The sequence below is a fragment of the Indicator indicator genome, chromosome 25 (assembly GCF_027791375.1).
Source record: "Indicator indicator isolate 239-I01 chromosome 25, UM_Iind_1.1, whole genome shotgun sequence".
Classification (NCBI taxonomy): Eukaryota; Metazoa; Chordata; class Aves; order Piciformes; family Indicatoridae; genus Indicator; species Indicator indicator.
The window spans coordinates 5,393,744-5,455,876 of record NC_072034.1 but is presented as its reverse complement, the minus strand read 5'-3'; the positions used below and the strand labels follow the sequence as shown (position 1 = coordinate 5,455,876).

The 62,133-nt window shown below is 39.4% G+C and overlaps 1 protein-coding gene and 1 non-coding gene across 2 annotated transcripts; both read right to left on the bottom strand.

Annotated features, from left to right (window-relative positions):
• Window positions 1-2,914: 2,914 nt before the first annotated feature.
• LOC128975526 (small nucleolar RNA SNORA24) lies at window positions 2,915-3,043 on the bottom strand. Its single transcript, XR_008489359.1, has one exon. It is a non-coding gene; the product is annotated as a small nucleolar RNA SNORA24 (small nucleolar RNA).
• A 5,060-nt stretch (window positions 3,044-8,103) lies between these two features.
• On the bottom strand, window positions 8,104-57,839 carry LOC128975387 (bifunctional heparan sulfate N-deacetylase/N-sulfotransferase 3). Its single transcript, XM_054392249.1, has 13 exons — window positions 56,859-57,839; window positions 40,253-40,340; window positions 37,584-37,738; window positions 33,226-33,411; window positions 29,770-29,898; window positions 18,262-18,444; window positions 16,843-16,939; window positions 15,867-15,990; window positions 13,385-13,559; window positions 12,743-12,913; window positions 10,103-10,212; window positions 9,422-9,524; window positions 8,104-8,223 (listed from the first exon to the last, which is right to left on the bottom strand). The coding sequence occupies exons 1-13, from the start codon at window positions 57,837-57,839 to the stop codon at window positions 8,104-8,106; spliced, it is 2,622 nt and encodes an 873-aa protein (XP_054248224.1).
• Window positions 57,840-62,133: the final 4,294 nt, after the last annotated feature.

Sequence of the window (62,133 nt, the reverse complement as noted above, 5' to 3'; positions counted from 1 at the left end):
CCTACTTTTCTTCATGAGGTCAAAGCCACTCACAAAAAAATTAATCTAAAAACCTGAGCAGGCCACTTCGGAGTGTCTGCAGAGCAGCAACCACACCCACAGAGGTAGCATTCCTTTGTCCCGGAGAAGCAGCAGCTCTCCTGGCCGCTGCCCAGCATTTCATTGTGCAAGATCAGCAAATAACCACCCCTGAAGAAGAGAGATGGTGTTTTCTTTGTAGAGGCACAAGGTTCCTACTGTCCACTCTTCTTGCAGAGAAGGAACATCACAATACACACATCGCTGGCTACCAGGCTTGGCAACCACAAACTTGGAACCCCAAGCAGTGAAGATACCATAGGATTGGATTGTACACCGCTATTTGAAGAGTAATCACACACCACCAATAAACAGGTGTAGTACCACTTATTATAGCTCAACGGAATACACATTCAGCTGTACCTTGGAAATGGCAGGAAGCGTACATGCTGAAGAAACCCCACACAAATGAGAATGTTTCCTATGACAGCTCCCTAATCTCCCTACCAATCTTTTCCATAGTGTGATTAACACGATCATCGGAAGCAACTTCCTCAGAGCTAGTTTGTGTTGCAATTGCAAGTCCACAATTCCACCCCCATCCACTTCAGACAGGAATCCCCTCTCGGCTGCCAAGTTGTGACACAACCTTAGAGGAAGGGTTCATGGGAAGCGCTTTAGTGATACCTAAGGAGGGAAACTGACACCAGGAGATGATTACCTAGCATGTGCCAGAGAAAAGAATGGGGTAAAACCAGAGGTAAGAGGAGAAAAGTATCACCATTCCAGGTTCCGGTGGTGCCCCAGGTAGCTGATGTCTTCTTGGTGGTGCTGCTACCTTTTATTCCTGAAGTCTTCATTCCCTGCCCAGTAGTTTAAATCTCAACTACCACAGATCTTTCCCTTTCAAAAGTCTTGGAGTGCAGCCATCCAAGTGATCATGTTATCGTTCTTCTAATTGCTCCTGCAGAGGTTAACTAATCCTGCCATGCTTTTGCCTTCTGAGTGACCATCTGTTGTTGATGCCGCTGCTTTTAAGGCAGCTCCCAACACTGCACAGGCAATCCACCTTGCTTTTGCCTATCTTAAGCTTCTACTCATTTGTTAGCACCATGTCACTTATCTTGGTTATCAGTAGTCTTGTAAGGAAGAAGCAACACTGGCAGTCGAAGTTGATGTCTCTTTATTGGCTCATGCACACATCTGAACACTTTATATTGGCATACACAATTCAGTTATGACTGCAGCTTTCACATGCGCTCCCTAAACTTACCTTCAGTTTGTGCAGTACGGTACATACCTTGTTGCAACCTCACACCTGAACAGCAGAAAAAGCCATCACTCAAGGTGCATGTTCTAAGACTTAGTAACACTGCAGTATGCTCAGCTATGATATGCCTGAGTGCAGCACAGCCACTAAACTACCAACAGCGTTACTGCAATTGCTTGTGCCTTGGTGACAGCCCAAAGACAGGAGCAGCAGCAGATCCCTGAAAGCAGCACAAAATGAATGAGTCCTCCTCACTGTATTTCTATAGAAATACTCAAAGCTAATTTTAGGCACAAGAAGTGACATTCTAGTCCCCCTTTGTAAACGGACCAGATGGCAGACTACCTCCTATAGGATCCAAGTTTGGATTTTATTAAGAAACAAAAACAAAGGCAGCTCACTTCTCTGAATTCTAAAGCAAGCTATAGATCTAGCCAAAAACTAGCTTCTGCTAGCTCTGCTTGCTAAGCAGTATTGTTCACAAATGGCACCAACTCCAGATTAGACAGATGCACCCTAGCTAGATGTTCTAGTCACAGTTACTCCTAATTCCACTTGTGAAACTTAGCCCTGTCTTCTTCTTTGGAGGGTGGGTGTATGGAGGACAGAGCCAGGCTCTTCTCAGTGATGTCCAATGACAGGACAAGGGGCAGTGGGTACAAGCTGGATCACAGAAGGTTCCATGTGAACGTAAGGAAAAACTTTTTTCACCATGAGAGTTGACAGAGCACTAGAACAGGTTGCCCAGACAGGTTGTGGAGTCTCCTTCTCTGGAGACATTCAAAACCTGCTTGGATGATCTTTTGAGGTCCCTTCCAACCACTAACATTCTGTGACTGTATGATTCTTCTGTCATCACAACTCAAAAGTGTTTTTCCCCTGTAAAAACGAATTTAAGGCAGTTTAATATTGCTACTGGAAACACATACAAAAACAACAATCACTGAACAGTACGACGCTCTCCTGCAAGTTGTAAACTATTCTGAAACAAAGCTGTTAGTATCAACGTGACATCTCCCTCTGCTCCTGCAGCTGCAGATAACTCTTACACTGACTTCACTAAATCAGAAAAACGTTTCTTGAAAACGACATTCAACCTGCAAAGACCTTCCCAAGAAATCTGTAGATCTGGATGCTTCTAGTTTGGCTGGCGAAAGTTCTGGCAGCATGCATTTTATTATGATTCCCAGTATACCAAATACATCTACATCCAACCCCAGTTCCTCCTACTGACATTAACTTAGACGGTTCTATTTTTCTGTCGATAAAAACAAAACCAAACCAAACATAAAAATTATGTCTTAAAAACACCAAGGCTACACCTCGATTTCTACCGAAAAGTCTCAGTAGCTTAGCTGCTAAATAGAAATTATCAAATCAGTATTATTCCCGCCCGAAATCTTCCAAGACCTTACTACAGAGCACATACCTAGTCACACTGCATCTCCACATTTGACCTTCTGCGCTCCTAGGGAAGAAAAAAAAACCAAAAAGATATCAAGTTTAAAAACTCAGCTCTAACCGCGTGTTGATGAAAAGGGAGAGAAAACAGTAAACCAGTCAACCAAAAAGCACAAACCGGGGGAAGCCGGCCAAGTCCACATACAGCACAGCTCAGCCGACTCGGCGTGTTACTTGCTACAGTCAACGACTAATACCCACAGGAGGGTAAAAGTTTTGCCAATTAGCAAGGAACTGCTCTTCCATGCCTAGGAAGGGAGACGGCCACAGGGCAGCTCCCATGGAGTCATGGATAACCTCTTGCCACCGCAGCACGTGGCCGCCGCCATCTTTCCTCCCTCACCGCAACCCAGGCCAGGCCGCCTCCTGGCCGCCGTCTCAAGTCACCTCACAACCCGAACCCGCACCCGCCGCCCACCTTGCCACAGAGCCCACCTGCTTCTCGCTTCACTCCGTTCCGTTCCTCTGCCGCGACGGCTCCGCTCGGGCACAAGATCGCCTGTGGACAAGACCGCGCCGCGCTGCCTCACAGCCGCGCTAGCACCCACCCTCGGTTACCTCAGCCCTCAGCCTCTTTCCCACCCCGCGCGCCCAAAGCCGCCCATAGGCCGCGCGCCCCAAGCCGCCCGCAGACCGCGCACCACCCGCAGCCCTCCGCGCGCCGGGCCAGTAACTCGCCCCTGCCCGCGTGGAGCCTCCCCCCACGCGACGGGACGGCCGCTGGGGCGGGGCCGAGGGCGGGCCCTGAGCAGCGCCGCCCCGCGGTGTGGCGGGAAGCGCAAAGGGGATCAACGCCTGTCTTGCCCTGCTGACGCCACTGGGTGGCATCCCAGCGGAAAGCGGATTAATGCACCCACGGAAAAGCGAGTGCAGTCAGTCTCCACAGCAGTTCCTTTCAGCTCGACTAGACATTGAAAGTGCTTCTATTCACAGCTGGAAATCCATGTAAGTCGGTATCTATGTGTGCGTGCTTGGTCAAGTCATAAGCTGCTAGCTCTGCTTGATAAGCAGAAATATTGCTCACAAAAGGTACCAGTTCCAGAAAATTAGACAGATGCACTCTACCCTAAGTAAAAACCAGATGTTCTAGTCATAATTACTCCTAAAATTCACTTGTGTAGTCCCATCTTCTTACGTGGCGTGCAAGTTTTGGAGGACGGAGCTAGGCTCTTCTCAGAGATGTCCAATGATAGGACAAGCTGGAGCATAGCAGGTTCCATGTAACTTAAGGAAAAACTTCACAGTGAGGGTGACGGAGCACTGGAAGCGGCTGCCTAGAGAGGCTGCGGAGTCTCCTCTGGAGACATTCAAAAACCGCCTGGATGCATTCCTGTGTGACCTGCTCTAGGTGATCCTGCTCTGGCAGGGAGGTTGGGCTGGATTTTGCTCAGCTACACAGTACACTTCTTTTTTTATACTGTCTTTAAAGGTTTCTCCTAAGAAAGGTTTTCTCCTGTCTGTGCAGGCTGATGCACTGGCACAACTACTGAATCCCCAAGGCAAGTAATTGGAATAAAGTCTGCTTGTTATCTTAAAAATAGCAAACTCTGGATTGTTTCTACAGCACATTAGCAATTTCTGGCAGAAAAAAATGAAAAGTAAGCAGGAAGCAAAAGCAGTAAACTGAGCACCGAGCAGCTGCATCCAGTAGTAGTCACTCAGAGAGAGAATAAGCAATGTTTTTAATTTCTGAAAGCATTTCATGCTGCGCCCACACTCCTGGACTGTATTGTAGCTCAGTGTCAAGCTGCAATAGCCGCTAACAAACTTGGAAAAAGGACAACTGTTGTGAACATAAAAACCACTTCCAGACTACATTTTCTTATCAGAGTTTATTGTTGCACTTCAGATACCATGCCACTATCAGAATAATATCTATCTTTTATTTTAAAAAACTTGGAGAAAAATGTTTCCAGCAATTTTCATTCAATGTGAATGACAAGAGTATTATTACATCTATAAACATCGAAATATCTATTTCATTTCTTCCTGAGGAAGTTTCACATTTTTTAAGCAATGAAAAAGGATATTCTGTACAAGATAGTCTGCAAATCATTGAAACTAATTCTTTCTGCACAAGTAGAACTGGGACAACAGCACAGTATTTTCAGGAATGTTTGCTCAAATAATTAAGTGATTTCATATCAGGCGCTCTGTCTATACCCTCCTAATGGTGGCTTTCTGCTTATAATCACACCCTGATTTTTAATAGCACAGATGTCTGCAGAAAGCAAAATTCAGAATCAGATTTGTGAATATAAATGTGAAGCTCACACCATCAAGCATTTTTTAAAGAAATTGCTTGTGCAGTTATCTACCAAGGGAAGAGAAAACCATGGCTGTGTTACCAACCTCAATAAAACATCTGACTTTGACTCACAGATATAAATCTGTTGTAATGAATCAGTATTTTAAAAGAGTGTTAATACTGATAGTCTGTGTCTGGAAATCAAACACTGATTGTAGGTAAGCTGTGAACAGAAGAGGTTAAATTCTGTCAGGTAATTGATGTTGTATGACCTTCTTACTCAGCTGCACGCATGTACATCTATGATCTGAGGAATAATACATCTACCTGTTGTCTGCATTCTTTGCTCAGACTCTTCATTCTTCACCAAGCTGACTGCACATTAAAAGTAATTCTGTTTTTTTATAGCCTCTTGTTAAATATAAGAACATATTAAATAGTTCTGAAGAAAAAAAAAAGGAAGTGGCTTCATACCACCTTTGTATAAACAAGTAATAAGTGGCCATCAGAAATCAGAGCTGACAAGAGCACCAGCAGTTTGCCTTTACTTCTCTATTGCTTTCTGTCTGAGACTAGCTCACCCGGTGTACAAGAAGCAAATCCTGCAGAACCTCTTCCAAAGATCAGCTGCATCTCAAGAGGAGCTTGGACTTACCAAGATCATAATCTCTCAGATGCAGTTTCAGGACCAAAAGCTTGAACTACTTTGTTCATAGTACTGACTCAGGTAAAGCTCCCACAGGAATCCACTGAAGATATGTCTTAGAAGCTTACTCATTTTGTTGCCAATCCCCTCCCTTAGGAAAGGCATTGGGAGAGCTTCACCTTGCTCTTCCTCATTAGGACTTGAAAGTTACCATGGCACTCCATCCTGGAGGATGAACTTTGTGTCTAGCTGCCAGAACAAGCCTAGTCTACCCCAGGCCAATACCTTGCATGTGGGGGGTTTAGCCTCCTAATACCACGTGGTGACTGCACTGGTGGTATTCTGCCAGATCAAAAAATCAATCATGCCGGGATGAGAATTTTCTCCAGGTATTTTCTCCAGTTATTTAGTTGTAACAAATTCATAAAAGATGTTTGCAGGACACATGAGCTGGCCATAGCACATGGAGTATTTGCTTTTACAGATGTTCAGAATCCAAAATATTTCTTTTATTCAATAAGAAGTATTTTAGGATAAGTCAGCTTTTGGGCCAAATCTATATGACAGCGAGTAAAGTGAAAAGAAAATTTTCATTCTGTCTAATAAATAATAAAGATGTTCATCTTTAAAAATGTCTACTCTAGTAGCTCCTCATCATTAATTATGCATATTCTCTTAGCAGAAAATGTGCTGCATAAAGAATATTTTTTATATACAGCAAATTGGGTTAGATTTTTTCTTTACAGGCCTATCAAAACCACATATTACATAGACAAAATCAATAAATAATAAAGATTACCAGTTAGAGGTACAGTAAGGTTCTCAACATCTGCTTTCTATTTAGGGAATAACAGACTGGTTTCCATCCCATTACCTTGAAAGTTAAATTATATGATTCCATAAATGTCGTAAAACAGCACTGAGGCATATAAAGTTTTCCCACCATTTGATGCATGTTTTTTACTATCCACCTTGAAACAAATTATGTTAACATTACAGAGCTACAGTAAAAAGCATCCTGTCTAGTACTGTGGTTCTCTTTTGTTTCCACTACCTCTTCATGCCTTTACTAACACTCAGAGCCAGGATTCAGTGGAGAAGCATTAAGGCCACACTCAGCTGAAGTTTCCATTGATCTCCTTTTTCAACTTTTAAGTGCTATCAATTAGACTTCATCTCATATCTAAGCTGATCCATTGTGTGATGCATCATTGAAATGTATCACCTAAATGTAAGGCTGAATAGTTATGTTTTCCATGATTAGAATGTAATTTTCTACCATGATTACACATTGTGTTCAGTTTATTCCCCCCTAAAGCCTATTCCTAACTTAAAACACCAAACATGTTGAAAATGTCTGGAACCAGAACCAGTACTTTCATCTGGAAATCTTGATAGATTTTCTCAGCTGACATAAACTAAAGGTTACTGAAAGATGCTGCAATTTTGATCAGGTTGAGGGATCTTGGAATACACAAAGCACAGACTGAAGGCAAATAAATTAAGGAAAAAATACTGATGCAAATTAAGGCAGTCTAAGTAACAACCTGTTTCTGCTCTTTACGTGTTTTCCATTCATGACTCACAGCAATATAAGCCCAGAGTGCAGTATCTGGATCTGGCTGCTCCTAGAAGCCAGCAGTGACAGCCTGTGCACTGCACTGCTTCAGTCTGGTTCACAACTCTTGAAGCATAACACTGCTTGTAAGGTTTATACTGCAACTCTTGTGCTTCACATGTCCAATTCAGTTCAGATAATGGCTAGATTCTGTATTTTTCCATTTCAGTCAGTACAAAGTCAGACACAGTAATTATGGACAAAGGCCCTTACCTCATTGTCAAGGTTTGTTGTTACAGGCTATAATCACAGATAAAGTTTTGGTTTGTGTTTGGTTCTTTCCTACACTATTTTTGCCTGTGGCTTCCAGATTTTGCTCTGTGTATTTTGTTGCTGTGCACATCTAAATCATATCTGATAACTGTACTTCTTCCTCTTGTTAGTATGAAGGCAGAAGTACACCTGGCATTTTGTGCTACGTTGACTTTTCTGATTTTATGCAAGAGAATAATCAAATAGTAAGAAAAACTGTCAGCAGTCTAACAGTGGGATACAAAACATACTTGAGACACAATACTTTTGAACTGATATATAAAAAATGTAAGTATTTACCATGAAATTGGACAGGTCATGTATCTCTGAATCTTGAACCAGTTGCAAATAATTTCCATGTATGCACAGAGTCGTCCACACGTCCAGAAATGTTTATGAGAAAGATATGGCCCACCAGAGCTCTAAGAAATACATGTTTTCACAATCCACATGCCAGCACATGGGGAAAAAAAATAAATCTATCTTTTACTTTTTTGGAGAGGTATATCTTACAAGACCTTCTGGTAGCTGGAGACTTTAGATATGATGACTGAAGTGTGGAAGAGATTTCAAAAAGCTTTTTTTCAATGCTATCTTACTTTCTGTAGCTCCTGTCTCAGCCACGATGGCAGGGGTTGTCCCAATTTGTGCAGGAGTTTTGACAGTTCCACGTTGTGATCTCTGTAGTAGCTTGACAGAAAAGCCCTGCACTGATGGATACAAAAGGAGATATTTTTATTTAATTAAATGTTGTTCTGCAGTTGCTGTGAGTTCTAGGTTTCAAAGTTACCTGTGCTAAAACTTTACTGTCTCTTATGCAAGTTATATTGTTCTATGCTACCTACCACATGCACATTTAAGCTCTTCAAGTTAGGAGTTGAACTGTAAAAGTTAATTTTGAGAGGAGAAAGGGTGTCCAAAATGAACACTGAAGTCAAAACAAAGCATCTGATTCTACTCTCAAGTAATCATGTAAATTAAGAATTGCACTGAAACTGCTGCAGTTACATTGAATTTACAGAAGTGTGATTGAAACCAAAGCTTCTAAACCATCTTTGTACACAGGCATGTATCAATTAGTAACCCTATTTTCAGAAATATTTGGAGTTGAAAAATACAACAAACAAACACAGTCTTGTCTTTTCTCTGGCCACCAGCCAGCTCACTTCATGACTTTGTATCAGTATGGTTCTTTTGATGTGAAGCTGCTTTTAATTTAAGTACTGTGAGAAAAAAAAAAATCCTGGCTTACTTGCCACATTAATGCTTACTGCTGTTCAAACTCTAGGCTTTCATTTGTGTTTTATTCCAGAAATGGGAATACAGGACAGCATAAACACAGAAATAACATCTGGAGCAGAAATTGAAACCACCCTCGGGTACAGGCTGCAGCATTTGATCTGATGGAATTTCCTTCATTTGAGCATTTGTATGGGAAAGGTATTTATAAAATTCATAGAAACAGAACCTAACTTCTCTTACAACTGGATTATATGAGTCTGGATTACTTGGCATGGTGTAACTACTCTGAAATACAAGGGACCAGACAAATACACACTTCTGATCATTACTGAGTGAAAAAAAGAGCAGTATGGAGCCTCTGCTGGTTAAATCACTTAGGTAAAGGGGAGAGGTTTCCAAGGAAGTGCATGGTTGCTAAGTTTATTTTTCTAAGGAGTGCCAGATTTTAAAAGCCCAGTTTTTATGCCTTGAATTCCTCACATTTTAAATATAGAACTGAAAAGTTTATATACTCCATGGCTATCTTAAATATTTTGTTTGTAGGAAAATGTAGTCAAATAACATCTGCTTAATTTTGTCTTCTCTCCCTTCTTGTAATTTTGCCTGTGTGGTGTCCCTATGTGGTAAGAGAATCCCTGTATAATGCCTGTGAGCTAAATGGTTTACCTCAGAATCCATAGGAGGGTATTTTCTGCCTTTGCTCTTTCCAAGACACTTTGTTTTTCCTTCTTCCAGGAGCTGACACCAGAAACCTTTATGTGAATCGAACCTGAAATAAATATTTTGCAGTGTAAGGGCTATGAGATACTGCAAGGAAGATGCATTTCCCAAGTTTAGCCTGAAGTTGCAAAAGAGTAAACCTAAGGTTATTAGTCTTATTTTAAAGGCAGCCAAATCTAAATGTCAGAATCCAAAGGATTTATGTACATATTTATTTATGATGTATAGAATGGGTGTTACATTCTTGACTGATTGATACTATTGAATCTGTCTTGCAGTTAATGTCAAAAATAAAGAGAAAATAATTTGCTTTCCTTTCAGTTTATGCATGTCAGCATTCCATGTGCTATTCATATTCATATGCATTTCCTACAAAGTAACATTTATTTTGCCCATTTGTCAGAGGTCTACTTTTGTAACAGTCAAGCTGCACACTGAGTGGCTCAGTGGATGACTCACAGAAAATCTAACCCTGAATTGTGTTCTTTCCAGACACTGAAGAATGCATCCTACTGACAGCTCAAAGGAGTAGTATGAGAGGCTTTATTTTGCAGTGAGCTCACTTAGAGACTAACTGGTATTTTAGGAATGTAGGAACATGTGAAAATCATGATTAAAATCACTCACGTTAAGGCTTCAGAGTAATTATAATGAGGAGAGACTCCCAAAAATTTCTGTACTTCATCCATTACGGTAGAGGGATCAGTTCTCAGCTGCTGTCCATCAATAATTAGCAACTACAACAAATAAAATAAACACACACTGAATTTAAAATTCATTACTTCAAGCTTCAAACTGAGACTTCCACCTCTTTTAAACTCATTCATTATATGGTGAGTACTGCCCCAGAGAATGATAATTGGTCCACTTTTAATTGTCAACATTGTTAATGACCTGAGAACGGGGTAAATGGCATGTCAATTAAATCATAAATTATATTAATTTGGAAGCTGTTGTGACAAGAGAGAAACAGCAGTGAAGGATCTAGAAAGGTAAGAAATATTGGCAGGAAATTGAGTGAGATTTGTCCAGCCAAAAAAAAAAAAAGAATTAATGTCTAGAGAAAGAATCTATAATTGTCATAGACACAAACATATGCATGTTAATGGTACAGGAATTTTGAAATGCTTGTGGAAATGAGCAGAAACCAGTAGGCAGATGTTAGCTATACAACAACACATAACTGTATGAAAAAAACTTTGAGAATATGAATAAAGGCAGATGTTAGGAGGACCTCAAGGCAGAGATGTAGATAGATACAAAATGTGCAACACGTCCCTTCAAAAGCCAGGTACTGCTAACTTCTTTTTCTTCAGGTGCTTGACACACTCATAATAGGCTTCTGCAATGCAAGGTAACCCCTGGAACTTTTACAGAGGAAACCTAAGGCTGCCAGGGCTGGTTCTTTGCTGGCACTGTGGGATGTAAAATCTGGCAAAAAAATCTGTAAGCAATGCATACTGTTCAACATTCACGGGTTATTTTTGGAGAAAAGCTAGTGAAAACATAATGTAGAGAACTTCATACAGTATCATGGTATTACAGTATCATGGTATTACAGTATTGTGTATCTCATGAAGTCTGCAAGGCTGGCCCAAAAGAGAGTATGTGGGGAATAAGAGCAACTAGATGTATCAGAACTTCCTTGGCACTCTCTGGGAAAACAGAAGGTGCAGACTCCAGCCAACTTTTCCAGCTAAGTGAGTCCTGGATAAACAGACTGCAGCCAACCTTCCTCAGCTAAAGTAATCTTTAAATGCTGGGTAGGGAGTAGTGCCAGACATGCTGCTAATGTCAGAAAAATCCATCTCAGAAATAAATCTACTAAAGAGATGCTGATCATGTGACACTGGCTGCCTGCTTGTGTAAATCACAGGCTCAGGAATGTGCATCTTTTGAGGTCTGATCTTACAGAGGGCCAGAAGGAGGCTAATGATTTATATTTGACAAGCCAACAGAATCCTGCAAGGAGATTCAATTCTAATGTTGCTTGTGTACTATTTGTATTGAAACCCATGGGTCCATAAAGACACACTCTGAGGCTCAAAGGCACAAAGAGAAACTGAGGATTCAGAGTCTGATAGATACCAAATGTAGATGATTATGAGCACCAACATGCCAAACTGTTGAAGTGCACGAGTGAGTCCCAACAGAGGCTCTGGTGTGTGGATGCACTGTGGTGGGCAGCAATGTGTCAGGAATTTCCAAAACCAAAATGTGCAGAAGAGGCCCAGTACTTTGACAGTTACATACAATTTAGGCTAGGGAAAACATGAATTAACCTAAAATCTGATGATGCCTGAGATGGCAAACATGCTGATGTACACAAAGGCTTTATCTGTAATGCTAACTGCTACAAATCAGAGACAGCCTCTTTGTCTCAAGGCCAAAGGGCACACCATGACCTGGACCCATGTTGCTAAACCCTCTCACTCAGAAAAACCATATTTGTTGTGTTCACACTCTCTGATGTTATCTTTCTAAATGTGCTCTGAACTGCTTGGCAAGATGCATTTTGCTATGGGTGCAAACTGTGCCAGAAGCGTGTTAAAAATTCAGCAGTATGGACAGCAGTGAAAACACTGATGCATTTAAATATTAAGGTGTTACAAAACCACTAGATCACATCCATTTCCATGTGTTCATTCGCTTTTCAGATGGAAAAGGTATGTTTTAGTCCCCACAGTGTTCAGACACCAAACTTATTCTCAATCCATGCAGGGAAGGCAGTATCCCAGCTGACTTCCCTTGACACTCACTGATACCTCTACCTCCCAGAGTAGACAGAAACATTATTGAGCAGCCTCCCTTTATTTTCCTTGCATTTTAGATTTTGGGAACTCTGATGGACCATCTAATAGTAATGAGACTGCAATGCACTGAATGTCTGGCTGTGTTTCCCTAAACATTACTGAGGAGCCAGACACAGGGCAATGAAAGCATGAGCAAATGAAACTCAGCTGTAAGTTAAAGGCAGTTCAGGGTACAAGAGTTCAAGGAGCACCAGGGATGTTTCTTAAGCTTTCAGGTTGTTCTGATTTGTTCTGCAGAAGCTCCCAGCTGTAAGGTGCTAAGACATGACTGCACTAGCAGTGACAACTAATTACGTAGAACATGGCTAAGAAGAATCATAATGTCTTAAAAGGTGCTCTAGTGTATCTAAGATATCTCTGAGAATCAGTATTCAGCACGCAAGACTTTCACAAACGTAATCTTTTAGGATAGTAGATATATAAGATTAGGATGTCAAGTTACAGTCTTATTCACCTGATAGGGTGGGAAGTAAGTCAGCCATCTTTCAATATGGGTTGCATACCATCCAGGTGCTAGGCATCTCTTTTGGAGAGCTCTAAGCTCAGATGGGGCTCGAGGTCCAGCTGTGATCACCTGATAGAAGCTGAACTTAAGAGCTGCAGGATCTTCATGTGATCGCTGATGCTGTAAAAGAAGTTACATTGCTGGAACTTCACAGACCATGAAAGTTGGAAAAATAAGACAAAACTCTTGGTCTTATTGACCTGGCCTTACTGACCTTGCCCTGTACCTCAGAAAGCAACATCATTCTCAGAATTGCTTGAAAGTCACATAAAGGTTGACAAGGCTTTTATGATCTAGATAACTGTCTACATCAGATTTTTGTGTGTGCTGATTACATAAATTAATCACATCAGAAACCATTTTTACATGCTTATATTGCAGACAGACTTTTGAGAACTTTTGGTTTCTGGTATTCTAACACTTGAAAAATCCTCAGTTTTACAGGGATTGATCATATGTGGTGCCCTGACTGATGAATAAGCTTGTATTATCCAAACCCTTTACATACATTTATACTGAGAGGATATACCATGAGAGGATTCAAGATGGAAACCTTGACTTGTGCCTGCCCATGTTCTTCAATGTGCATACCTGATACCAGGAATATGCCCGATCAGATGGGTCAATAAGGATGGTGATGATCTTGGCCTTGGGTATGAGAGAAGCAGCTCTCTTAGGAGCTTCCTCAGAGTGGAAATAGTTGGCACTTTTCTCAAAGAGGAAGTCAGTGGTGATGTTAGATGGAGTGGGGAAGAAATCCATGTACCTAGGAAAGAAAACATCATTCTCAGAATTACTTAAAAGTCATACAAAGGTTGACAAATCTGTTAAGTAAATTTTATTCTAGAATAGTCAATGAAAATAATAGCCTAATTGCCAAATAAAAGCAAGCCATTTATACTTTTGGTCATATTTTACTTTCTTCTTCATGTACAGTGTCATGCTGTGGTACTGAAGTCCTGGTAGCAGACTGACTAAATACAAGGCAGTGAGGACTCCAACCTTGTAAGGAAACACTTAACATTAAATATAGCACTGCACTGAATTTTGGGGAAAAATTAATTGATTAAATACCATGGCAAATTTGAAAAAAGTGTCAGTGAAAAATGGTGAAGAGATTGGACCAGGGGGGATACCAAGAGGTTCCAAAGTCTAGGCTCAGCATGTCTGCTGAACACAGACTGTAGAATTCTTGCTTAGTATCTCATTCATGAGACAATTACTGAACCTGACAAGGGCAAAGCTGAGAAGGCTCTAGAGAAAGCTGCCTAAGAAATATGTAACAATGCTTACATAAAGAAATGCATGACTGGTCTTTCTAGACTTCTTCATTTCAAGAACAGAAAGCTCAGCTCTCACCTTAACAGTTCTGTTATCCCTGCTGGGAGACTAAAACCTCTTTTAGGACAGCAGTATTGAGGTTGTTGAAGGCTGAAAGAACCCTTTCCTGCCTCTATAGTTATCCTTGGTCTAAATCTAAGTTTGGACTTAGCTGACTAAGCGAGTCAGCTCTGGGAGAAAGCTGTATATTCACAACCGTATAAGAAATGGAGTTGTTATTTGTGAATACTTTTGCCTTGAAAGAATGGACTAATGAGGAGAGATCTTGTATCTAATTACCATTCAGTAAGGTCATTGCCTGCCAGCATTAAAATACACTGAAGGTCTGAGAGATCCATCTGGCAGAAAGAGTGCAAACCTAGGAGTTAACCAACAGGTAGTTCTGGCTATCCAAGAACTGTGAGAACCTGGGAGGGGTCAGTGGGACATGTAGTGCAGAGGTACAAATAGCCAAATGGGTGCTGTCCAGTGAGAACCAGTCAAGAGGATGTGCCTAGTCTATACAGGTTGAGCACTGGGAGCCTTATGCAGTGGTACTGTGTTAAGATGCAAGGCAATTTGGCAGATGTCTAGCAGAGAAAACAGATCTGCGTGTTAAGGAAGTGGATACAGCAGGAGAAATGAGAGAAGCAGCAAAGTGGTCTTTTAAGAACATGAAAACACAGATTTTTTGGAAGAACTGCCTCACTGTACTTTGGCTGTTTCCATCAGCATGGACCCGCTACACCTCACTTGCATGTCATCCTCACTGACTTGAAAAGTCTCAGCAGTAATGAGTCAGCTTTCTAATTTCCAGTCATTCAGCCAGCACTGGTAATAACTGGCTGACTCACCACACTTGGTAATAACAACCTACTGCAACAATTATGACTGTACAAAACAAGTGACTTCAAAAGAAATTGGATCTGACTTATCTGCACCAAGACCGTGCAACAGTGTTCAGTCTGTTAATGTTACGGATGAATACAAAGTCAATAAAAATATGTTCCTTTAAACTGAGGGGGGGCGTGGGGGGAAGTCAAGAAACAAGACAAAATATCAATAGTCTTTTATTGGTGCTCCCGAGCCACTACAGCAGGCTACCACTTTTCATCTAGAAGTGCTTTACACTGCAGCACTTTCTGAAAGCAGAAGAGATTAAGAATGACCTTCTGGGTGCAGTTATGTCCAGTGATTCCCTAGGAGTCATAGTGAAGCTGTCAGCAGTGACACATGCTCTTTTTTAGCACTACTTACTAACCCTACAGAAACACTAACAATCTCCTAATTACCAGAGCTTTGAAAAACATTTTGAGAGGCTTTTCCTGTCTTCCTTGCACCTGATTGCTATTTCTTAATCCTATTTAAAGGAAAAAATGTCTCTCCATGATATTGTAATTTTTTCAGTTAAGAAACAGTATTTCCAACAAATGTAATTTTTGCCTCTATATATTCAACTAACAACCATTACAGTCCCAACTTCAAAGGCATGTATAATGAGAAATACATACTTTGCTACTGTTTTGCATATATTAGCATACAAATATTTACAAGAAAGCCTCACAAAATTTAGTGCATTTATGATGTTCTGTAGCAAGACATTCACTTGCATTATTTTATCACTTTAGAAGGACACTAAAGGTTATTTTTAAATCTCACTTTAAACAAACAATTACCATTACCAACATCAATGTCATTTTTGTATGGTTCACAATACATAAACTGTTAGATTCATACTAATAACCCATCTTACCAATCAATCCCCCTGTGGTAGTTATTTCTATTAAAGAACTGTACCTCCTCAAAGGTTTTTGGGCTGGGGGAGTTACTAATGATGGAAGGATGCATGATCAGGAACAAATACAAGGCTGTGGTACCTGCAAATAGGATAAAAATCCAAGATTAAAAAACCCCCAAACAATACAGAGACATTTTTTGGGGCTCATACTCACAGATGGACTAAATCAGCTTTATTCAATTTCATCTGATTGAGGGGATGCTCATTCCTGTCACCTAAGAACCTGTGCTTTCTGTGCTTTTAAACTGAAGACATTTTAAAAACTATAAATACTTAACACAGAAACTGGAGTGCCAACACTGAAATCTGTTTTTCACACCTTTAATAACTCTCATTTTAAAAATAATTACTGGTTTTTATAACAGTATCACAAAATTAATTTAAAAATCTTGCACTCAATAGCTGTTGGGGATTGGTGAAGACGAAAGGAAGCACATATGCAATTTTCTCATTACAGAGAAGGAAATTAGCCATTATAAAGTGCTGCAATCTTGCAATTCAAACTGTCCATTAGGAACTTCTTGACTTAAAATAAATGCTATGAAATAACAAGTTTATATAAAGAAGAAACGTGCAAAACAAACAAGAACTTGCTGTTAGGAATCTACTCCATTTGAAAAAATGGCTGTCTTTTCCTTCTTCCTCTTTGTCAAAATCTTGTCTATCTTGTTGATCTCTTTATCTAAGTATTACTCGTTCTGACAAAAAGCCAAAAAAATCCAACACACCTCTGCACCCTTCATTTTCAGCATGTGCTACTACGTCATTGTAACTTACATTACTAAACTATACTTAGATGATACCTGAAAACTGAAAAATGCTTTTAGATGATCAAGATCCTTAGGAAAGCAGTTGAATAAATAGTGATTAATGGGCATAGTTATTTGAACCTCCACATAGCCTGTCCTGATGAAACACAATGAAAACTCACCAGTTTTCTGGGGTCCTACAACCAAGAATTTTGGCAATCGATCACAGGTTTTTTCTTTAGACCAGATATCTCTGTGCCGTTTGTCATCACAGGGGTTCTAAACCAGAAGAGAACAACTAAGAATTTTATTGGTAATTAGACCTGATTAGGTTCTCAAATTATATTTATATAAAGTACCATTTTTTTACCTATGTATAAATATTCTTACCAGAAAATATAATGTTCCCCTATGACATAAAAACCATGTTATGCATTAAAGAACTACTTCAGTGATTTAAATCATATGTTTTCTAAATAAATCTAATTTTTCAAGTTATTTGGCTGCAAGCTAATTAAAAAAAAATTCATTATCTCTTACCATGATGCAGAATTCTTGACATTTGCCCCCTTACTGCAATGTTTTATTCAACAACAGCACGAATTTCAAGATGTACATTTAAGTCCAAATTTGCATTCTCAGACTCAGTTTCCAAGCTGGTCATTCAGTATCTAATGCTAGCAAACATTTGAGCAAAGCAAGCTGAAATACATTTTACTGTTTGATTTAGTGATGTTTGCTCCTTAGAATAGTTCTACCAAGTCACCTCAATAGGATTATATTTGGGGTACATATTATCACTGTAGGTTCACGTGTGCCTACAGCACTCAGATATTCCACTGAGTTGGCTGCTCCATTGCTGAGCATGTGCAAAAAGAACATGACAGCATTTGCTGCTTGGTGCAGTAGCTTCTCTTTAGGGACTGTGTGTTTAGCACTAGGTGATGGGCTGAAGATGTGTCAACTGCAAGGTCAATGCAGCAGGCTTTAGCCTTAGCAGGTCTTCACATTCCTGATAGATTCAATTTGCTCACTTACAACAGTGAGATAATCAAGCAGAAGACATCAATATATTAAATGCTGGTAAAGTTGCTTGGGCAGTTCTCAGCCATTTGTGAATAACTTTCCAATCGATCTAATCCTTTTCTTCCTTGCCAGTTACTTTTAGTATTAAGGTAACCATGGTCTTGATGCTCTTTTATCTTTTTGGATGCCTTCTCACACTTGGAAAAAACGTTCATTTCTTTAGTGGCAAATTGCTAAAATACACATCCACATCTCTCTGTCAAACACTTCATTCTTGTTTGTTCCAAAAGGAAAAAAGAGAAAGAACACATTTCTAAAACCAACTGAAGTCACAAATGCAATATCTGAAATTACCCATCTTAATACATAATAATTTTAGAACCACTCTATGGAGATTTGAGCAACAGGGAAAACAACCACATATGCTGAAGCTTTTAGTAAGCTATTTTATGGAACCAACTAGTAAATATGAATATACCACTGCTTTTCCCTGGAAGAAACTGAAATAAAGAACTTCCAAAACACACCACCAAGACAATTTTTTCCCAAATCTTTCCATCAGCAAGCCTGCCTACCTGCCAGAGTGGGTCCTTTTGCTCAGGGAACAGTTCAAAATACTTGTGAGCCAGCTGAACCGGAGGCAGAGTTTGCAGTTTCAGGTTTGTCCAGGTATGAACAAAGTTGGCCAGGTTCACGAAGGTGTATAACCCCAGGCGGTCGTTCCCGTAATTGGACAAATGTGTCATGAAGATGCTGATCTTTGGAGAAAACAGACAAGCATACATTGACTCTTTGCATCAGTAGATGGCAGTGTAAGCACAGATAATGCACACACTATGCATTCTGCTCTTTAGAGCTCAAGACTTTGATCACGTTCATGTGTACTACAGTCGCTATAGCTGAATTTCACCTTCTTTCTCAAGTCAGCGCAATGCAGCCAAGGAAGAAAACCATGGAGTAAGTAGCACAAGCTCTGTGTGAACTAGCATATGCGGTCCTACCCTGGGGTTGTGCAGTAGTTACATAATCTGTATCTAAATTTACTTAATGGCGCATAGAGCCAAAAAATATCCAGAGTTTTACATCAAGTGGAACACAAACACAAGATTGAAAATGTGCTGATGAGCAGAGTAGGAATACACAGACTGCAAGGATGGTCTCTCTGAGGGACTGAGGAAGAGCTGAAAACTGAAATCTCTGTTTTGCACAATGATCCATTTTCAAAGTAATTTCTCATTGACGAAACAGCCTGTTCCTAGACTAAACCCAGCAAAGCCATGCCTCTCTAGCAGGGACTTATTTCCAAACTGGTTTGATTATTTTTTTAATAGGAGCACTCTCCCAAGATAAATTTTCCAGACTAATTTCCATAAATAAAATTAGAAATATGATTCTTTTGATAAATAAATCTGCTAAAGCCATGAATGGGCATTTTTTTATTTAGACTAAAACTTGATGTAAGCTACTTTAGAAAGAAGAAGGCTTATCATGACTGTAATTCTGACATTAGTTCAGGAGCTGAAGTTAATATTTTGTAAAGCAATTCCAGCCTTCAATTTAAAAAGGGAAAAAAAATAAAGAAATGAAGAAAATCTGAAATCTACAGCTGTATTGTTTTGTTTCAGAGGATTTAAAACACTGCCATCCTTTGATATAAAATGTTCTATTTTTGAACACCTCACTGTAACACCACAGAGAGCTTGCAGTGAATGGATATTGAAATGTGTTATTATTAATAGTGTCATTTGGTGACATTTCTTGGCTTCTAAAGTAAACTGAGGGCTTCAGTTTGTCTGGCTCAAGTAAAATCAGAAGACATATACTGAGAAATCATTAGGATACAATCTTTCTATTCATATAGGAGTGAGCTTATTAAAAAGCCACCCAAAACTCTCCCAATGGCCAGCATTTTGCCAAATGTGTAACATTTTCAAGTTTCCCTTTTCATTTCAGCTCTCAAAGCAGAACACACCAGCCATAGGAGTAGGTTGTTCTTGACAAAGATGCAATCAGAGGGTTTCCATAAAAAAAGGTTAAGTTGTTTTCTTGACAGCCTCTTTCTTTCCTACACGTGGGCTGACCTCTGGCATTTACCATGTCAGTTCACTTCCTGGCAGCTCCCTACCTGTCAACAACTACAGCACTGCACAGGGAGAAAAAGCAATAAAACTTGAAGAGATTGCTTGTTTGGGAAAAATATGTATTACTCTTTCCCTGAAGGGAATATCACTGCAATTTTAAGAATATCAGAGTGGAGGCTGAAAAATTGATCAGGTGTATCATCATAAATAATTTCCAGCATACAAAACTGTGTCAGCGAAAGGGAAATAAATATCAAGAGACTTTAGTTCCCATTTTACAGTATTTTTTTCTGTCAAATACTTTATGGTTAATGATTTAAAGCAGAAAGAAAGATGATCAAATGTTCGTTTAAAACATAAATGACTAAATCATTTAAAGAAGTCCATACTTAAGTGTAAGCAAATCCGTGATCTAACATTCAACTTTACATTGTAGAACAGGTCTCTGCTTCTGTATGGCTAAAAAAAAAAAACAAACAACCAACCACAGATCCCCTGAGACTATATTCCTGGAAAATCTGAACAAAAGGCTCTTCTCTCCTGTTGATATGGTACAAACGAATTCCTAGTAAAATCACTAACACTACCTATGCAGCAAACTACAATTCTGTGCTTTGCAGCACAATGAAATATTGCTGATCCAGAGCTTAATTCACCTGATCTGACCTGACAACTACTTACTCTTGCTTTCAGCTGTAGAAGCTCCTTCCAGGCTAAGCCGGGAGCCTGTGTAACAAATAGAAGTGTGACACTGCAATGGCTGCACTCACATGTCTCTGAGAAGGACCCTGGACCACTTGCATCCCAGGGATCCCTTTCAGAGCTAGCTTACAGTTGGGGATGACAACCTGCCCCCTGCTCTCTCCTACTCCAGAGGGGTTCCTGTGAGTTTCTTGATATCAGCTGCACAGCTGTGGCCCTAGCAGAGCTGTATAAGCTGATCCTTCAGTCTTCCTGGCTACAAGGAGAAAATGATCCATCCAAGTGCCATTTGGAGGGATTTCACCTTGGCACTGGCTCAGCTGCAGGGACACTGTGTTGCTACACACCTCCCTGCCTTCCCTCCAGGCTGTGCAGGATAGAAATTCATACCATTACCCTTCCATTTGCAGGTGTGCAGCTCCACACCAAGACACAACATAATTATTACTTTTTGCCTTCCACACTGAGTTGGATGCTTTGTTTTTGCTCTGTCAAAGCACATTCCGCTTCATTCAAACAAGTCTAACTGATGAAAATGATTACTCTTTCTGTGCCAACTAATAGCTAGCATGCTATGCTAATAAAGATTTATTCTCTTAAAACCACAGATCAGGAGATATAAAAGGAATCCTTTGTGGGCATCTCAGAAGACCAAAATCTAGTAAATAACCCTATTTATTCAGTAATCTTGCACCTCTGGGAAATGCTGTAAAATATAAATAGAGCTTCATATATTTTTTTATTCCTTTTTCTAAAGGAAAACAGCTGTGAATGGATTTATATTTATTCTAACAAGCATTTTAGCCTCCCTTTCATTTAAAAAGAGCTTATTTGACTTTATTATTTCCAGACCTCTTGTAAAATAAATTCTTTCAGGGTATCTCATTTTTTTCTTTATCTCAGTGGAAGAAGGATCACTCTCTTTAGCTGTTCCTCATAAACAAACCATCATCTTGGTTGCGCTTCAATGCACACTCTCCACAGAATTTAGTATCTTTCACAAGGGGGCTGAAACAGGATGCAGACAATTTTTTAAATGATGGGTTTGGGACTAAATCTGGCCCCTGGGCAGCAGCTCCTTTCTTGATCCTACCCATCTTTGGATCACAGCAGCAAAGGTGTTTTACACTGCCTTCTCACAGAGCCTTATATGCAGCTCTATGACCTGTTCCATTCAGCTTCCCTTACCATTTCTGCACTCCTTCCTATGAGTGAAAAGGCAGAGGGCTAGTTCTGTTTTGATCTCCTTCCCAATCTCTGATTTTACTTGGGATTCTCAATAGTACTGCAGAGATGTAGGGAAACAAGGACAAGCACTCAAGAGAAGGAGCTTTTCTCTCTTTAAATGCTCATTCTGTGCTGTGTATTTCCTTACTACATTTCCCAATTAGAGGCAACAGCTTCTAGGTCCACAAATTAGAGATGAGATTGAGACTGAGTTGCTGCTATCAAATCTTATGTATCAGGAAAATATGAACCAGCATGATCTAATTTATGTGTCTAGAACAGAGAAAACAATAGAAGCTTGACAAACAATTTACACAAAATGAAAAAAAGAATGTATGGTGAGCAAAACTGCTCTGATGGAAAGCAGCAGAGTGGGTATCTTCGTGTGGGGCAACCTGCAATTATTCCCACTCCCCTCCATATAATCTGATAAGTAAAATGTCTTGTGTTTTGTAGTTGTACTCCATTTCACAGAACATGTTTGCAGGTAACTAAGTTGCATTTACACATCACTATCATCCTTCTTCACACTCCTTTTCTGTTTTCTTTCCTTAATGGTGTACTGCATCAGGAGGACACATTTTACAGTGAGGGATGCCCAGAGAGGTGGTAGATGCCCCACCCCTGGGAACATTTAAGGTCAGGTTGTTTGGGCTCTGAGCAACCTGATCTAGTTGCAAATATCTCTGCTCATTGCACAGGGATTGGACTAACTGACCTTTAAAGGTCCCTTCCAACTCAAACCATTCTATGAGACCATGAGTTTTCAATTTGGTTTCAGTTGCAATAATAAAGCATGAAAGAAAGAAGTGGCGATGTCTACAGCAGAGTGAAACAAATGAAGCACAGAAGAACAACAAAATGCCTGTAGAACAGTAGTCCACTAAGCCAGTGTCTCAAAACTTTTTTGATCACACAAACTTATTGGTAAAAATTTTCTGAGTACACACCCCCAATGCAAGTATATTTATAAATTATATACTTCCAATACTGAAGTTCAGATATTTTCTTCCCACAGCCAAATGGTTCACCCCAGGGGGTGCAGATACCCCACTTTGGAGTCCCATTCACTGAACTGTCAGGATTGGACCGTAAGGCAAGAGCAGAGAGAAGACTCCCTTCTCAGAGGTTAGCTGTACCCTCTTTGGCAAGCATATGGGAAGGGAAGACTGAGACTTGCAGTGACACTGGTGTTACTAAACAGATTACCATTATTTCAGCATTTTAAATCTGGAACTAGTAGATTTGGTATAAGAAAAAATTGGCAATAACCATTTCTTACAGACTGAGCACACCTTTTTTTTTTTTTTTTTACTATATATAAATCCATTGCAGGCAATCCAACTCGAATAAATTGATACCCTTAAACCAGTCATCACAGTACTTTTGTCACAAGCACTGTCACCCTCCAATCTGTGTCATGACATTCAAAGGCAGCATTGAGGCCTCCCAACTTAAGCACTACATTTTAAAATTAATTATGTGGTCTCTGCTAGAAGCAGATGTGCTACCAATTTAGTATATTGCTGATATTTCAGTTCTTGAACAAATGTTTACAGGTCACAGGAGAGGGTCTAACTCTCAGAACACCTATATTCCAATTAATTTGGCATTGTGCACACTCTGTTTGCAGTTCTGATACTGTCTCCGTGTTACTCAGAGCAGTTTTGTTTCAGATATTCAGAGACTCAGTAACAGCTGGCTTTGCTCCATTAGACTAACAAAGTGAGAGAATAATGAATGAGGTTGCACTCTCTGCTTGCATATGTATTTGTAACAGCTGCAAAATACTCATTTTAGACCTGTATGATACCAGAAAAGATGTGTTCAACTTCACCATAGAGAGATTCCAGCTTGGAACTCCCTTTTTCATTCTGAGGCTGTTCCACTAGTTTCACAGCTGCCATGGGCCACTTGCAAGGACAGCAAGCTGACCAGTTGAACTGGATTTACATAGCAGCAACTACACTATAAATATAATAGAACTTGCCAAAAAATCAAATAAAATTACTTATTTAGTGTGGTTTTGAATTATTAACCTGATGTTATTTTTGTTTTCTTTTTCTGTAACTACCACACCTGACAGGCAGGAAATCGGAGTTTACTTTCAGCTGTTGCACAAACTTTTTTTGCCTTTCTTTGTGAATTGCACATTACCCTGTGACTCAATTTCCCAATCAGCTGTACTGTCCAAATGCCTGGTTTTACTAAAAGCTGTAAACCACTTCTGCAAGGCTTCCCATCTAAGAACACTGAAGAATCATAGATGGGAAAAGTTTTCATATTGCCCACAATTTCAGTGCTGTTACAAGGAATCGCCTCTAATGAGACAGCTAATCCTATCTGTTCCGCAGCCTTTCCATGCTGCCCGTTCATTTAGGAGTTCCTAAAGTGGGCACAAGAGCACAGAGAAGAGATGGAACTGCTGCCTTTCTCACTCACCCATGAAGTGGGCCAAGCCCACTAGAGATGTCAGGCTATGCTTCCAGTGGTGCTACCATGGGATGCTGACAATAATCTGCAGACATCGAGATCAGGTACCTGCATATCAGTGCTCTTCTCAACACATCTTCCCTGCTTCTCACACTCGATACGATTAGATATGAGGTTGTGCAAAGCAGGACAAACAGAAAGAGAAGATTTGAACTTGAAAGCCTTTGTTTTTTTGTATTTTCTTCTGTAGTTCCAAACCCTGACAATTCGTCTAGTTCCGGGTCACCTTAAAATACAGTCGGTTTTGCTCATGCTCATATAAATCCTCTCATTTTCAGTGCTAAAGGAGGTAATTTCTCCCTTGCTGCAAGTCAATTAGCTTAATAACAGCTCTACTTACTGCAACTTGGGAGAGGTAAAAATTAGAAGAAAATAATACTTAGAACTGAATGCATACAAAGATTACAATTATTTTAAGATCAATCAGACACAGGGCCTAAGCTGTTAAGTCTTCCCTCTTGATCAGCACTGCTGTATCCATATGGAGAACACACAGCTGGCTACACATTAGTTCCATTGTTGGGCTGTCAACCATTTGAAGGCTTTCATCAAATTCCTCTCCACAGGGCATTTTCCCTTTTCTTTAGGTCTGAAGCCATACAGTACCTTCCAAGCAAGTGCATGTAATGCAATTACTGTATTCTGTTCTGTTTGTTTTTTTGGGGGCCAGAAAAGGTATAGAAGATCTTCATGAACTGTTGTTTTCCTTTAACCATTTATCTTGTAGGATAGCAAAGCTCCTGAGCTGTATCTTCCATAGTTCAAAGAATATTTTAGGCGTGGGTTGTGTGCTTTCTACAACATTAAACTAAGGCACCTTAACTTTTACTGGTGCTAGTAAAAAACAAGAAGCATACAATACTGTTTCAGACCATGTCTCTCATCAAAGGTGTAGTCTTAAGAAAAATCTGGTTTACTAGATTACTTGGATTTTAGAATCAAAGTATACCTCCCACATCATAACCTGAGGACTAATCCAAACAGATTAACAAATTGGAATAAACTTTAGAAACAAAATCTGTAAGAACTGCTAAAGGGCAGATGAGATACATGCCATTTCATATTGTTGATCTGCCTCATGAATTTTATTATTGAAACTTTGCAATTAGAAAAACAGTGAAATTTTCCACAACAAAAAACCCCAAACCAAACAACAACAAAAAACCCACCAGAAATTAAAACTAGTGCAACAAACTGTTTACAGATGCAGATGGCACCAGAAATATGTATGAGGAGAGTACAGCTGGGAGCCGTGTGAAAACCAAACCTCAATGAAAGTCTTCTCTACTCCTAAGGTTTACACAAAGCACAGAACTTCATACAGGATTCATGTCTTTCCAACTACTACAGGCATGAATATCCAAACAAATTTAGTTCTGTATTTCAAATCTTGGTGAGTTCTTGATGTCAAAACCTCTACCTTGGAGGAAGGTCCTGGTACAATTCCCATCCTCTTTTAACTGGCTTTGATCATCTGTTGCAAGACAGATAACAGGAGTTTACTGTCTATGTTCTTCGTACGTTTTCATAGTTGTTTCTGGTTTTAATCTCTTATCAAATATAATCAGTTTTGATTTATCTTCAAATTGAAGTCTCAGTCCTTCATAGTTCTCTTCAGTCCACTGCTTCCAGTTTTGGACAGAAGATTGAGTCTGTAGAGTATTCTGTGCCGTGCATTTCCACTTCATTATGCAACTCTCTGCACTATTTTAAACTCCATTCCTTCCACATTGTGTCAATGCTTTGAATAAGGCACATGGATGTACCTACATAGTATCTCACTAATAGGAATGACAACGGGATGGAAATGGGAGAAATCTTACTGACTTTCCTGTGCAAACTGTGCAGATTCACATGGAGATTTTTGATTTGTATCCATTCCACAGAACCCAAATATACAAACTCAAGACGAGAACCCTTCTCTTCTGATACTGGGCTATAATGAGCTGTCGCAGTAACATCTTTGCCAATTGGCTTATTGATAAACAAGTTATTTCACTGAACACTGACCTCATTTCCTATTGTCTGTACACTAGCACAGTGTAAGCAAAGACACCATTGCCTTCAGCTTAGGCTGCTGCCCATACATCCTCAAGACCAAGAGCTATTCAACATATTTGCCTCCTACTCTGTAGGCTCCCCAGCCCCATGGGACAGGTGAGTGAATTTCAAGCATTCAGCTGACAGTAGTTGCTCCAATACCTCACCGCTAATAGCCGCTCTCAGGAGAGAACATGCACATCATTAGAGAAAAAGCTGCAATGTGCAGTGCTGTCTTTAGCAGAATCCTGTTCCAGTCATGATTTTTACTCTTCCTAGAAAGATGAAGGATGAAGCTTTTATGTTTAGGTATCATGGTAAATAAGTATGGCATACACCAAGTCAGATTTGTTAAATTCCTGTTAATGACTGAACAGTTCTGTTATGTATCAAACAAATAATTGTGCAACAGATAGTCTTATTTACTCTGGTAATCAAGTTCTGGTATTTACATTAATTGCAACACGTGCATAAGCCAAAAGAAGCTCATTTGTAACTTAGGTCTCTGAACTGTTCTGGTCTCAGTTCTTACTTGGCTTATTTCATTGCTCATGTTCCATGTCACTTACCTACACAAACACTGGCCATGGCACAGACCAGTAACTACTACAGACATCATAAAGAAGCAATAGGTCCATACGTTCCTAGTTGCAGATGAGGAAAAATATGCAGTGGAAAACAGAAAGAGATACTCAGATTGTTTTTATTAAGGTATGTTCTGTTCAGCTACTTTTAGTTTGGATTGGTTCTTAGGTCTAACTATTTTTAGAGTGGTTCAGAAGTATTAATAGAGTCTTGTCAGTATTGGTAAAGATTTACTAGCAAACCTGAGAAGAAATGATACAGTTGATGGCAGTGTATGCACCTACCTCATTATTACATATAGCTCACTTCCTTCATCATCTACAAGGCATATTTAGGAGACTGGCAGGATTTCATTCTGAGATGTTTAACAGAAATCTCTTTTATTAATGCAAGAACTCCCCTAATATTGCAGACAGAGAGAGATGAATCTGCAGTCACTGAGGATTTTAACAAGTTCATCAGGAAAAAATACTTGCTATAAAGTTTTAAAGTCAGTACAGTGCTAGGGAAGAAAGTAACATTGTGAATAATAAAACAGAGAGCTCTCTGACTGGGTAAGACACCCATTGCTACAGACTTCTACTTCTACCATCCATGTTTTCCCTCTGGCTTTGCTACAGACTTCCCACGCTAAATTAGTGCAAACACAACCTCTCTCTACCTGTTAATGTGGGGAAAATAACGCCAGTATGTTAATGATACAGGGCTGCTGAAGGCTTCTTTTTGTTTTCTTTTTCTGTAAAACATTTTGTGCAAGATCCTGATATTGTACAACCTTGCCTAAAGGCCACTGAAGTCAGCAAGACCTTAAAGAGAAGACAGCCACACACAGTACTGGAAGAGCAGAGAGCACATTACATTACTGCTTGGGCTCTTTTTCAGCTTGGTGGCACTTCAGCATTCTAGATGCTGTAGGAACATGATGGGTATGGCTGTCATGATGACTTTATAGCCACCGTCAGATCACAGTCGAACCAGCAGTGTGGGGATATGAAAGTGTACCACAAATACAGCTTGCCAGCCACAAGATTAGCTACTCCAACAAACCAACTCTTAGTTCCCATATAAAACAGAACTAGCAGAGACCGTTTGCAGAGCAGGATTTCCTGATGCTGTTCTTACCTGCAGGACTTCTGACTGCACAATGCCCTGGGAACAGGGCAGTAATGCTGCTTCTCATGTCAAAAGCTTAGAGATGCACAGCATATGGTGCTCGGGTGTTTTGTGGTTTGTTCTGCAGACTGTGGTTGTTCTAGCATTCTATAAGGAAGCAGAACTTCTCTTGTAAGTAGCTACCATTACACAGCCAAACCACAAAGAAATCTGGGGCTTTATTCTTAAGGGCATTTAATTCAGTGTAGGGTACTCAGCTTTTAGCCTCAGCCTAGTAACTCATGCTTCAGAAGCCATATTCACTTAAGATCAGTCATTCAAATTAAGCCAGGAAATCAAATTAAGGCCTTTGTTAAGATTTACATTTAATTTACACCTACATTTGCCATTTTTGGAAACATTTATGCACTCGTTGGAAGTATTATTTAGCTGACACTGTCATGATTCCTAGGTAATGTTTCTTCTTCATAGTTTTATATCAGTGAAAAGTAACATTTAGAAAATGCCTCATAATGGAATTTTTGCATTCCCTGAAAGCTGGGTTAAGAAATCCCAGCAATCCCATGTTTTTAATTTAAATGAAAACAAAATCCTAAATGCCACTTCAAAATCAGACAAATTCCTAAAGCTATTTAGTTTTCATTTTAATGCCTATTTTTTTCCCAATTCTGAATTGCAAATTGTGGTATAAATATATGCAATACTTCAAAACCACAAAGATGCAAACCCTAATTTTTAAATTGATGACAAGCCAGGCTAATACTTACAATTCTAGAAACTGTTTATAAACAGATATTTAAAACCAGACTCATAATATTTTCAAAGGCACTCCTTGAAAGGATTGTAACAATTTGTCTTGGGCAAATTTTGTCCTGATACTAATTTACAGTTCTATTTAGAAAATAGTACATTTAACTCCCACTCTTTCAGTCTGTATTTGGGATATTGTATTTTTCAGAAGTAGGTGACCATACAGCCCACATTGCAATTCATAACTCAAACATCTGATTGTAATATATAAAAAGACAAAATTATTTAGGCTAGTATTCCAAACGATTTGAGTGGAAATAGTTTTTGCTCCCTTTGGTGTTCTGAATAATGGATCCTAGTAATCAGATTTGTCTAAACCAGGCAAATTTTATTTCTAGGTTTCATTTGGTCCACAGATAAAAACTCACCTAAAACCTTGTGTTGAAAGGTCAGTTTTGATGCATCTGAGCTAATCACCTGCCCTTCTGAAGTACCATACTGTTCTGTCAGTATTCTGTAGTTTCATAGCTTCATTTGTTGTTTATTCTTCCATTACAGATAAATGAAAGGTTAAGCAGAGCTATTAACTATGTGGCTCCTTTTCTTTGGATCTTCTTTGAAGCTATTACGAATCATCAAGGCAAAAAGTCTCAAAACAGATGCAAGCAAGGAGTGCTTGCACCTACAACTTTCTCAAACCAGTGAGTTTTCCCAACATTTCTGATTATGGTTTTGGCAGAGCAGGAAAATGAACTTCACTTGAGTTAGTCATCCCATAGTAATTTCAGTTCTTAATGCTTGAGTTCTTTTAAAAATTACATCTCATGGTTCTTATTTTGTGCAAAAGAAGAACAAGACAGGCTGCTGCTACTGCATTACCAACAAAACAGTTACCAAAAAAGTAATTATCTTTATACAACTAGCAGAACTTACATAATATTTGATCATAAAATTAATTTACTGAAAAAGCAGAAGAGCTCATTGTGACTAATTATCGCTATTTACAAAACCCAGCTGATTATTGTTGAAGCATTCAGTAACTACTCCATCAACTAATTGTTCAAAACCATTTCAAAATGACACTGTACTTACTGGATTGAGAACCACTGTGAAGAACAACTCTCCTCCTTGAATACTTTTGTCTAGTTCCTTTGGGCCTCCAGGATACTCTTTATAGAAAATTGTGTGGGTGAATAAGCCACAAGTTTGCCTAGGAAGCACCTGAATTTATTAAAAAGAAAGTTAAAAGAATAATTCACAAAATAAAAAGGTTTATACTTTTAATGAGGTAATAAATGCCACATAAGGAACACATAACCGATCACATTCGTGGTAACTGCTGGGTAGATTTGGTATCACAACTTTCCTCAAGGTCAGTAACAATCTAGTTGAATTAATAAGTGCAAAGCCCTACACCCAAGGGCTGCATGAGGAGTAGCTCAAGAGCAGTCTGGAGGAGAAGGACTTAGGGGTGTCAGTTGATGAAAAACTCAACATGAGCCAGCCATAGCTGCTGGCAGCCCAGAAGGCAGCCGTGTCCTGGGCTGCATCAAAAGAAGAGTGACTAGCAGGATGGGGGAGGGGATTCTGCCCCTTGACTCTGCTCTCATGAACACCCAAAGCACTGCATCCAGTTCTGGTGCACCCAGCATGAGAGGGACATGTAACTGAGAGAGTTGGGACTGTTCAACCTGGACAAGAGAAGGCTCCAGAGAGACCTTAGAGCAGCCTTCCAGTACCTGAAGGGGGCTACAAGAAAGCCAGGAAGGGACTTTTTACAAGGGGTTGTAGTGATAGGAGAGGGAATGGACTGAAGCTTGAGAAGGCGAGATTAGGAAAAAATTCCTTACAGTAAGGGTGGTGAAACACTGAAACAGGTTGCCCAGGGAGGTCCTGGATGCCCCCTTCCTGGAGGTGTTCAAGGGCAGGTTGGATGGGGCCTTGAGCAACATGGTCTAATGAAAGGTGTCCTTGCTGTTGTAACTAGATTATCTTTAAGGTCTCTTGCAACCTAAACAATTAGTGCTTACTGAAAGAGTAATTTTATCATGAGTGAAATTATAATATCCAAAAATTCATCACATTTTGTTTTAAACAGAAGATGGATCTCAGCAACCTCCTCAAACTAATTTTGCCTATAACACCTGATCCTAACCCCAAATATCTGTAGTCTGGTCATCAGAGATTTCTAAAAATTTAAAGTTTGAAACATAGCCTGTATTTTATCAATCAGTTCTACGTTTTATTTGAGTGATGGCTTTGCTGCAAACGTAAACTAAAGTCTGAAAGTAATTTTTTTTTCTTTTTGGCTTAGGCATCACCACCAGTATTAAATCTACACTGCCACATGATGAATTTTGCTGATAATGCTCATACTATAAGGAATATTTGCTTCCCAATTCAGAATTAAGAAACTAAGAAATGCAGTTAGGTTTTCCAGGAGAACACCAAAATGTTTTCTACCAACTTCATAAAATACATCAGTGGAGAGTATTTAATTCATTTTGTACAGAAAATCAATAGCTGAGTATTGATGTTCATCTCTAGTTCTTAAACTGAGCTTGGTCTCAAACATTTTTAGTCCAATTTAGAACATTTGTTACGATGACAGATTAAACTTTTAAAGCATACAAATCCTTTACTTGACAGTCTGTGGATTCACAGACACTTTTTATTTCTTGTCATTTCATTTCTCAACATCTTTTTTTGTAAGGTACAGGATACTATGACCACAGATGGTTGACTTTGTGTGGTTAGAAAACATATAGAATTTGTGTGCTTGCTATAAACTTGAGCACACTTTTACAAAACCTTTGGAATTCACTGATAAAATATGAGAACAATTCTTCACAGAGGCAGGGAATGAATCTGTACTGGCTGGGAAATGCTCTGGCAAATCTTACACAATGATTTGATTACTGAATGTATTCATCACCATAAGCCAGCAGATGTAAAATATTAATGTATTTGCCCTGGAGAACTGAAAACTTGAGACTTCCAAAACAGGTGGTTTTATACAACTGCTTCTTGGAAATAGATTTTTGGCTCCAGTGTCCTTGTGTTAAATCTCATTATGTGTCTTCAAATGACATGTTCTTGCAAAAATTTATGAAAGAGATTTCTGGAGATTCTGAGTCAGTCTTTCCCAAATGCTTCACACCCTCTGAGCATCTTCACAAACCCCTTATTTTACATGCAGCTATTGCTTTGAGGAGAAGAAACTGTAGTGCAAACCTGTACAGTGTCACTTTTTTTTCCCCTGGATGTCTGGAGAATATTTTAGTTTGTTTCATCCAAAAATACATCAAAACTTGTAAATATCATTATTTTGCTTAGAAAAGTGGTATCCATGGCAACTTGAGGAGAACACCAGAATACTGTTATAAGCTAAGTGGCAGCCTTGTGCTAAGGCACTTTGACCCTCCAAAACAGCTTGTGGCAGCCAGAGATATAACACAGCACACAGGCTAGGACCTTTCCCATTCACGGCTCTCCTACATGCTCCAAAAGAAAGTTACTCAAGAATAAACCATCAAGGATTTTGGAAGTTGTTTTGAAACACTTCTTAGATAATGATGATAATAAGCGAGTCAGAAATAGCCTAGGCCCCAGAGAGCAGGTGGTATCAGCACAACGCCTTCCATGTCAGTTGTGTGTCACCCTCCTGGCAAACACTGCCCTCAGTGAACGACACTGTGAGTTATGTAATTCAGAAAGATTGTAGGAGCTGACTTGTGGCTGACTTAACAGAGCACTTTCGTAGTCTGGAGGGGCTTGATGGGTGTGTGTTTGTGTCTTTCTTCCCCCCAACCTTTGGAGTGTTTGCCTTGCATACAGACTGATAGCTCTGGGGTTAAGCCACAGGGCAAAGCACAGTTCCCATTTCTGTATGGCAGGAAGCAAAACGAGGGTAACTGTGCACCTTTTAGGTGAAAGAAAAACCCTAGTTATGCACCAAGATCTGGATTCTTACATGGCATAAACCGGCAAAACTTTTGCAGTTAATGGTACTATGCAAATTTAAAACCTGCTAAGAATCTAACCCACGATACTCTGTCAAAAGATGTAAAGTTGACTTTTTCCTTGAGAACTCTGAACCAGTATTAACAGTAGGACTAGAACAGTTAACAGCCTCTTAACTGTTAGCAGCAGGGTGCCTGAAGGCCACATTCATCAGCAGTAACATCATCAGCAACAGACTGATTTTAATTAACAAGATGCTGTCAAATACATCTTGCTACTTATGCATAGCAATATGTGCTTCTCACCATGGGACCTCTCAGGATACCATGCTTTTCCACTTTAATTGTTCACAAAGTTGTAGCAGGGTTGTAACAGAATCATAGAATCATTTGGTTGGAAAAGACCTTCAAGATCACGGAGTCCAACCATTATCTAACTCTATCAAGTCTGGTGCTGAATGGGGTCTCTCAGCTCCACATCTCTGCCTCTTTTAAACATCTCCAGGGGTGTCGACTCAACCACCTTCCTGGGGAGCCTGTGCCAGTGTTTTGTAACTCAAACAGGAACATCATAAATACAACTCACCATGATATTTTTGTGGATGAAGCCTCGTCTATACCTTGCAGGCTTCAGATGTGGGTATTCTTCTGTGCTGGTAACTCTGATATTCCAGACCTTTTTCCAGGCATCATAAAGCTGAACATGTACTGGATAGACTCCAGAATGGTGCGGAGCCACTGCATAGCCCAAATCAGTTGGAATACCATGTTCCTAAAACAAAACAGAACAATGAATGCTTTCAAAAATTTAAGAAACTACATGTTTTGGCATTTCTCAAATCCTTGGTTTGTGAGAGATCAAGAACAGGTCTGAAATGCAAATCCTGGTGATATCAGAATATGCTGATATGTAAGGGAGATGGCAGGCAGCACAGTGAAGATGAAACACAGGATTTCCACATCTGCTGGATGCATCAAGAAAGGTGCATCCAGAAGGGCTAGTGAAGTTCTTCTACCTCTCTATTCTGCCCTGCTGAGACCACACCTGGAATACTGTGTCCAGTTTTGGGCTCCCCACTTCAAGAGAGACAGACAACTGCTGGAGAGAATCCAATGGAGAGCCACGAGGATGATGTGGGGACTTGAGCATCTCCCCTGTGAAGAGAGACTGAGATCCCTGGGGCTATTTAGTCTGGAGAAGAAAAGACTGAGAGGGGATCTCATAAATGTGTATAAATATCTGAGGGGTGGGTGTCAAGTGGAGGGGGCCAGGCTCTTTTCCCTGCTTCCCAGTGATAAGACAAGGAACAATGGGTTCAAACTTGAACATAGAAGATTTCACCTCAACATGAGGAGAAACTTCTTTACAGTGAGGGTGACAGAGCACTGGAACAGGCTGCCCAGGGGGGTTGTGGAGTTTCCTTCTCTGGAGACTTTCAAAACCCACCTGGATGCATTCCTGTGCAGACTACCCTAAGTGATGCTGCTCTGGCAGTGGGGTTGGACCTGATGATCTCTTGAGGTCCCTTCCAACCTCTGATATACTGTGAGACTGTGATTTTAATACAAAAGCCTTTTTAATAAATATTTTTGTGAGCATCTAGGGAAGGGTGATATAGATGTATTCTACATTGATTTCTTCAATCTGCATTAAACAAGAAGCTGCACTCTTAAGTTCTTGCAAGGAATTTGCTCACACACTAAGAATTCAGAGAGAAATTACTGGCACATTTTCAACACAACAGGTAGCATTTGGTGGTTTCAACAACAAAAGTGTGATTTCCACTACATGTCCCTATACAATTACTTGGATTGTTAGAGGAATTTTACAGAGAGTCACTTAATTTCCCCTCTAGTCCACTCGAAACAAAACACCATCTTCAGAAGCCAGCTAAACCATTTTAGGGTCACAGAAAAAGGAGAAGAGATAACCACTTGTAGAATTCTGAGGATAATAGGCAGATGATGTAGACTAAACCCTTTTGTAGTACATCTTCTGTTTTTGCAGATTCCTCTCATTTATCTTGTTTACATACTGACCTTGCTGGTATTACCTTCTTTTGACATTCAATATATTTTATTTCCAGTTTCTGGTTTCCAACATGCTCTAATGATTTTTGACCCCTTTTCTCCTTTGTTTCATGTTACTTTTCAAAGGAAAAATATATACAAGACACTTCTTTGGTGATCTGATTAGCAAAAAACACTGTCTGTAAGATGTTGTTAGGAAAGAAACTGCCTTTGGAGAACAGCCTATTCATTAGCTTTGATTCTGCTGAAGAGGTTTTTTTAATATTGTTTGTATTTCTGTGGTCATGTGCACCAGAATTTCTAATGATACTTTGTGTGCAAAGGTAAGAGACAGTTGTTACTTGGGTCTCTTCCTTTGAGTCAACTAGTTCCTAAGTAATACGGAAAAACTCAAAGTTGCATCTCAAAAGAAGGTGGGTGTGTTACATGAAGTAAAATCATTGCTCTTCAATTTTTTTCTGGAGGATGACTTGACTACTGTAAGAAAGGTGAAGTCCAGTCAGACATAAAAAGAGTAAATAGTCAGGATTCAATATTAGGTAGATCTGTTACAACTTAAATATGGCAGCTTTACTAACAGCTCAAAACAAAGCGAACTCACAAAAAGCAGCATTTGCTTCTGCTCTGGAAGAGCATGAGAAATATGACCTTAAAGATGTGAAGCCTGGGTAGAAAGCTGTTTTTAACTTATTAAAATTACTTTGAACCTAGTATAAAGGCATGTGTACCAGACAGGTACGGTTTAATCACAGTTGGGAATCCTAATATTTAAAAAAACAAGTGTGATTACTATTAGCCTTTAGCAATTTCTGGCACACACAATGTGGCATAAGATTCTACCACCTGGAGGTTGGAGCAGATTTTGGAATTCTGGTCAGGTTGCACCACTCCTGGTGAAGATCCAAACACTCCATCAGTGACCCCACTGCATTCAGGGAATGCGTCATCTGCTGGCTTACAGCTGGGCTGCACTGTGTGTAATATGCCAAGGGAAGAATGAGTAAGATCTGGCCTATTGGTTTTACTGCATGTGAAGATAAAGAATGGGTACAGCCATCAGTTACACATCTTTATGCTATTTAATTCCATCACAGATATTTCAGTTCCTCTTCCTTCTGTTCTACTTCCTTTAAGCATGCACAATCATCAGAAACAGAAATCTTTATAAGACATGTAAGAAATTACATTTTCTAATGTCCCATTTAATCATCTTCACTAAGTACAAACAAGTATCTGATTTTTTAAGGTTTCATCCCTCATGTTGTACAAAATGCAGTAATAAATATGTAATTAAAATCTTTCATTCTAATTATGAACCTATCAACTTCAATGTATCAGTGTCTCTGTTATTTCTCAGGAATAGTAATTCCTACCTTGAGCATTTCATGCACAATGTACACATTCAGTTTGATAATGCATGAGGCAGCAGCAGTTTCAGCCTCTTTCAAAAAAGCACTGTATTTATCTTTGTTATTAATTGAAATTCTTTAAGCAAATTAAATATAGTGAGTAGATTCATGTCTACGCCTATACATAGCTTCAAACACGAAAAAACAGAAGGTTATCTGTAAGCATTTAAAGTAGTGAAGAAAACAGAAACTGATAAAGTTACCTAAACCAGAGCTGTACATGAATTATTCTAATAACACACTTTAATGCTTACATACTGTAGACTAATCCTGGAGGATGTCTTAGGTTACACCAGAACTATTTTAATTTCCAGTGGAGCTTACAAAAGTATACAGAATCATGGAAATTTAAACAAAAAAAAAAAAAAAAAAGAAAAAGAGATTTTGGACTCAAGATTTAAAAATTTTCCTCTTTCTAGCTCTACTTAAATGCTTGCTTTAAAGAAAGCAGTAAAATTAAGTTGGCCTGTACTCAATACAACTACAGTTTACAGAAAAATTGGTTAAGTCTTTGGTTGAAAGCAAGCATACACCTTACTTACTTGAAGTTTTCACATACAGATTTTAATTGTTTGATATTCTAGGTCTCCACTTTCCTCCTATACTCACAAAGACATGACCATAAGCACACTCTTTTTTGTTCTGGTGTTTCAAATCCCCTTGCTCTTTCAAAGTCATTACCTGCCAGCTAATGAGCAACCAGTGTACTGTGAAAAGGGAGAAGTAAAATTAGGCAGTTGGAAGAGTAGATGTGTTTCAGCAAGTGTTATGTGTGCTGAGATATTCTGATGTAACACTTCTTTATGTCTTCAGACAAATAACATGTACTACATATGGCAGAAACAGTCTGTTTCTTGAGTATACTCAGGCCTAAAGACCTGGTTTTACTTTTTCTTAGATTCTCACTGAAACTTTTTTTTTAGAACTTTGCTATGAATAAATAATTAGTAAAGCAAATGCTTTTCAAAACAACTTTTTCCAGGGCTGATCCAAAGGGAATATATGAGAGGTTATTAGGTATTACCACAGAAAAGAATCTTTGAAAACATGGCATGCTTCATTAATCCTAACATGCAGTGCTTTCATAGTCATTTGACATCTTTTGATGGAGTATTAATTTTCAGAAAACTGGATCTTCTTCTCATCAAAACAATTATATTTGGACAAAATTTTACTCGGTAAAATATAGAAATAGAAGGATTTTAATGTGTATTGACTTCCCAAGATGGGAACATGTTAATTCATTCTCCAATAATTTTTCTATTCAAAAGTTTTTGTAAAGAAATTGAAAAAAAATCCACACTTCAACTGAGAACAAAATCCAAATTGTAGAGACAGAACTTTGATAGCAAAAAATAGAGTGATTCCAAAAAGCACATTATTAAAACTTCTTTGTTTTCAGTTCACAGAGATTAAAACAAATTCTGCAAGTATTGATTTTCCGAGAAAGTAAGAGTAATGGTTTCTGAGAAATTAAATATAAGATGGAAAAACTGTAACTCACTAAGGCAAATTTTTTGTTGAGGATCATCTGCTCCACCAGTGACGACTCATTGTGAAAGAGGTGAGGCTGCATGTGACTCCACATATGAGGAAACCACCAAAACTCATCTACAGACCTCAACAGCAGGTCATCACCTTCATCTTCCTCCTCAGTACCTGCAAATAAACCAACATCCAAAACTAAGAATATCTCTGAAGTCCCTACTTTCATTATGTTCCTTATCCAAAATAAATTCACTCCCCAGTCAAACTTCCTTTTGCTATCTATGATATCCCCACTGGGACAGCCCCTGCTACCCTGGGTGCAGCTGTGGGGCTGGCCAGGAGCCCCAGCACTCCTGAGGCCATTTGTGTGATCTGAGGGCAATGACAACTTGCCCTTGATGCCTGGGCCTGTGCCCCGGCTCTGTACCACCTAGAGCCACAGCCTGGCCATCCCACAGCACCTTGGGGATGGGAAATGCCAGGGCCTCGTTGGCTGGCAGCTCAGGTCACCCCTTCCACCCCCAGGCCCAGGCATTTATCCTACTCCCAGTACATTTTTAATGATCAAGTCCTGTCAAGGGAAGCCAAATTTAAATAAACCCTGAATGGGCTACCATATAAAGACTGCATGAGCCCAACGTTCACACCCTAGAGCTTCAGACATCTTCACATTGTGCTCTCTTCCTGCTCCAGATGCTGCCAACAATCGACACAACAAATCCTTACTCTCTCTCAGCATTTTGCAATTCTCCGTTTCTCCTTTTTCTGTCTTTTAGCCAAACATTAGCTCCGATGCTTTCTGCATCCATGCAGCAACACTCCATGTGCCTTTTGCTTTTCCCCCTTCCCTTCAGCACATCTTGTCTGACATACTTTTGCTGTCATGATTTTACTCCTCATTACCTCTGCTGGAACTACAGCAGTGAATGAAAAATGTGGGCAGACATGTAATGTGATGTGTCGATATTTGTAGGATCATCAGACTTTAGGACTCCATGAGAGTCCATGGGGTCCTGTCTGATGTTCATGTGCTATCAAAGAAAGCAACAGGAGTGCCTAAAGAGCATACAACAGCCAGATTGGGGAGAACAAATGATATCAAGAAACAAAGGACACAGCGAGGGATGGGCTATCATAGAGAGAGGCTCAAATCATTCAATTTACAGTCAGTAACTGGGTCGGTTCGTACTACAAACATGCAGTAAGTCCTACTCAAACCAAGCAATCTACGTGCATGTTCACTCCAAAGCACCTGAACTGTCAACTGGAGCAAAGGAAATGGTCTGGAAAGTATCTCTGCCCTGCTCAGACACTAGCAGGTGTTCAAGCTTTGTACAGCTTTCTTTGGTTTTGAATAAATCCAGGTTTGGTTCCTAGTCTCAGCTAACATGTCACTTTGCACTTTTCATTTTAATATCCTCCAACTATGACATTATCTTGTGTTGTCTTTTGTCTCTCTCTTCCAAGCTCTGCAGTTGTCCTATTTCACATGCATGTCTTTCTCCTCCTGTCTGACAGTAGAAAGCATTTTCTTTTTCCTATATCACATCCTATTTAATACCTTATCTTTTATTTTCCCCTATTTCTACATTGGTTCCAGTGTAAAATTATATAATGGGTAATATATAGTGCTATATCTCTATAGCAGAGATTAAACTACCCAAAAGGATAAACTGCAATAGCTCAACAGATCTCTTTGTGAAGTCAATAGAAAATTTAATTTGATCGATGGAATTTACCACTCAACAACAGGTTGAAAGGAATTGAATTTTAATAAAAGAGCAGGAGGAATTCAGTCTGTTCCACACTGGCACCTAATGAAGGCATCACAGCTTACTAAAATTACAGGTGCCTCATCCCAAGACATTCCAGCCCAGCTAAAATTGCCACCTAAATCCTCTGTGTACTTAGGAAATGGATGTGGAAAAAAATCCAGTTCACCTGTCCTATGTGCCTCACTCTACTCACTTCCTTGGGACTGGTTCTGTAGTGAGTGTTTTGAGCTAGCTCAGACTGAACGAAATTACAAAGCAACAGTAAGAGAGACATCTTTTCACCCCAGGATTGACTTTACTGTTATCCAATGCCATGTATACAGTGACACATAGGGCCCCTAAGGAAAGCTGTCCTATTAAGCTGGCACTGCTTCTTGCAAAGTGTCCTTCTGGCCCTGTGACTCTGCCATTTCTGTGTCCCAGCTTCCAGGAGGAGTAACATTCCTCTGATTCAAGAAACTTAATATTCTGACAGTACACCTTTCTGTAGTTTCTCTTAGAAACTACAGCCTGGCTCTTCTACTTCCATGTCATTATTCTACTTACTTGACTATTATAGCAAGGAACGAGTACCTTTTATTTTTTCTTCCTTTTTTTTTTTTTTTTTTACATTTAAATTAAAAAGAGAAATGTGGTTGCAAAGCTGTGTTTAGAGACTCCACCTACAGGATTACTTCCAAACAAAAGGTTAATCTGGCATAATAACTTTAGGAGAAAAAATTGATTCTGTAAATCACACAAATGTATGTTCCAAAGCCACATGGAAAAAAATCCAATTGGATTCTGTAGTTATCCTATTATGAAGGAAACTATTCTCTCTACTTAGACCCTTAAATCTCCATCATTCCTACTCCCATCATACTACAAAAAATGCCATCAAATAAAAGTGATTTCAGTATTTGATTCTTACCTGTGTGATAAAATTTCCCTGAAAATCCCAGGTTGAAAGTAAAATTTGTAATCTGAGCTCTCAAAAGATTCTGAGTGTCAAGCAGGGCCTGAAAAAAATAAATGACAACCCACCTTATAATCATATGTATAAAAAACACACTTGGCACTGAAATTTAATATAATCATAATAATATTTTTACATGTGTGGCTTTTCAGTTGGTTTGGCTATTTAAAAATATCTCTTTATATGACAAGCAACAGCTATTTTCATTGCCATTCAGACACTAAAGATAGCATGCAAACTCCATCATTTTCCTCATAAAGATGACCAATTATTAAATACTATTTTAATCCATGAATCATACAATGGGAAAACAAAGGCACACAGTAGAGAAAAGATCTTCCACTGATTATTCAGTAGGCCTGAGCCACAGCCAGGAATGAAATTCAGATCTCTTGTGCTCCAAAACATTACTCCTGTCACTATGCCGAACAGCATCTATTAGAATATGTTTCTCTAGGTCAGGTCAAGTACACACACAGCATTTTAGTCATGTTTCAAAATAACTGGCAAGAAAAAAATAATCCAGAAAGACAGGAATACACTAAACAAAGTCTATTCCACATCACAGAACTTAATCCTAAATTCCCCCAAAGTCTGACTCATTTCTCAGACAGCACACTGGCTGTCAGTATAGATGTACTCCCACCAAACAAGTACAAACAAAAAAATCACAATGCAGGAAGAAAGGGGAAAGCTACTACTCATTAGAAACAGCTTCACTCTTTCACTTCAGTATTACGTATCACTTTCAGCAGTCCCACCAAAGATTTACATATTGCTTTCAACAGTCCCACCCAAACTCTTACACTCTCTCAGTTTTCCAAGTGTAACAAAGATATCTTGCCTTCCAAGGCAAAATAGGGCTTTGCAAGAATAAAACAGAAGAGCAAAAAACCTCCTCTAAAATGCGACTTGGAGTGCATCTTTCTCCAAATAGATTGCCTTCAACTGAGTATTTGATCGCTGATAATTTATGAACACATTGCACTCTGGAGATTTGTGACACTGTACACAGCACACCAGCAGTGTAAGGCCAGCTATAGCACACACACAACACACTTGGAGACAGACACACATGCAGAACTTTTGAAAGAAAGGGAAATATTTTTTGTCAATGGTCATCAAAGAGTTTTATAAGTCAGCATACATTATTATAGCATGATGACTCTTAATAAAGTGATTAAAAGCATTACTGTTGTTATGAAAGGATATATATTTAAAAGCACAAAAAGACTAAAATCACTGGAGATTTTCAAAAGTTTAGAGGTCTATTAGGCTCCCCACTCTTGAAATCCAATGACAATTTGGGGCTTTGAAAATACAAGGCAGTAATGTTAATTTCAGTTTCTTTGGACATTTGCATTGTACGAGCAATTTGCCCACAGTTATTTTTTTAACAAGAATGCTAAAGCAAATGTTATCATGGAAGTTAAGTTCACTTTAGACAGAGACATAACATAGCCAAATTATATTTCCTTTAAGATATGACCCATTTTACAAATGGAGGTGACATCCAGCTTACTAGAGAAACTTTTGGGCACATGAGCTCCTCTTCAGGACTCTTCCAGGGCTCTTCTATATTGGTTCTAACGAAAGAATAATCCCCATCTGCAAACTCTGTCAAGCCTGCTTCCTTACACTATCATGCCTACATTACAATGACAAGATCAGGCAAAGGGTGACCAGAGCAGGGCCTCCCATGTACACCAACCCCAAGTGAGGCCCAAGGCAGCAGGCCCAGTGAAGCTGCCGGTAAGAGGTGACCACACAACAGAGCTGGTGCCTCTGTCCCTGTTCTGTGCCTGCCTTTCCCAACACTCCTTTCCAGGGCTGAGCATTTCACCCGGCCCCAGTGAGAGAGTGCAGCACTGCCCAAAGCAGGAACACAGCTGCCCTCCAGTTCTCTACTGCTCTGCACCCCAGGTCCCAGAGAGCTCACTAAGCTTGTAGCTATGGCTGGCTCAGGGAGAAGCTGATTTGTAGCAAAGACAGTCATTTGTCTCCATCCTGAGGGGTTGCAAATGTGAGTTTTGCTGACACAGCTGACAAAATATGAGTGGTTTCAATCCTGAGTCACCAGTAGTACTTGCCTTGTTCACCATTTCAGCAGAGCAGAACATTATGTCTAAGCATATTCATTAAATACATATTAATCACAGAACTAAATCTGTGAAAGAACCATCATGTCTCTGCCTCCTGTTTTTTTAAGGTCCTCTCAGATCTGGAAGCAACTTGTCTCTCTCACTGTCATCTTCAGCAGTGTAGCTCCAGCAACAACAGCACAGGCAGCTTCAAAGAACAGTCCCAGTAAGGTAAAGATCATCTTTTTCTTTTCACTGGAAAGCCTGAAAAATGCCTTGCAAACAAGGGACTTTCTAGAGGAGTGAGTAAAATGAAGCACAGAATGGAGATAACTGAAAACAAGCTCAAGACTTCTGAAGTGGAATATTAAGAGAAAAATCTTGCAACACTCTAACAAGGCCTTTTGCACAGGCTGAGAGTGCAAAGATCACCGAGGAGACTTCTTGTTCTAATGAGAGTAGCAAATCTGCCAAGGATTTATTATGAAAGCCATCCTTGAGCTGCTGGGAACCTACACGATGAAATAATTTTATCTTTGCACGGTTAAAAATGTAGGAGGCAAATGATATGGCTACACACTTCTTATGCTAACAGCATTTATCATCAAATGAAAGAGATCCTGAGTGAGGCTTGACAGCACGGCAGCATGAATGGGCTGCACAGTGCTTTCCCTTCAAACTCAGTTAAGAACTGTGAGTTTTTGAGCTGAAGGTCTTATCCTGTACCTTTCTAACACTTGTCAGCTCCAGTCTACTCTCAGCATGACACAAAAGCAGAATGGGAAGAAAAAAGAGCAGCTGGAAACACCATAGAAAGATGATCTGGAAGGAGATCTTTGCTGCAGTTCCCCGGCTGACAAGAGCCACAAACCCAGCTGTGCAAATGGGAGAAGGGAAAAGGGTAGCAAAATTCCCATGACTATGTAATGCAACTGAGAATTTACTACTTGGCTGGGGATTACTTTTGCTAGTGTAGTTACCACCTTCTCACCTCAATGACTGCCTGGTGATTACTACACTCCCAAGTAACACTGAAATAACAGAAAACTCTAAAGGCAATTTGGAGTTCACCCTCTACAGGATGAACTTTGAAAATGATGCTGCTGTTTATTTTGGCCACATTATTCTCATTAAAACCAAGAAGATAGCTTCTGCTAAAGCCCTGTGCTGGTGTTCAGTGATATATCAGCTAGCATCAACGGTGTACCTGCTCCCTCTGCAGAGAGGGAGGGCACAGACCTGCTGTGAACCACTTTTTGTACAGACAAGCTGAGATAACATTTGAGTTGTCGTGCCTATGATTATTTTCTGCGTGACTTGACATTTTACTCATCTTTCAGGTTCTAAAAACAAAATGTTAAAACTCATGAAAAATATATAGTAGCAGATGGCAGGGCCTATTACTGTGAGTTTCTATCAGAAAGGCAGAAAGAGAGAAAAGCAGGGGGATGAAAAGCCTGAAATTTCCTTTCTAAATGCTGTTTTCTGTACTGAAAGGAAGCTGGCGATGTTTTCTGTATGTTTTATGATTGGTTTATAAACAGCCCCCCTGGGTATCTGTAAGAGATGTTACCTAAATACACTGCTGTTACAGATTTTATTTTTAAAATGGTTTAGTAAAGCCTTCACATGTTTATAAATAGTTATTTAGTACATATGCTATACTTTCACTGGTACTATAAGGGAAATAAGATGTATAATCTCTTCAATGTACATAGCTACAATGGAATACTTTCTTTTCAACTTTTCCTAAGCCCACGTGCTAGATTTAGGAAATTTCCTGTGCCAGAAATCAAGTGTGAGAAATCAGTATATGATGAAAGAGCACGTTCTTCACCAACAGTCCAAAATAATCTCAGAAAAAAGCCTTGTTGCAATCCAAGGAACAGATAAAACTTATCCTGAGGGTAAAACAAGAGTCCTTTCAATCCTTGCACCTGATAAGGTTTACAGTCTAATGAAAGGAATATAAGAAACCGTGTATGTTGTAAATAAAACCGGATTCTCATCCCATTTAAACAATTTCTATTTCATTCTGATGAAATCTCAGCTGCTCTAACTGCCAATGGGATTCAACTGACTGAGAAATTAGGAGACAAACGGACTCTAAGATCACAAATGGAACAGAAAGACCCACAAGAATTATTCTCTGATTGATATATTCACACAAAGGAAATATATGCAAATTCCTGCCTTTAGATAGATGGCCTCTTTCCTTCCTGACAACCAAAGAGGCAAAGTGTCCAACATCAGAGGTAATAGTGTGTGGTGTGGTACTTATCAGAAGCCAGGCTAACAAGTTGTGCCTGGTTATCAATCATAGATTTGTCCCAGCATTGCTGAGGCTGATGACAGAAAAAGGAAGAGGGAGGACACACTGCCCAGGGAAGAGAAAGATGAGGGGAAGGCAGCAGTGGGGATCCACCAGAAATGTAGCAGCAGTGGTAGGAACCTGAAAGTGAGAAGCACTGAGAGGGTGACAGCGTTTGTTCAGGAGTCTGTAGCAGCAGTCAGGGATGGGAAGGCAGTGGGTAATAATTTGGGGTGAATGGAGACAGCAAGAGGCAGCATGGCAGGAAGAAACAGAAGGCAGCCTCATGAAGGTCCATCCCAAATGGCTGAGAATCATTATTTTATTAGACAGACTATCTCACTTCTGAGGAAAATGTTTCCCTCATGATAAATTATGTATTTTGGAACATCATTAAAATTCAATGTCTATTCTTTCTGGATTTCCACTATTAGCATTTTGACACCCATTACCATAAACATTTAATCTATGCAGGAGAAGGAATAATTGCTTTGGGTGTACTGGTTGTATCTGAAAAAAATTCTTCAGACAAAAGGAGAAGAATGTTTAAATTTTCTTTGACTGTGCACTCTCTTAACAGAGCTAACACCACAGTGAGGGCAAGAGAAGAAAAGAAAGTCTTCAGCTTTTACTGCAAAGTGTTTAGCTGGCAGAGACTATAAATGGACCCTAAACTGCATAAATGGGGAAAGGACACTGCTCTACAGTTCGGTGGCAGCAAGGTGTTTGAGAGGACACAATCCAGCAAAAGTAGAAAGACTGAAGAAGCAGGGGTGGAAAAGCTAAACTGCTGACAATACACGTGTTCAAATTAACGAAACATCTGATTCCTTGTGAGCTGAAGTCAACTATTCCAGCTATTTTGTACAGCACAATGGTGGAAACTGTTTATTAAGATACAGTAGCTTCAAGAAACAAACCATTCTTTCAATGAAAAACATCCTTTAAAAGGCGTAAGAGTTCAGAAGTACCCCATGGCAGCGGGACACCCATTTACGAAGGGCTGTGCAGCATGGTAGAATCTGAACCAGAAAATGTGTGCAAAGCATCTTTGGAGAAGAAACAAAGTAGCTGGTTTCAGTTATTTAAACATTACTGTAGTTTACTGACAGCTAAGATTCCACCTGCAGCAACTATGTCTAAATTATCAGCCAGGGATGCCTTGGAGCCCAGCTCTTTAATGTGCAGGACAGGCAAAGCTCCCACTGATGGCTTGCGTCAGTGACTGCCAGCTCTGCACGGACTCAAGTACCTTACCTGACTTCCTATCACAGTCAGGTCTGTGCTCACCAGCTGAAGAAGACAGTGTGAGTCTTTTCTCAATAAGCACCAGGAAGTGGTAACCCAGCTTCCCTTCACAATGTCAACAAAATGAGACATCAGGCTGGATCCCAACTATGACTACCTTGGTTTTTCAGTGTCCAATATAAGATGTGTTGATCTTGAGTAATTCTAAAGCCACAATTTCAGGTGCACAGATGCTGTAACTATATCTGAATTTGATGACCACTAATGGACTGAAAATCTAAGTAGCCACTTTGGAAAATGTCTCAAATGATTTCAAGCAAAATTTTTTATTCATGAGAACAGAGTTTTAATGTTACTGAGTCTTCCTTTGGTGGGTGTTTTTATATATCACATAAAATAGTTATCTTGTTGATGGTCCAATTAGACATTTTCAAGTAACTAGGCTCTTTAATCTAGGTAAACACTTTTTATAACCAAGAGATTTAAGACTTATTTCTAACTTCCTTCATCAGCTTCTGGCTTCTTGGAGGCTGAGATAGCAGCTAATGAGAGTCAGCTAATTATGGCAAGGTAAGGTTTTAAACACTTGGTGCCAATACTATTTAACAAAGTAACTGGTGTGCTGTTTCCAGGATTCTATGTGAAATTCTGTATTATTAGCTCTTAATTAAACTGTACTTTGATGACAGTGGTTACTATTACTAAACAGCTAAACGATCTTGTTATTTTGCAGTTAACAGAAATAAAATCCTGCATTTCTTTTAATTAAAGGTCAAAAGATATCCCCAGGTCAACTAAAATAGAACTAATAAACACCCCACTGCTGCATATGATATTTTTCCCCAGATTTTGGTCAGACATGATTCAACAGAAAACTTGGTTCTTGCATTTTTTGCCTAGCACTTTATCTGCTTATGAAACACCAAGCACGAAGAGGTAAGTTGTCACAGTATAATAGAGCTCAAAGTAAAAATAAAGTGACTCTAAAATGCAGTTAAAATCTCTTCATACTTATCCAGTTAAGGTCTTGTGATCTGGTGGTAGTTGATGAGCCAGCAGAGTGATAAACTGAGGTCTGCTAGCCACAACACAAGCATTCAGGCAGCTGTAATGCAGAGTCACACACTCCTTACACAGAGCTGGCTCAGTCCAAGCATGACAGATCATCTCTCAGGGTTACAAGATAGTTCAGACCCTGTTCCAGTTCACTACTGGGACACTTTGCTGTGCGTGCTTAGTCTGCCTTGTCTCCACCACATCCCATCAGCAGCAGATGAATTGTCAGAGTTGTTCAGTGATTCATGTACAGCTATCAGCAAATGCTAGGCCTCCAAAATTGAGGTTCAAACAATAACCTCAGATGCAAAGCATTTATACCTCTGCACCCTCTCATTAGACAAGCTTCAGATTTTGACTGGTAGGATGTACAGTATTTTGCCACAAAGGTTAAATCAGTGGCATGACTATTTGGTCCAACGATGTATATATTTGATAGTCATCCAGCTCAGGACAAAGAGAGCTGTTATCCAAGCTCCTTGCAGCACATTCATTATCAGCAGCACGTTTACTTCTTATTTAATGCTTCCTCACACACCACCTCCAGCTTTAATTGTCACTCCAGCCAATAGGCTCAGTGAGCAGAATCTGGCTGGAGGACAGGGGCTACTCTCCAGGAAAGACTGTCCTACGCTGGGCTGGCCACGAGCTTCTGCTGCAACAAAGCCTGTGCGCTCCCTAACCCACCAAACACAGCCTGGCTCTGCTGCTTTGGGTCCTTTTACTTTGCTGTTGGCAACATTTGGCTCTGTACAGCTACTGAATAGTGAAAGTGTCTGGAAGGTTCAACAAGGGATAACTTTCTAGGCTGAATCTCAGCAGCAGAGACTGCAGTGGCCTCACTTGACTGTACATGAAGGTGCAGCTGGGTCACCACCTGTGCTCTGCTGAGTTTGTCAGTGGCTATATTACTCTTTTCATTCACAAATGTTTCTTTCTTTGGCCAGTTTTTTGTTCTTTTTTTTTTTCCCCCCTATCAGAGCCCAAAAGATTTATGTGCTTCTGTTAATGCTGCATCTGATTAAAAATGATCTATATACCTTTGTCTGTTTGGGGTGCACCGAGGCATACCAAGAGTTTTTTTCTCTCTCTGCCACATCTTTATTGACAGAAAAAAGAACTCTGACCAAAAAGATTTTCATTTTTTCTTTCTGCCTGAAAGCTTCATGTCAGAGGCATCTGGGAATTCAGTCTTCAGCTTGCTCACCAGCAAAGGCCACAAATATTTATTTTTACCTTCTCTTGATGAGTTCTAAAGTTGCTGAAAGAAATTCCCCTGGTAGATCAGCGTCAGTATCAAAAGAAATGACAGAAAAAGAGAAAGCAAGCAAGACAAGCTTGCATAAAAGAATAGATATAACTCTTTCCTCAAGCCTTGTTTTTTAGGATTTATATGTGTTCCACACAGAAGAGACATGATAAGAACTCGAAGTTAATAAAAATGTGGAGTTTCACTGCCTCCTACATAGTACCTAGGATATAATTTGGCAGGGAACCCCCCAAGACTTCAGTGAAACACAGAATATTAGCAAGAGAAACAGGGTGGGGATGATTCTGTTAGAAGGTGTACTACACACATGTCCTGGTTTTACACGAATGCTTGCATTGCATTCTGAAAGTCCTTTAATCTAGTTCCACCTACGGTCATGTAAACACCTTCCAAAAAGGCTACGTCACTCCAAAATATCCAACTAAGCCAATGTCACTCCAGTCTTCAAAAAGGCAAGAAGGAAGGCCCAGGCAACCACAGACCAGTCAGCCTCATCTCCACCTCTGGAAAGGTGATGGAGCAGCTCATTCTGGATGCCATCTCTAACCCCATGGAAGAAAAGAAGGTTATCAAGAGTAGCCAGCATGGATTTACTAATGGGAAATCTTGCTTGAGGAATCTGATAGGGTGATGAAGCACTGGAAAAGGCTGCCCAGTGAGGCTGTAGAGTTTCCTTCTCTAAAGATCTTCAAAGCATGGTTAGACACAGTCCTCTGTGACCTGCCCTAAGAGGTCCTGCTTTGCAGAGGGGTTGGACTTGATAATCTCTGGAGGTCACTTCCAAGCCTTAGCATTCTATGATTGTATGACTTCTAAAAGACAACATTCCAGAAACTAGATCTACACAGATAAATATCCCAGCTGGCCAAATTCTACCCTTGCAGAGAAACCAACGCACAGGAATCCAGGCTGAGCTCTGCAGCTGATTACACTTCAAGAGATTGAGAATGTATCTTACAAATTCCCTGCCAATATTATATTCCTTCCAATAGCATATTTCATATCCTCTTGCAAAATCTAATTTTTAAAGACTTACATAATCGTTTTACTTCCTTATGGATATTAGCCTCTCTTGTGAAACTCTTATTAGCTATTCAGCCTTCACTTAAATATCTCTGTGCCTTACATTAAGGTTTTTTTATCCATCCTCACTGTTTACACCCTGCAGCTATCTGCAGCCTACTGCTTTCTGCTTTGGCCATTGTTACTTACTGAAGTGTTCAGCCTTTTTTTTTTTTCTTTCCCAGTTTTTGTTCAGACTTTCCCTGACTATTCTGGTCTCTTTAAGCACTCTCCAAACATTTCTGATTAGTGGTACAGAACTGAGCACAATACTCTAGAAACCTTATGAGTCAGTAAGATGAAGCACTTTCCTGATATAAAATGGTATTTTTTTGTAGCTTACACTACAAACTCAGGTGCATTTTAGTATTCATCTTATATTTAGGATACTTTCAGGATTAACTTTTTCAATGTTTCTATTACCTTTCCAAGGCATGGAGGGGCTTTTGTCACATGAATTTACTGCTTGGGTTGGAATGAATCCTTGAAGCCTTACTTTGCACAGTCACCAGCTTTTTATTCCTCCTTTCCACTAGTCACATTTGCAAATGTATTGCAGCACAGTTTTTGCAGCATGAAATAATATTTAATTTATGATTTATTCCAGACATGAAACTACAATTTAAGGAGCAGTACTAACTCATCTCCAGGACTGTAGAGGATCAGATAGAATATCCTAAAGAGCAAATCTTTGCTTAAAGCAGTCATAAGGTTTATATGCTCTATCAAACATCATAATTTTTAAACAGGGAGTAACACATCTGCCTTGTACAAATGTTGAAATTTGCACAGAAAACCAACCTGGAATTGGAAATAGATAAGGCATCATTATTCCCTGAGGAATAAGATATATGATGAACTGCTTGCCTTTTGTTTTGTAAGCATAATCACCAGGAATCAGTCATGTAGCTGCACTGACTTCTGCCAGACTGAACAGAAAGGACACTTTCCATACAGCTGAACTGTAAAAGAAACAGAGTCCCACTTCTACCTCCTTTTTCATGTTCTGGCAGACTGTCATCTTGATGTGACTTGATGTGAAGATGCAGAAGGAGGCAGGCCCAAGTTTGGTATTGTGTTTTACAGTTAATTGCTCATTGTCTGCAGTGTGGTTTTATTTGTTGGTTGTGAAGATTTTACTCCATTGCAATCACTCATCATCTGGAAGAGCCCTCAATGAATCCTGCAACAGCCACTAGTAGAGTGATGAATCTGGACAGTTCTGTGGCAAGCTATAGTTGCATTATTATTATTTGCATTAAAGTTCTTTTTGAGCAAAAAGCACAGAGCAAAAAGAGCCTCTGACCAAGAGAATCTGCAATCTCAAGAAAGAAAGGATCTTAACAGGGGGTTGGACTAAATGATCTTCAAAGGTCTCTTCCAACCAAAACCATTCTGATTCTATGATCTCAGGTGAGTATAATTGGTTAAGTTTGAAATAAAATAGCTTTTATATCACAAAAGTTCATCAAGAACAGGAATCAGCATACAACAGGCAGACACCATTGTTAAGAGAGTTCCATTCAGCCCAAGGATCGTGGACTTTTCAACATATGGAGAAATGAGGTGAATTAAAAAAAATAAAGTAATTCCTGTAATTGTCTGGAAAGACACAGATGACTGCATCTTAGTGGGAACTCAACAGTGGATTCATAGCCAAGATTTCCTTACTTTGGTTCTATCATGACCGCAGGCGAAGAACCAGGAAGTGTGCAACTAAAAGTCACATCTGGTGCTGGAGTAGAAGAGCTTGAAGCAAATCATTCTTACTGCTCTCAAAGATCTCTTTGGATTTGCCATGGCAAGAACCAGTTTCTGCAGCCTCTTTGACAATAAAAAAGCTGCAACTGAGATGGACTTTTCTTCTTTTAGGTCCCTGCCACTGAATTCCTAACAGGAGGAGATGGTGCAAGCCTTGAAAAAGTCATGGTTTCCAGATTTAGGTTTGCAGGAAAGTGTATAATGTCACAGCTTTTAAATTAAAAAGAGAAAAATCAAAACAAAACAAAACAGATTCAGTAACTGCAGAACTGCAAAACCAAGCAGAAAAAAAAAATCAGCACAAACAACTTCATGATTAGTGATCTGCTTTGTCCTTCTGAGACCTCTTTTGTCTTAGTGCTCCAGAGGATGCTGCACTCAGCACTTCAGTTTCTTCACAGCTGATAAATACAAATGAGGGAGCATGGGACAGAACTGTTCTCCTGACAACTCTCACACAAGACACTTATGAAGTGTGGACTGTGCCTGCTTGTGGATGTGCAGGACTGCTACAGGAGTCCTCTGGAACAGGAAATACTTGGCATCTTTCAGGCTCAGATGCAAAAACAGGTAGGAAGACATACACAGAACATTATTCTCCTCAACAATATAACTTATACTGCTTTGCTAAAGGCCTCAAAGGCCGCAGCACATCAGTATTGAGCTGTAAAATTCTACGTCTAGGACCTGTGTTTTATAGCCAAGTCAATATGAAACACCTTAGGAGCTTCAGGTCAAATTAAGAAAGAATATATGTGCAACACAGCAAGCACAATGAGCAGCAGCCTAAAGGTACTATGGCTAATGGACTGGGAATGGAAAATGATCTAGCAAAAAGCAGGTTCTTAATAGTTAATTCCTTATGTCATTTAAAGAAGTGATTAAAAAGATCTTTGCTTTGGGGAGGTCAAAAAAAATTCTTTAGAGCTCAGTACAGCCAAATAGACATGAGTGTATCTGCTGGTTCTTTGACACGTTGGATGACACATCTACCATTTCTTTACTGATAACCTTCTATGTGATCTTACAGACAAAGAAGCAATTAACTTACAGAACTAGACTTCCTCCTGTGACAGTTCAGGCTTTCTGCACCTTTTAGCTGTTCTGCCTTAATGCAAAACATGTCTAAGCCTCTCTTCTGCTGCAAATATTTAGGTTATTCTTATGCAAGTGTAACTCAAAAGATATACTGCTGTATTTTTTTAATTTATAACCAAGTGTGAGCTTTACCATGGGAAGTTCAGATTTTTTTCCACATATGCTCCACAGGGTGAAAAGACATTCCATGGGTTTTACAGCACTGTAGTTATTTAAGTTGTGATAACTAATGTGGATGCAGTTGGAGTACAGTGAATAAACAATTAGCTTTTAGGGGAGAAATCTGTTATTAAACAAAATGGGATTATATTAAATGAAAGATTAGGCCCCTAGTGCACCAAGGAAATAATAAAAAACTGACAGCACTGGGTTTGGAACACAAAAAAATTGATCTGACCAAAGCCAAATGTTTATATTTGATCTCAGACAGCAACAGAAACAAAAACATACTTTAATTAAGTGAATTGTACCTTTAATGTATGTCTAAGGCAAGATATTTTTCTATGTTGTCTATGTTGTCTGCTAAGGAAGGTTAGAGAACTGGCTCCTATATAGCTGTCTACGTTCTAAACCTTAAAATCCAGGCAAGATGACAGACTGCAAGTGATGGAGCCTAAAACACTACAAGTTTATTCTTTTTGGCTAAATCCTCTCCCATTATGAGAGGACTGTTTGGCACAGATGATACACAAAGAGGACAGCTCTTGACATCCAACTCTTGAATACTCTCATGCCAAAAGAATGCAGATTGAAGCTTGCATTGCCCATTTCAATGCACACTAACTGCAGTGCCTAAGTGCTCACAAAATAGAACAAGGAAAAAAAATTATCATCCCCCCTCCCAATAATGAATATGGTTAATATGAAGCTCTTTTCTTGGCAATTAGAAAAGAATAATTACAAGTGTAGAAAAAAGTTAGACTGACATGAAGAAAGTGAAGAGCTACCCATCCTGACTTCAATTCAAAATGCCTCTTTTGAAAAGCACACAAAGGACAAGACAGTCAAGAGCAGATCACACAGCTAATTATTTGGAAAAAATAAATTCACAGTGTTCTAATTTTTCATTTGCAAAATGTGATCAACTCTAAAGGAAATACAGAAAGTGCCTGCATTGGGGAAATGAGGAAAAAGGTACCAACTTACTGCCCAGACCACAGCACTAGACTGACTGTCAACATGGAAAACACCGTATTTAATATCCCCCCTACTACCAGCTGCTTTTCTCTTGGAAAAATCTCAATATAATTATAAAAATTTCCACAAAGAGTAATTGTAACAAAATAAAGATATTAAATTAGTAGACCATCATCAAGGACAGTCACGGTCTATTAAGATAAACTTACTCTGTGGATATAAATTTTCTCTGTATGTGCATTTAAATGAATTATTTGCACTGCACAGCCTCTTAGCCTTCTAAAAGACACAAGGAAAATAAAATACAACATTGTCACAGCATAATGGTCCCTCCTGCCTGACAGACATTAAGAGCTAAGTTACTGAAAAATGAATGTTGGGATGACAGTACCAAGCTTATTTTCAAAGCAGGCGGCAATTAAGACCATGAAAATGTTCTCTTCCATTATTTCTATTATACCAGAGAAAGATACAGTAAAATAAATATGAAGATGGATGGTTATTGGTGATGCAGTGACAGCCACTCACTATGTTACATTGAAGAACTATGTTCCATTAGTCCTGATTTTATACAGAGACAGGCAAATCTATAACAATCAGGGACTCTAAAAATCTCAAGTACAGTTTCAAGAGGTTTGGTTCCTTTTTTTTTTTTTTTAATTGAAGCAGTTGTGGTAAAACTAGAATAAACTTCATCTGTTGTTGAATGAAATAAACCATTTCTTAGTTTCACAGGATTCAGGTTGATAAATTATGTTCGAAGATTTTCAGAAGGGCTCTTCACACTTGTGTCCCTGACACTATCGATAGGCTGAAGCACCACCACTTTGCCTGATCTTCAGAGGTGCCAATGATATTCTGGAGAGTTTGCTTTTGACTTGACCTCTTCTGAGGTCAATATATAATAGTGACAAAAAATTTACCACTTAACCTTATGGTAGCAATTTTCTTAAGTGCTTGTCTCCAATTAACAAACTTTGAGGAAGTGGTCAGTCAAGGCTAACATTCAAATATTAACCACTCCAGCCACTTTGCAAATCTCATTTAGACACCTGAAGCAGACATTCCCTTGAAAACCTAGCCTTACATGCAACTGGGATCTCCTTCCTTGCAGATAGTCAAAGGTGCTCGGACACTGTCCAGACTGAACAGGGGGGCTGGACTAGATGACAGCCAGAGGTGCTTTCTGACCTCAGTCATTCTGTGAACGGCAATGTAATGACTACACTATTAGAATGCACAAAAGCATTATACTTGGAGCCATGCTGCTGTTTAAAATGTAAGCTTAATAGAAATGGGTTAATCATCAGTACTGAAACGATACAAAGTCTACATTTAGCAACCTGTTTTCACACTTGTGCAGAACCCAGTGCACCTCGCCTGTTTAACAGGATGTCATTTATCCACAAATATACTTTACAATAGCAGATTTTCAACTACCCCAAATTGATTTTATTTCATTCCTTCCACATGTCATTGTGCCACAGAGGATAACTCCTTTGATATTAACGGTAATGAAGATGCATTGCATCTGACAGTCCTAACAATATGTTTAATAGAACATTTTAACTTTAAGTAGATGAAGAATCAGAAGGGAACACTTTTTCAGATACCACTGTTTCAGAACACGGTTCTGAGTAAATGAAATTATCCTACTTAAAAGTTATTTCCACTTTGGTATTACTTCAGTTTAATTTGACAGGTTTATTTTGGGAAGATAACATTCTGACACACTGCAAATTATTCTCCCCAAACAATACAGCTTATCCTTTTGTATCTGCTTTAATTAAATTTGTCTCAAACAGCCTCCTGTTTCTAGTAAGTAATTCTGGCAATTAATTATCCTAACTTATCCTAAAATGACAATCCTAAGGTGCCACTCACAAAGAGACACAAGACAAAACATGCTGTTGCAAACTGCTACTGCACACCACAGCAAGACATTTATTCAGGTGTTATTTACCTATTTTGTTTCCAGAAACTGCTGCTTCTGCAGAACAGGAGATCTGTCACTGATGTGGGTCAGACCTTTGAGTCTGCAGCTAGGAGATTCTCAAAAGCACGCTTTCCAACCTAAGTTATCGCGTTCTACACAGAAACACCATTTGTTGAATCTCACCTTTTACTCCAGCTCTCTCCTGTGCAATTTGTGTACAGAAGGAAAACATCTGCTTAGGAACGAGGTGTATCCTAGTTCTAACTGCCTGTGCAGAGAATGCTTTGGAAAAGAGAGTATGCTGCAACTTTAAAGCAAATAAGCAAGTGTAACTGCAAGTTCAAAACTTTTGCTTAAGAAGCAAATATGCACAGTTAGTGGGGCTCGACAAATATACTAACGCTGATAAAACAATCCCGGGTCAGAAATGAAACAAAAAAGACTATCAACTGCACACAGTGCTGTCAGTGCCTTTCCTTTTCCCAGTTCTTCTCTGCTATGAAAGTTTTAACAAAACATTCTCCTTTATTTTCAGCACAAAAAGGGCAACAACCAGCATCTTACAGATTTTTTCACTTCTAGGCCAAGTACAGTTGTGCAAGGTGACCTCTGATTACCCGTTTCACAAAACAAAAGCTGGGCATACAGCAAGGAATAACCTTGAGATGTTACTCCTGCTGACCTGTAACTACCACCTCGCTTGAACAGCAGAGTGAAAAATGACCTTCAGGAATGTACAACTTAAAATGTTAAAACTGTCAAGTCATTTAGTGACAGAACAAGCTTTTAAGACTAATATTAACACAAACCTTGCTTGCAAGGAAGAGCCTTAACAGAGAGAAGAAAGGTGCCATGTTGCAACTAACTCCAGACATCTGAAACCTATTTCAAACAGCTACTAGTCCAGTCTGTTCTTCAAAGCTGGTGCTGACATTTACTTTTGCTCACCACATTTACCTCCTGTTTGTGAGACTAGCAACATGCACATTACATATGAACAGCTCTTGGGTCCAGTCCTGAAGTCCTGTTCTGTTTTCAAACGCCACTGAAGCGTGTGTTTAGATGGAAGCTATCATCAGACTAGAGAGTTAAACGCTGCATTTATGTTTAGAATTAGGTATGTTGGGTGGGTTGTGGCATGTGTGAACACACTACCATTCTTACCCCCTTTTCTTTATCAGTTACTTAGCAACTAGTTATTTTTAATTTCCTTTTGGAAGACTATTTTCCATATATAGAAAGGGGAAGGGAATTCAGGGGTGCCCACCAACCTGTTTATAGAACATAGCTCAGTGGGGACTTGCACATTGCTTGACCAAAAACAAGTGATAGTAACCAGTGAGTTGTCTGATCTTGCATTCTTTTCTAATACAGGTGCAAGTGACACTGCACGGATTCTTCTCCAGCCTGAAGGCCAAAGGAATTGCTATACCTGGAATCAGTGACTGCTCGAGGCCAGACAGACTGGCTTCTCTTTCAAAGCCCAGACATTTTGTGTTGGTACCTACTGGTCTGCATTTTCCAAATCTTAATAACTATGCACTTTATGACCAAAAACGGCACTTTGATGCAATAACCATTAGTTTGGGCACATACTTTACCTGCACATCGTTGGTGTTCATTCTCGTTCCCTCCTTCCCAACGAAGATGTCATCTATGTCAACCAGAATGTACCTATCCAAGGAGAGTCTGAGCTTCTTGCCAGACAGAAAAGAGATGGCATCTATGAAAATCAGCTTGTGCAGCCAAAAATTCAAGTTATTGCCGAAAAGGACTCGTTGAATCCCATCGTGGAGCCCCAGGTCATGAATTACTGTGGCATAGAGAGCACTTAGAGCAGCAGGTGGTGAAAGGTTTTCTGGTGTCTTTACTTTTGCAAATATCACTGGTTGATAAGCTGTATGATTAATCTGGAAAACTGCCCAGTCATTTCCAAGCAAGGGACCTTTCTCAAGCTTAGAAGATTTAGTCACATGGAGCAGTGGGGAATGAGGATTAATGCAACAGTCCTTAATAGCCAGATTGCTGTGGACATGGAAAGGAAAGCCCTTCAACTGAAAGCTCTGCAAGCTGTTCTCATTGCCTTTGTGAAATCCAATAACACCTACACCATATTCTATACAGTACTTATCTAGAAGGCCTCTGTTCCAAGAGTCCATGTTAACATACTTCAGAATATTTTCATATACTATGAGTGCATATTTGCCCTTATTCCTGTCTGTAAGCACTGGGAGGTCACCTTTTCCAGGTGCAATCTCAATGTGAAAATGAAATCTGCTAGACTCTAAAATGGTTATGATATCTTGGCCTAATGTTGAGTACTGACTTTCCACAAACACCAGCACTACAAGATCTGTCCTCAGTGGATCAATAGGCTTCATGGTCTTCATCTCCATCAGCTTGTATGGCAATAGTTGAGGATCACCACATTCCACTTCAGAAGAGACTTCAGGAAGTTCATTTTCCTGTTTGTAGCCATTATACAAGTAGTATGCAGAAATAACTATGCTCACCATACAAAAAGTGGCCAGCAAAATAACTGTTCTTTGAAAATGTCTGTGAAGTTTCATGATAAAACTCATGTTGTTTACTTGCCTTAGGTAGTTCTCGACAACAGCATTAAAAACCAACAGATTCTCAACAATTTGTTCCAGTCCTCTGAAATATTTATGTCACCATTGCAGCACACACATCTGTCTTCCACAGGGCTTTACAGAAGATATAGTCTAGAAGAAAAGAAAATCAGAGATTTAATTGAGGTATCACACCTGTGAAATATCACCACACTTAAACTAATGGTGAACAAAGGAATCACTACAAGATATTGAGATAACTGCTCAAAGCTTTGATAGATTCTTTGTGAAATTGTACATTAGTAGTGTTACTTTTTCCTGCTACCACCAACTGCCAAGTGCATTTGAATGTCTCAATCTCACAGGCTCCTTACCCCAGAGGATCAAGTAAAAAAGGGTTCACACAGGAGGCTCTGAAAATCAAGATATGGTGGCAAGTAACTTACTAGGTTTTCTGAATATTTTTTACTCAAAAATTAACTCTGAGTTAACTGCTGATAACATAAACATTGAAGAAAATTTATAATCTTCCTCCCTCCACCCTTTGTAAGCTGGGGGAACAACAGTTTAGATGACTGAAGATATTCTGTCTTATATTAATTTTTGAAGAACCAGTAAGTTGTTAACAAAGCATGCAGAGTTTAACTGTTGCATACACATGTACTGATACAGTCTATGCTCCAAGTACTACAGGAGTATTTTTCAAACAAAACTACACTTTTCCCTGCAACATTAGAAGTAAAGTAATAGCTCTTTTGCAAATTGTTGGAAGCACTTTGTAGTTCTTTGTACTTTTTAAAAAAAAAAAAAAATCAGTGTATAATTCAGTCTCTTTTCTGAGTGGCTTTACACCCAGCTTTCAACCTCAGCAGCATCTGCACAAAAACTTGCACATAGCTTTTAGCCAGGAGACTTGCCTTTCACCCAGGAATAGAGGTTCATCAGTGTTAGACAAAAATAATTCCAGTTTCTCAGTTTCTGGAATCATGCATCAAAAAAAGAATTTAGGGAATACCTAAAGACCTAACAATAACCTGAAAGCTTTGAGATGTCAAATCTTTGTCACACTAGCTTCAAGAATATGTTTAGGTAGCAGAAAAGAGATATTTAAAATGGTAAGAAGAAGCTCTGTCCTGAATGAGTAAAACCAGAGAGATGGTTCCAGACAGCTGATTTTTTCATTACACACACAAAGGATTGTCTTCATTTTGCATTTCCAGTTCAGCTGCCTGAATGCCAAGGAACTAATGATTTTAGTGGCTAAAATTAATACTGCATTCTGTAGAAAAGCTGTACATACACCTACTTATCTTCAATAGCCACAGGCCTGGCTGGCTTCCCTCACAGAGAGCTGAGGCCTGCTTTACAAAAGGGATGTGAGCCTGCAGAGTGGAACTCTTGCTGGCAAAAGTATAATGGCTCACTTCTCGAAATGACACAGTCAGCCACCACACAAGAACAATGTCCACTTGCTTCTTTGAGCCCCAAGCTCTTCTAACATGGCCCCAAAGTACCTCTATTTCCTACGACAAAACCCACCAAAGTCCTATTGAGAGGAAGTTCCCAGCAGCGCGATTTAGAAGTTTCTTCCTCTACCAGCTTGTGCTTCTGACAGTCACTTGAACCCTGTCTGAAGCAACAAAAATTTACAGTGACCTATGTTCATGGCCAAAAAGGGCTGATTTAGACAGGGTTGTTTGAATGAGAAAGTACAGAATTGTCGCAACTTAAGGGCTGCTACAGTAAGCAGCAGGAGCACTTGAAACATTTGCAGCAATGATGCAGTTCCTAATGCTGGTTTTTGGCACAGAGAAGTAGAAGCCACTCCAGAAACCTGTATTTTCTTCAAGAAAATCTCTGTTACACTATCATTAGCTCCTAATTGCAGGTACTTCCCGGGGGTACAGAGTACAGATGTAAGGAGGAGTGGATGGAAATGCCAAGGCAGATGTGAGGTTTGACACTGAGGAATTCTTCAAGACCCAGCAGGATTCAGACAGACTTGGCATCCACTCAGTGGTGAAGACAGAAAGGAAGAGGAATTGAACAGAGTATGGCACAAGTTTTAAATGCCTGCTCTCCTGAATCAGCCTGATGTGTATGTGATTTCCACTTACTTTAGTACTGTTTTGCATCGTGTGAGTTCAAAAAAACATAGGAAGATTAAAAAAAAAAAAAACCACAAACACAAAGAGAACATGCATTTAATAACATGAAAATAGTTTCAAAGCCCTAACATGGTACAAGAGAAACAGCAGAATTTTAATCAGAGCAACAGTCTGTGATAGATACTACACTGGTATCTTACAGTGCCATGCTAAACTAAGTCATTATACAGCAGAATTGACAGTGGTATAGATATCTTCAGGGTGTATCACCTACAACACACTGTGGGACCTATCAAGACTATTATTACAGTGATCTTTATCACAACTTTAGATGTGGCTTCAGGGAAAATGGTCCACGCCTTGTATCACTTCCAAAAGTAGAACCAGACAAGAGGCGGAATGCAGAGAGTATTTCAGAACACGACAGTACTGATGGAGTTTTACTTTCAGGACAAAAGAATGAAGAAATCATGACAGCTTGAACAGCAATACCAACAGCCCCCCCCCCCCCCCAAAAAAAAAAACCCTAACAAAAACCAAACAAAACCCCCAAACCCCAAATAAACAAACAACCCCCCCCCCCCCAACACCCAGGTTTAAAAAAAAAAAAGGACAAAAAGAGGAAAAAAAGACCACCAGAAAAAAGACCACCAGAAAAAGACCACCAGAAAACAAAGAAAAAAAAAAGAAATCAAATGGTCTAGAAACAATTCAGAAGAGTTGAAGCTGGCTAGCATTGTTTCAGCACAAGCCCATGAAAAAGACCTGTAGCTAATGTAAGCAATCAGCCCACTGCTTTCAATGGAGCTCCATGAAAGCAGGATATAGTCCCACCTACATTCAAAACACTTGAAAATGGGTGTCAGACATTATATGAATCCAATGTTCCATAAAAGTGATGCTGAAACAAGTTTTACTTAGAAAATAATTTGCATGGTATTTTTCTACCAAGCAAAGCAATAAAAGCTGCCTCGTTGTTTTTTATCTAGAACTTTCTTACATTAGAGGAATTGGAATTTGATCTACAGAATTTTTTTTCCTGCCACCACCTGAAAATTCAGACCAGAAGCTTTTACCTGTGTTGTTCCAAGTGTGAGGTGTCAAGACGCCTCCTCAATGTGAAAATTACCATCTCTCAACATTTAGAATTTTAAGTTGTGGACTTGTTACAGAGATCTTGTTAAGAAAGCTGAGCCACAGAAGTAAGTTTTGCATTTTATCCTGAGTACAGCAAGGCTCAATATCACTCCCATCTACTCTAAAAGTGACTGCTGTAGCCCAGGGCAGTTTACAGTAAAATCTTATGGGTACAGGAAATAAATATCACTGTATTAATTGGAAGATTTACAATTCTAAGCAGTACTGCTGGGTACTCACAGGTGTTTTCAGACAGCTAGCATGAAATAGCTGCATTAGTATGAAGATCTTCAGCTGTAGGTTTGTTGTGGTTCAGGGTTTTTTTTCTGTGTGTATGTGGTTTAGGTTTTTTTGTTTTGTTTTTTTTTTTTGGGAGGATTGTAATTTGTTATGGGTTTGGTTTTTTTTTTTTTTTAATTCACTAACAAGGTTAGTGGTGATGAGAGAACAAATACTGTGAACTTGAAAGAGCTGAACTGCAACCAAAAGACACCTGGTGAATTCCTACCATTTGCAGCTTTCTTTAGTTTGTTGTTTCTTTGCTAAGCATAAACAACCAGATTCTTGGCTTCTATAAATCATTTCAGCACAATAACCCTAATGGAAGTACAGGAGACAAGACTGACTGGGGACTGGGCTATTAATGAAATGCAGTAAGTGAACATAACGAACATGAAATTTTAAGTCTTGATTTTTATGTTTTCTAGCAGCAAAATTTATATTATCAATATCACAGCAGCCTCCGCAGAAGTCTGCATTCAGCCTGGAACCCAGTGCCTGAGCCCAGATCCCTGGGCAGCTGCTGGCAGTTTCAGCTCTGTCATGGCAAACCCACAAGTATTGTGCCTTCCTTGGTGTACTTTTTGCACCAAGACTTTCATGGTGCACACAGCCCCTTTCCATGGGCTTTGTGTGACTGGCCTTCCCATGCAGCAGAACCATGCCATCCTCTGCACTCAGTAGCTTAAAAAATTGTGGCTCTGACCATTTAGTTTCATAATTAGCACTGATGTTTTAAGGAAGTAAAAAAAGAAATCCCTCTAATGGTATCAATTTGA

Coding starts and splice junctions, on each gene's coding strand:
- LOC128975387 (XM_054392249.1), bottom strand. CDS start 57,839: ATGAGTTTTATCATGAAACTTCACAGACATTTTCAAAGAACAGTTATT. Junction 40,341..56,858: donor TGAACACCAACGATGTGCAG/GTAAAGTATGTG, acceptor TATTTTTTTCAG/GCCCTGCTTGACACTCAGAA. Junction 8,224..9,421: donor ACCCTCCTATGGATTCTGAG/GTAAACCATTTA, acceptor TGTATCCATCAG/TGCAGGGCTTTTCTGTCAAG.